The sequence below is a fragment of the Crinia signifera genome, chromosome 19, assembly GCF_055691185.1.
Source record: "Crinia signifera chromosome 19, ASM5569118v1, whole genome shotgun sequence".
NCBI classification, from domain to species: domain Eukaryota; kingdom Metazoa; phylum Chordata; class Amphibia; order Anura; family Myobatrachidae; genus Crinia; species Crinia signifera.
Genome location: NC_139226.1, coordinates 54,889,247 through 54,950,194, shown reverse-complemented (window position 1 = coordinate 54,950,194; position 60,948 = coordinate 54,889,247). Strand labels below are relative to the sequence as shown.

At 42.5% G+C, this 60,948-nt stretch overlaps 1 protein-coding gene and 1 long non-coding RNA gene across 3 annotated transcripts; one reads left to right on the top strand and one right to left on the bottom strand.

The window, feature by feature from the left end:
- Positions 1-718: 718 nt before the first annotated feature.
- On the bottom strand, positions 719-8,040 carry LOC146042558 (uncharacterized). The gene is made up of 3 exons (XR_014463916.1): positions 7,803-8,040; positions 3,763-3,952; positions 719-1,707 (listed from the first exon to the last, which is right to left on the bottom strand). It is a non-coding gene; the product is annotated as an uncharacterized LOC146042558 (long non-coding RNA).
- Positions 7,999-51,334, top strand: TMEM143 (transmembrane protein 143). 2 transcript variants are annotated; one of them, XM_083162610.1, is made up of 8 exons: positions 7,999-8,124; positions 13,848-14,062; positions 20,954-21,061; positions 22,122-22,319; positions 35,528-35,664; positions 37,061-37,340; positions 47,294-47,483; positions 50,491-51,334. In XM_083162610.1, exons 2-8 carry the CDS (start codon positions 13,868-13,870, stop codon positions 50,661-50,663), a joined length of 1,281 nt encoding a protein of 426 aa, XP_083018736.1. In that variant the 5' UTR covers positions 7,999-8,124; positions 13,848-13,867; the 3' UTR covers positions 50,664-51,334. The 2 variants fall into 2 exon arrangements, with proteins under 2 accessions (XP_083018736.1, XP_083018735.1); XM_083162609.1 differs by lacking the exon at positions 7,999-8,124 and adding an exon at positions 8,502-8,596.
- The last annotated feature ends 9,614 nt before the right edge of the window (positions 51,335-60,948 follow it).

Genomic DNA, 60,948 nt, shown 5'->3' with positions numbered 1-60,948 from the left:
CGCTCGCCACGCTTCGGGCTCGGTGGCTCGCTGCGCTCGCCACACTATTCTATTCTCAACTCCACGCCGACGTGGATAGTAGGGCATGAAAAGGTCGGAGGCTTTGAGCTGAAAGCCGCTCAAACAGGCTGTTTTGAGCGGCTTTCAGCTCAAATTCGCCCAGTGTGTATGGGCCTTAACAGGTCACAAGTAATTATTTTCAAGTTCTAAAAGTGAAAGACTTTCTTATAGCTGCAGAGTAGTGTGGAGCATCATCATGTGTTTCTTTATTGTGTATAGGCAGGGGCAGCCCTGACCATTTGTGAAGCCCTAGTAAAAATGTCATTAATGCCCCCCGGGAATAGTTACCACCTCAAGGTAGCACCACACCAACATGAATTGCTGAAGGAATATAATAATTTTTTTACATTTTGCTCAAGGTGATGACATACAGCTATGTAGATAGTGGTACCCGGGTAATCCTTTCTTAAGCCGCTCTAGGTTGTGTTGAAATGTATCAGTTTGAAGCTGTAACAATTGCAATTGTAAAGTGGCTAAATGTTCTTGCTGTGCTAAAATAGTTACAAAGTGTCATTCTGTCACATTTTAGGATTGAAAAGGGGGTTAGAGCAGCGCTGGGTTTCACTGAGAGAATCACAAATATAAATGAATAAACAATTTATTGTGTACACAAATGACAAACATGATATATACAAACAAAATCAATAAAATGGTCACTGTTGTAACAAGTTAATCCTGCATGCTTCATGAGGGGGGGAGGAGGGAGAAAGTTACTCCAAATAAGCTCTGGTCTCCAATGAGGCCGTTGATACCTCCAATCTCTATTGGTATATTTAGTTCATCACAGAACTTGGAGTGAAAGAGGAGAAAGTTCCGGAATATTACCCAGCTTTCGATGTTGGTTGTCCTGGTATAATCAATGTACAGTCCACCTTGAATGGTCCACAATGGGTGAATAGCACTTTGCTGGCAAAGGTGGAGATGGCAGGGTCCTGTGCTGAAGGTGAAGTAATGACTCAATGCATTTTGGCGCCCAACTGGCACCTTCCTCTGGAGCAGTGTGTGTTTGTAAATCCAACTGGGCCAGAATGTATACCCTGTTTGATTGGGTAGGTGGATCCTGGTGACCTCATCAAGTGTCAAAGCTGCCAACTAGCTTATGGCTTTTAAAGAGATTAAAGACATTTTAGGATTAAGTCTGTTCTGGGGGACTTGCTCTGGGGCTGGAATGAAATCAAAGCTTGGGGATTAAATGAAGCGGTAGTCCACAGAGTCGGAGGCGGGACCCCAGACCTGAAGCCCCAACTAAGAAACGTCAATGCTGGTAAGTATTGGTCCGCGGGGACCGGTGCTGAGTCTGTGAATCAGCTGGTTCTGAAAGAGGTATTTCCTGACTGGAACCAGAGAAGAATCTGGAATCAGCTTGAACCGAAGGAACTGTGACTGATCTGGAACCAAAGGATAGAAGTTACAAGGGCTAACCGGTGTTGACCATCGATCTTATGCTGGAGATGGAGAAGCGGTACAAAGCACTGCAGTTGAGTAGGCTTTACATTGCAGCGCAGTTGAGTAGGCTGAGCTCAAGGCGGGGGTAGGACAGGTAGGAGTTCAAGTCGATGTTGGACACAAGTTGATGGTGGCTAATATCAACAGTACTGTAACTCTCTGATGGTGATTGGTAATAGGTGATGGCACTCGGGAGATGAGCTGGAATGATGGAAGCAGTTAGCAGTGATTAATGGTGAACAAAGGTAGTAGATAATGGTAGCACTGAAATCATGTGGAACCGAATGAATGTGATCCAGTGCTGCACAGCCTGGTTCGGCTGTGCAGCAGGATGTTAATTTGCACTATAGTCTTTGAAACAGGGATTCCCAGAGGAGCTGGAATACAGGATACAGCTATGTTGAAGACATAATTGCACTGGCCAGTTTGGGGGTGTTTTCTCAGGATACTTATAGTGGTCAGTGTAAGCTGATAGGCTGCACTAGTATGATGTTAGAAATGGAATTGCAGGATTGGTTGCAAGGTATTATGTGACTGCATCCAACATGGCTGCGCCCATGACTGAGGACTCAGGCTGCAGACTTCCCTCTTCCTCTCCTACCTCGCGGTACTGCTCTCTTGTGTGTCACTGTCACCTCCTCCAGGCTCTGAGTGCTAATGGCCCACTTGTCCCCTCCTCCCCTCACTGCACGGCTGGCAGAGAGGCTGCAGCTCACCAATTAACTCTTAACAGACAGAGCTGCCTGTAGGAGAGGAGCCTATAGACTCTGCTGGGATTTCACTAACACTATCCTTCCTGTTCCTGCTGCCATTACTTTTATTTTGTTCTAGAAACAATGGACAGGGGCAGAATCCTGATTGGTGCAGCACAGGTGTCCCTATTCCGACATTATGCCTTTTTCTAGTATATGTGTATCTTGCTTTATGTGAGTGGGCTAATTGCCGATTACCCCCCCCCCAAACACACAATAGCCAATATGTTTGCTTACCAAAAAAAAAAAGGCTCAGGCTGGCCCTTGGCTCAAGGTATATGCCATACGGAGGTGAGGAGGAGGCTTCTGTGTGTGCCATGCTGGGGAAGGGAGAGGAGGCTTTATTTCGCTGGGACCCAGAAAAGGTCAAGTAGGACCCCGATTTTAGTAAGTGAGGGGTCCCAGAGACCTATAATTTTAGGGGGTTTTCGCGATCACTGCTGTGCGATGAGGTGCCGCGGGAGCGCGCACCTCAAGGCACACATCGCACCGCCGGGAATCGCAGCATGTATGGGCGGCATAAGAGCTAAGTCCAGAAACAGAGCATTGTGTCCCTCCTATGTATGTATGTATGAGAGAGGAAGTGTATGTATATGAAAGGAAGTGTATGTATATATTAGGGTTACCAACTCATCCCTTTAATCCGGGACACATTAATTACACAGGTTCTGTGGCAGTTTAAAACCAGGTGAAATGGAGTCTTGAGCTGTGTATACACAGGGGCGATAGGGGCTGAAATCGCTGGAAATATGGTCGCAGGCGACCATATTGCCAGTGATGGGAGTGTACCCCGGCGATAAATCGCCAGGTGTGCACTCCCTTTTTCAGCCCCTTTCTAAACGCTGGTCGCAGGAGCTTGCTCCTGCAACCAGCTGATTACCTCTGCGGCACCGCCGCCAGAGGTTCCATTTCATCAGTGACCATCTCTGGTCGCTGATGAAAAGGAGAAACTGAGCAATATATTGCTCAGCCATACTGTATATTGCTAGCAATATATCTCCCCCGTGTGTACGGGGCTTTGAGGTGTGGCAGTTTAAAACCAGGTGAAAGCCAGCCACAGAACCTGTGTAATTAATATGTGTCCCGGATTAAAGGGATGAGTTGGTAACCCTAGTATATATGTATGTATGAGAAATTAAGTGTGTGTATGCATGTGTGTATGTATCTATGTATGTATGTATGAATGAGAGAGGAAGTGTGTGTATGCATGTATGTACTGTATGTGAGAGGAAGTATATATATATATATATATATATATATATATATATATATATATATATATATATATATGATACAGTAAAAGGCACTCCAGGATATATCAATCAGTGTGACCGGGGTGCTGCAAAAAAAGTAATACAAGCGGGGGACCACAGCAGCACTCTCGCGGTTTTCCTTTCAAATAAGACACCACACAGTGGGACTTAGAGGTTCAGCTGACATTTCGGACGTGACTCCTTTATCAAGACCAAAAAAATCCAACAATACATACATGAACAAGTCTTACCTAAATACTGTGTGCCACAGTCATGTTACCTCCCGCCCCGTCCACCGTCGGTGCGCTCCGGCGTCCATGCCTCTTCCGGGTTCCGACTGACCTCTCACCTCACGTATGAGCGCCATTACGTCAGCGTATCCCCGGCTCTAGCTTGGGTTGCCAAGCAACCTGATGCTGTGACTCGGGCTGGATCGGTGATCTGGGGAGAAATACCAATGAGTGAAAACACCAATATAATAACATACAACATAATCACAGTAATGACAGGCAAGAAAAAATGTGTTAAAGGAACATATTATATGACAGTTGTTCATTCAACCCTTTAGGTTGCATTGTGTCCAGCTTGTGAATCCAATAGGTCTCAATCTGGAGAAGCCGGGTTGCACGATCTCCACCTCTGGGGTCAAAGGGCACATGGTCAATAATGGTATATTTCAGGTTGGCCAGTCTATGCCTAGCACTGGCAAAATGCCGGGCTACCGGCTGGTCATTATCCTTTTTATTCAGAGCTGCTTTTATGGCGGATCGGTGGATGGCTATCCGCTCGCGGAACGTCCTAATAGTCTTACACACGTAGCCCATGCCACATGGGCACTTTATCAGATACACCACGTAGGTAGTGGTGCATGTGACAGAATGTCTGATGGGTATATTGTAGCCTAATTGAGGGTGACAGAACACTCTAGTGCTGGACATCCCACTACAAGTGGTACATCCAACACACCTGTAACATCCCCCTGGATTCTTGATGGTGTTGGGACCCAGGCGTTTGGATATATCTGTGTTGACCACCCAATCTCGTAAGTTGCGCCCACGTTTGTAACAAGCCATGAGGGACATATTTTAAAGTTTCTTCAAATCCTTGTCCTTCTGGATCACTGGCCACAGTTGTTTAGAGTGTTTAGCGATCACAGTGTCAGCTTGGTTATAATCACGGACCAATCCTAACCGATCAGCTAAGTTATTTTTGGGGGCTGTTTTCTTCAAAAGCTCACTACGGTCGATATTATCGACTCTAGATCTGGCAGCAACCAGAATCTCTGGTGAGTAGCCTCTCCTTGCAAATTTCTCACTCATGGTGTCCAGATCCCTGGATACCTGCTCTTCTTTACTGGTAATCCTCTTGACCCTAACAAATTGAGAAAAGGGCAGGCCTCTCTTGAGGAGCGTATTGCGTACTGTGGGTTTGGTATAGATCGATGTTTCAAGTCGACCATCTGTGATCTCTATGTTCACATCCAGATATTGAATGGCAGTCTGGCTTAAATTGAAAGTAAACTTTATGGGGCAATCTCGGGTGTTAATCTCCATCATCATTTGATTAAAGGCTACTTCGGTACCTGTCCAGAACAACAGGACGTCGTCGATAAAGCGACAGTAAAAGCAGATACTGGCAGCATATGTCGACTGGAAGAACATCTCTTGTTCAACAAAATGCATTTAGATGTTAGCGAATGAGGGTGCGATGGGAGAACCCATCGCACACCCCGTTCACTGCTGAAAGAACTCATTATTGAACAGAAAAAAATGTCTGGTAAGTGTCAACTCAAGTAAATATTTCATGAAATCTATGGGTGGACCCGTGTAGCTTGGGTCTGTCTCCAAGATCTTGACTGTCGCAAGTATCCCTTCTTGTTGTGGAATACTCGTATATAGGCTGCTGATGTCTAACGAGCAGAGCCACATTTCTGAGATGGCAGGTCCAAATTGTGTGATTTTGTTCAGTAGATCTGTAGTGTCCTGTAGGTAGGTTGGTAACCTCTGGACACACGGCTGGAGGAAGTAATCTAAAAAGGTGGACACAGGACTAAACAGAGAATCGCGAGCATCGATTATTGGCCGGCCCGGAGGGACTGTGGGGTGCTTGTGCACCTTGGGCAGACAGTATATTATAGGTGTCCTGGGGAAATCAGTTGACAGATATTCCCTCCTTGATACTGGAATCCATTTCTCACGGACCGCTTCGGCAAGGATCTTGTCAAGCTCTGCTTTATATCTAATGGTCGGGTCCGCGGACACGCGATCATATGTCAGGGGATTCAACAACTGTGAGTAGACTTCTTTTTTGTATGCCTCCAAATCCCAAAGAACGATCCCCCCACCTTTGTCGGTGGGGAGGATCATTATATCTTCATATGATCTCAGGTCCTTGAGAGCACCCCACTCCTCTTTGGATAAATTTGAGAACGCAGTGGTCTGTGCGGCAGAGGCCTGGACCTGGACATCGAGAACTCTTATAAAACTAGTAATCGAGGTATTACTAGATGGAGGGTCGAATCTAGACTTCTTCTTGAATTTATCAAATTCAGTGGGTGGGACCACTCTACCAACGGACTCATCTTTATTGAAAAAGTCCTTTAATTTAAGGTTCCGATGTAGGCGGTGTAGGTCTGTCTTCCACTTGAAGTCATCAAATTTTTGTGTGGGTACAAATGAGAGCCCGCGACTCAAGACCCTGGTCTCTACCTCTGTGAGTGTCCTTGCAGACAAATTGAAAATCAGGTTCTCTTTCCTCGCCCCCTGCTTCTTGATCCTGCTCCCCTGCCCACCCCTGCGTTGGGGTCGATCTCTCTTTCTGTGCCTGCCCTGGTGCGGACCCCACCCGCTGGGCGCTTGTCCTTTTTTGAAGCCTGGCGGTCCCTGGTTTCAGTATTAGAACTAGCGGTCTTGATAAAGGAGTCACATCCGAAACGTCGGCTGAACCTCTAAGTCCCACTGTGTGGTGTCTTATTTGAAAGGAAAACCGCAAGAGTGCTGCTCTGGACCCCCGCTTATATATATATATATGTATGACAAAGGAAGTGTATGTAAGCATGTGTGTATGTATGAGAGGAAGTGTATGTTTGCATGTATGTGCTGCTGTATGTGGGAGGAAGTGTATGTATGTATGAAAGTATGAGGGAGGAAGTGTATGTATGTATGTGATAGGAAGTGTATGTATGTATTAATGAGGAAGTGTATGTATTGTGGCAGAGAGAGCATCTCTCCACATGAGAGTAATGTGGAGGATCCAGACTAGGGTTTAGTGCAGTAGCAGAAGCCAGGTGTGTAATCAGCAGCACCTGTGATTTCCTGACATAAGTGTTTCCAGGGCAGAGTGCAAATCCTCTTGCTGGTGGATTAGCTGCCCAAGTGATAGGCCAGGTGTGGGCTATGGTAGGGACCACTGGAACATTCGTAAGAGTCTGTTTATGCTGTGATTACCTGTATGCTGCTGCCTGTAACTATGCTTGCCTATGGAATTCATCTGGTAACCTGCTTTATCAAATAAAGATCAAAGTCTTCATTTGAATCCCTGTGTATCATACTTTCCTACCCTCCCGGAATGGCCGGGATGGTCCCGCAAATCGGGTCCCCCTCCCGGCCCCCCGGGAAGGTGGGCAAGTCTCCCGCATTGTAGCAAAAATCCCTGCTCCCCCCTTCCCCACGGTAAAAATGTCTGAATTTCGTGGGCCCGCTTGGAGGGGGCGGGGCTAAAATGACGCGAATCGCAGCATTTCGCATCATTTTAACCCCTCCTCCCCACCCACGGCACCGATAATGAATGCGGCTGCCGGACGTGGGGGCGGGGCTTGGTGACGTCAGCCTTGCCCCACCCCCAAAACAAAGCCCGACTCCAGCCCTGCTTTCACTCCTCTACGGGCTTCTCCCGGCGGAGTTTAAAAAAAGTCGGCATGTATGCTGTGTGATCATTGTCACAGTATGTATGTATGTATGTACGTACGTAAGTACGTACATATGTAAGTATGTATGAGAGAGGAAGTGTATGTATGCATAATAGAGAGAGTGGCAGTTTATATACAATTATTGTTTGCTCCCGATGTTTCTAAGGGATCCAGTCATACAGGCACCCGGAATACCAGCAGTCTGAATAACGACACTGGTGACATTGGCGCCAGAGCGACACCGCTCACAATGCTGGCGCTATTGAAATCTGCTTTTCTAAACTAAATGGAAAAGCAAGTGCAAGCAAAAGCTGGTGCCCAAATTTAGAATGCATTTTTTGGATGACAGTAGAGTCATAATAATAATACAGTACAGAAACTTACAGACGTGCATTCTGCAGCTATTCCTAGGAGCTTTATATTGCAAAGATGTATGTAAGGATTCGGAAATAACCTTATACAATGAGCTCCTACTGTGCTTCCCCCTAGCGGTGCCCACCCTCACCCGCCTCTGAGTTGTGAATCAAACACAAACACTGCACACACAGTAACACTGGTTGAACGCCATAGGCTGCGTCACCACAACCACACCGAAGCGTGATGACGTCGGAGGGGACGGACGTAGAAGATGGCGCTGCCCAGTGCGGGCCGGTTCTTGCGCAGTGCGCATGCCCAGGATCTTGATGTCAGCTCTGCTCACCCAGAGGTTAGCGGCGCTCGCACACTATACATATACCACCAGCACTGACACACACACACAGGTGGTGACATCACACGGCAGAAAGCACAGCACGTATACATTACACACAGTGTATGGGGCAGAGCGGGGGAATAAGCAGTGCTACAGCGCAGTGTGTGTGCTTTCATGTATATGTGTTTATAGTTACAGCCAACCCAATAAAGACACTGTAGGGCAGTGCTTTATAGTGGTGGTGGAACTACAAGTGCCAGCATGTCTACAGCTGCGAATAGGCACATACCTCCCAACATAACCCTCTCCAGGAGGGACACAATGCTCTAGTCCTGCGTTTCCCTCTTATTTAATGATGGCCATCACCTGTGGTGAAACGCCTTTATTATCACTTCACCTGTTCAACACAGGTGCTTGCAATCATAAATTAAGAGGGAAGTCCAGGAACACAGCATTGTGTCCCTCCTGGCATGGGACATGTTGGGAGGTATGTAGGCACACTACAGCACCAGAGAGGTGATGGCCTCAGGGGCAGAAGTGTCAGCCCATGGGTGTGCATGCTACCAACCACCTGAGGGCACTGTGTGGAGGAGCCAGGCTGGTGGAGACACGGGCATAATTACAGAATAACGCTGAAAAAGATTTGTTATTAAAATGTTATTTGTTGTGGTAGTAACTAATGTCCTATGATTGTATAGGTTACATCATATGTTAATAGCTGGCAAACCTATTACTGCAACGTTCCTATTACTGGGTCCTGACAATGTTACATTTCATTTTTTATGGATCTCACTTAAATTCCAGCCTGTCTAATCCCACATTCCCGCTATGCTCAGGCTGCCTTTCAGCATTTGGAAGACATGTTTCTAAGTTTAGTATTTGTTCTGGGACATGATGTTCATGCTTGGCACTATATCTGAGCCAGTAAACAAGAGTGGGGAGAGGCAGGTTCTAATTACCTAGGCCCAAAGCAGTATGATTAGAATGAGTGGGCTAAGACACCCCTGGCCCCCTAACTCCATGGTCATATGTCTCCACAGCCATGTCTGTATTTCAGATAAAAGCAAAGCTTTAATTTTCTGTACTGTGCTCCCAAAAGTATGAACTAAAGAGGAACACTCCAGTACAATTTTGACATTCTTTATATAGCGATATTGTTGTGTACACACGGTACAATTTAGCATGCAGGTCGCACAGGTTTTTTAACTTTGTGATCCCGATGCGTGCTCCTGCACAGGACGAATTGAAGCCAGATAGACAGGGCTGCATTAACTATATAGTACAGATCTGTACTATGTAGTAAAAATTGCTAGCATGTGTTCTGGATTGCAGAACATGGGATCAAATAGCACGGCCGTTGACCATGTGTACACACCATACCGTATCTCTTATATTTTTGTATAGTTGTATGCTGACCACCTTCTTTTTTTTTTTTTTGCAATTATGACTACTGTGAAGGTGTTTTCATATCGCGGTGCGTTGATTTCAAGGTTTCATATCAACTGGTGCGTTGAACAATCTAGTCTAGTCAGATTGCTCAGCACACTGGGCTTGCTAGATCGCCCATACAACGCCCATGTGTATATGAGTGATCTGTGCTGGTCAGTGTTCTCTGATCAGAACACTGGCAATTTGACTAGATCTTCAATACATGTCAAGATCTAGTCAGGCGATGGCGACGGACCACACATCGCTGTTGCTTGAGAGCATACACACAAAGCGTCCGCAAACTCAAAAACAAAACTCACTCTTAAAAGGAGCTGTAAACATTTTATTACTAATCCCCCTTCTTTCCTTACAGGCAAGCACAGTGTTCTACTTTATGCTTTAACCCCAATTTCGTTTCCCACATAAGCGCCTTAAATACCCAAAGCAACTATCCAAATTCTATTAAGGCTGCTAAAAAACGCGAGCGCAGTTACCTACCCCCATTCCATACACACAAAGCGATCCATGCTTAATTTCTAAGCAATCTAGTCAGATCGCTTAGAAAACAGGCTGAAGTCTGTGTGTATGGGCCTTTAGGGATTGTGTTTGTATACACATAAGTATCTAAAATAATGAAATGCCGCATTTAAAGTTAAGTAAACATAAAAACTAATAAACATTATGTACTATCCTATAGTGTATCATTCAAGAACATTATTATTACTATTATTATTTTCATTGTTATTTGGGCTCCACTATACATAGAATGGGTGCTGGATGGCTGACAGACAGTCAGGATTCTGACCGTCACTACATTGATGTCGGAATCCCGACTGTTCAAATCCCGATGGCCACCGGCTATTCTCCCTAGTGTGTCTGAGCCCGGCCAGTCGGGATCCCATACCACACCCAAATAAAATATGTAACCATTCATAGGAGACCCAGCCACAGTGAGGTCTATCAATTACTTTTCTTACCAAAACTAAACACATTTATGCTATGGTTAATTGTGTCAGAAGCCAGTGAATCTACCACTATGTCTTTGGAGCACTGATGGAAGGCCCTCACTAGGAAGGCATGAATGCATACTGACAGAGAATCCCGGTCAGTGCAGTGGGAGATTAGCACAGAAAAGCAAGCAGGGCTGATGATTTGTAAAAAAAACTCTTTAGAATGAATCCCAATCAGAGCAAGGCATGTAACAGCCTCCAGTGTACAGGGGTGTGGTATAGGGTTCCAACAGTTGGAATCCCGACTGGCCGGACTCAGACAGCATGGCGAGCGCAACAAAGCCCCTCGCTGCACTCGCCATGCTGCGGGCACGGTGGCTCGCTACGCTCGCCACATATTCTATTCTCCCTCTATGGGGGTCGTGGACCCTCACGAGGGAGATTAGCTGGTGGCCGTCGGGAACACATCTGTCGGTGTTTTAACAGTCGGGATCAAGACTTCAAGTAAATGACTGTCGGGACCCCGTCCGGCACCCGTGTACAGAATCAGCAATCTCAGTGGGGATGGGTACTAATCATCACATCACCTTAATATCTTCACAAGCCAATGGTGGCAAACAGTGCAGTGCCCCCATTTAATGAAATTTCTATTTCCAACACGATTGGATGAATGATGAATTTGTATTAATGGGCCCGCTGGGACTTGTAGTCCACCTGTAAAAAGAATGTTAAAAGAAAACACACACACAGAAAAGTAAAACTTTATTACACACACATCCACACACACCTCACTTTTACACCGCTATACATACCGATCCAGGATCCAGCGCTGGTCTCTCTGCAGCAGAGCCGGACAGCCCGCACTGACAGCGGGCTGAACCGGCTTCCTCCGATGCAGCTAACAGCTTCTGTCGCGCTGTCCCAGCGCAACAGAGGCTGAGAGCGTCTCCGGCTTATGTGTCTCCATGGAGACGCATAGCTCAGCCAATCAGGGCTGAGCTATGCGTCTCCATGGAGATGCATCGCCCAATCACGCTCTCAGCCTTTGTCGCGCTGGGACAGCGCGACAGAAGCTGTTAGCTGCATCGGAGGAAGCCGGTTCAGCCCGCTGTCAGTGCGGGCTGTCCGGCTCTGCTGCAGAGAGACCAGCGCTGGATCCTGGATCGGTATGTATAGCGGTGTAAAAGTGAGGTGTGTGGATGTGTGTGTATGTAATAAAGTTTTACTTTTCTGTGTGTGTGCTTTATTTTAACATTCTTTTTACAGGTGGACTACAAGTCCCAGCGGGCCCATTAATGCCCCGCATGCTGGGACTTGTGGTTCTCCAAGTCCCAGCCTGCGGGGGAGGTCTGCTGGCACTTGTAGTTCTCCTGTATTAAGCAATGTTAGGAATGAGAATTTAACCATATCAGGCCGGCGTCCAATGGCCAGGGACGCCGGTGACAGCCCCGGGCTTCAGCCCTGGACGGGTGGAGCCTGGGGGGGGGACCCCTTTATTGGGGGGTCCCCACTCCTCCAGGTACCCCGTCCAAGGCTGACCAGCCACGGTGCTCATGGTACGGCCGGGGGACCTCGTGTAAAAAGTGTCCCCCGGCTGTGGCATGACACTGCGGGCTGTTGGAGCCCGGTGCTGGTTTCAAAATACGGGGGACCCCCAGATTTTTTGTCCCCCGTATTTTTGGAACCAGGACTGGTCCAAGAGTCCGGGGCTGGTTTCAGAAATACGGGGGACCCCTACGCTTTTTGTCCCCCGTATTTTTGGAACCAGGTCCGGCTCAATGAGCCCGGGGCTGGTTATGTACAGGAGGGGGGACCTCACGCCAATTTTTTTTATTACTTTTACACATATTTAACCAAAGAACCATACACAGATCACAATGATCTGTGCATGGTTCTGACAAAATCGCCATGCTTCTGACAAAATCGCCAGTCAGGATCAGGTCTATTTTTTTTTTGGAACTTTAGACCATTTTTTTTGGCGATTTCCAAATTCGCATCTCATTAAAAATGTGAATTGTATCTTTTTTAATGGGGAAAACATCTGGATGCGAATTCCGGAGTTAAAAAAAATCGCACTTTTAGAAAGTGCGATTTCGCGGCAAAAAGTGTGATTTATGCCGCAAATCGCCACCCATTTAGTAGTCGATTTGGGAAAAAAATTTAAAGAACGGCCGTTTTTGCGATAAAAATCGCCAAAAACCCAACATCGATCTCTAATAAATGTCACCCGGGTTGTTATTTTTATAATTAGCAGGTCAGCAATTATACTATCTATTTCCAAAGATAGAAATTAATTCTGAAAAAATGAGCTGTTGGGGTACGTGGGGACTGGGTTTGGGAAATATTGATCTACATCCCTCACCCACTTCTCTTCCCTCAGCAGTTGAGAGAGGGAAGGCACTATGACCATACACCCTTTTGCTGCAGTATCGATTCTGAACCCCTTGATACACTACATATTAAGATGGGTAATGAATATAATGTATAAAGGTGCAATCCCCTCAGAATTAGGTGTGATTCCTCTAACATAAATCACTGCGATTACCTGTAAGCATGCACATGCATGAACTGTTATGATAGAGAATCTTTACCAGGTTTTCTGCACACCTCTATGGGGTTCAATTAGAACCTAGCGCTGATACCAGTTACCAGTGTTTTCACCTGACCATGCCAGTGGCACATCATGGGGAAATGAGTTACAGTACCTATGGAGCTCATTAAATAGTTAATTCTTTACTAAGTGTTTTGCGGCCCCTTCCATTTGATCTACGAAGCAGTGAGCAGAAAGTTAATCTTAACATTGTATAAAACTTTCTGCTAGAACAGGGGTCCTCAAACTATTTTGCTCTGGGACCCCATTAGACAATAAAAATAATTACTGGACCCCAGCAAGTTACTGCAGAAGGTCATCACGTCACATGTGTAGTCAGCAGACAGCCATACATGGCAGCATTGTGGAGGCATGAAATGATGGGAGGAGCCTAAAACAGACAATTCAACAGATTTTTCAAACTCCTTAAATCAAAGACTGAGATTAGAAAAGTCATCGGCCTGATGGTCAGCAACATGGAGTCGCGACCCCATGCTGAGAAGGTCGGGACCCACTTTAGGGTTAGGACCCACAGATTGAGACCTGCTTTGCTAGAATATAACAGACAATGGATGCAGGATTATACTGTACCTCTGAAAAATCTCTATATGAAGTAGTGTTTTGTGTATGCTGGTGAACATGCAATCTTCGTAAGTATTGTATTCATATGTGTGCGATACAGTTTTGCTGTAGCCTTCAGTCTGTCCTAACTAAAGTACAGTAATAGCAAGATCTGACCTACTTTATGTCATGTCTGTGTTCTCACGTAGGGACATTCTTGGCCGGCACCATGCTGTACACAGCTTTGTACAAGACTGGGATTGGGATAGGAAATTCATTAACCCGTACCATGGGGTCACTGTCTACTAAAATGGCAGAGTACAGAAAAATGTGGAAACCCAGTGAGCCCAGGGATTGGACTATACAGTATCAAGAGAGACATATTCCTTTCCCCAAGAGTCAGCTAGTGGAGCATTTGACGCAGGTAAGTGTGACTACGATGTAAATAATGCACACAATCGCAGTGGTGATTTTTTTAAATCTACTGGGCAATTCTATTGTTTAGCTGTGTTCTTCATGTTTAAAAATGTGATTATTTCATTTTATCACTTAATAGTACTTTGGAGAAGCATAGCGTGAAATTTAATAGGATGAGAGATTCAGAAAGTGAGAGATTTGGTAAGAAATCTGTAGGGTTTTTTTAAAGCGGCAATCATTTACACTGCAAAACCAGTTTGATTGGAAGTGTAAATGATTGCCACTTTAGAAAAACTGGAAATTTCTTACCAAATCTCTCACTTTCTGAATCTCTCATCTTATTAAATTTCACCCAGAGTGTCAGAACTGAGGTTTTTTTTCTGCACCCAAAGTGGATATTATGGTGGGGGCTGGAGTGGAGACCATGGGGTTGGGGGTAGTATTCAATCCCTGACGATATTTCCGAAAGTTGAAATATTTGCAGTTTTCACCTATAATAGATCAAATTTACATTCTATCTATTCAAAGTTTTTCTATTTATTTTCAGACTTTCGGAAACATTCTGAAAGTCGAAAAAGACGTGGATTGATGTATCCACTTTTTTTTTTTAGACGGAACGTCTACTAATTTGACAGTTTAGTGTCTGTTTCAGCCAATGCATATTTGGCTTTTCAAGGAGCTGAATCTGCAGTAGTAAGTCCTAGATGAAAATTGCCGGGATTGAATAGATCCAGGCTGATATTTGATCGGGAAGTAGAGGTGAGAGACTTGAATTGGCTAGATGAGTGCTATTATTATGTAACCAGGCTTGGACTGGTAGTGTGTAAAGCGTAACCATCTGGAACCGGTAATATGTACTGAAATAACCAGTCTGGGACCAGTAATGTGCACTGGAGTGTGCGGAATGGGACCGGAAATGCGCACTGGAGTAACCAGACTGGGACTGTTAATTCAGTAGAGAAGTTGTATGAGAATATACTGCAATCCACTGGACCAGGAAGGCCTCCTGAAAAAAAGAGGTCTGGTCAGCTCCTCAAGAAAACTTTAAATATGGGCTGCTGGTCCTAGATTTGTCGTTTGGTTCAGCTGAACAGAAGATAGCCCCTCATTGGATGAAATGCAATCTGGTGACCAGACCCAATAAGCCAGCACCCATTTGCAGCAGCTAACTGCTGAAAACCATCGGGACTGAAAGCCCCACGGGACTGTTGGACAGTGGGGGAGCTGTGGAAGAGTCAAAAGTAGGAATAGAGTGGGCAGTATTGTGGAATCCAAAATAAGGATAGAGTGAAATCTGCTTAAGATCTAAATGACTTCTCACCTCAAGTGGATAGTAAGCTCACTTATGAGCCCTAATAATGTGATGCTCTGTTAAAAACATAAAAGTGCCAATATTTGACACCTCAGACCAGTATAAAATGTTCAAAGTTTTAGGCTTCCAAATTAAAAACAGTCCCGTTAGACTGGTAAATATGGGAGCACTTTGCATATTACCATTATACAGTGTATATGACGATGGCCCCCAACATTTTTAGACTATCAAAATATTAGGCTCTGAGTCCATTTTTATAGTTGTATAAAAGTTGATGACCGATAGGAGTTGGAAAGGAAATACTTTGGTCCTGATGGAAAAATATGTGATTGTTATTTCTAACTGCCTATCTGGCTAAAGGTAGCCATACTCTTATGCGGTCATGGCCGATTTCACCCGATTCCAAAGGATCAGGATGAAAAATCGGGTGAAAAGTGGGCAAATCGCATGTGTTTGACATCCCATCTGATCCGATGTGCAGTTCCGTGTGAGCATCAATCAGATCGGATCCAGAGATTGAACGTGCTGCACGGAAGATAAATTGGATGTGCAGCTGTCAATGCACATCGCGGGTGCTATTTAGTGCCTGCGATGTATTACATCCGATTTCCCTTGAACAGCAGCTCTCCGGGAGTCCTTTCACATGCAATAAATCTCATTGATTTATTTATATAAATCATTTTATATATTATATATATATATATATATATATATATATATATATATATAATCATTATATAAATTTATATATATAAAATAGCACATCAAGTGCCAAATTGGATGAAATCACTCCCGGGGATTTGCTGGGGAAGTTCGGACTTCAGGTCCGACTTGTGCCTCGGAGAAGTCAGACTAGTGTATGGGGCATTAACAAGGGCGTTAATGAACCCACAATTTATTTTTTGGTTTTACACTGCAGTCATCCATGTGTGTGAATCTTAATGCCCTTACTGACTACATTGATTCAGGATTTGAGGGGAGTTCTTATAATGATTTACTCTGTTAGCAGCAGAGAGAGTTTTATGGACTGTGCACAACTTTTGTGTCTAGGATTTCTGTTTATAGTAAATGTAATTTTACAGTACATGACATTTTGAGTCCGAGAGGAGGCTCTTTGCAATCTAGGTAAGTTTATCATATAGGGGTCCTCTGGTCTCTATTCCTAAATTAAATGTGATCTAATGAGCAGTGGGTACCACTAATGGCTAAGCTGCATTTTATGCTCGTTCTGAGTGCAAATATTGAACTCTGGTAGGAAATCTATTAATGAACAGTGACCTTCTCTTCTGTTTTTTTGTTACTTTCCCAAATAGACAGTTGCTGATTGCTGTTACTCTTGAGGGAAAACCATGTGAGACGGATCTGTAATACATAGCCAGAAGCAGTTGTCAGATTTCACAGATTTGCCCATTACTGCTGCACTCATTAATTGATAGAAATATCCTGCCTTACAGCAAACCATTCTTCCCCATGTGCAGGTTAAAGGCCAGATGAAACTGACTGTGCCCTCTCATTTTTTATTATATACAGTATTATTTAATGGAGACATTTGTGCCTTTCCGTTTCTTAATGACTATTTGTGACACATCGGTCATAGAGCGCTGGTTCTTTTTGGCTTAATCCACCAATTATTATTATTATTTTTTTTTGGTACAGCCCTTACCTATTCCATGATACTTTTTAATACCTCGCAAATAAAAAGGCAATCCTTAAAATAAACTGGGCTAACATTTTAGGTATTCCTATTATTATGCCAAGCCACATTAATTAATAAATTATAAGTGCTATTGTAAACCAATATTACATGAAGCATTTCTGCTACCCAGTATGTCAATACAGACATTCCTCACTTAATGACTTACCTGTTTATTGAGCGCTCAGACTTACAACCTGGCGTTCTTTTATCGACCGCACTGCGTCTGCTCAAACTTACAACCCCGCCCTTGCGTCCCGCCTACCCATTCGTACTTACGACCCACCCAGACTGTTTAGTGACCCGTGCAGCGCATGTTTTGCAGCATCTCCTCGATATGTCAGAGGATAGGAGGAGTATGACTTTTCTTTATTTAGAAGTGTACTGTACTTGTATTATGTATTTTTATACACGTTCGTTTAACGACCGAGTCCTAGGAACGGGACGGCATAACGCATTAATCTGCCCACAAATGTGTCATATGGAATGTCTTGTGTCTTTATCAGGTAAAATATGTTTCCTACACATGTTTTCTTGAAATCTGAAATGCTGACCTATATAGTCCCTCTATTGTCAAGCAATAGTTTTGCTGTTATGACAAATGTGGTTTTTATTGTCTTCCCCAAGTTCTGTTCCTCTTGTTTTTAGCTTTGAGCGATTGCTGTGAGTATGGTATTTTAGTGCAACATATAGTTTTTGAGGTTATTGTTGATCCTAGAAGGTTTAAATTCCATTAGCAGTTTATACCTTAAGGCTTCATACTCATATCAATATAGAATTAATTCAGCAGTATTCTCCTTTTATATTATAATGTGATCAAAAACTCATATGTTGCCTTACCAACTGGTTTTAGCAATAGTGAGAAATTTAAATGGAAAAGGCCATTTAAGCAGCTGCAATGTCTATGTATCATTTGTTATTACTATTATTATGATTTTTATTATTATATTTAGCAGAAACAACAACATAGGATAAAAACAATGCACAACGATAAATGCAAACATTGCAATAAAACAGTCATGTACAACTACTGGAGGAAGTGTTTGGTAACTACCTGTAGCTACATTTAGCAGGCAATAGTCATAGCTCTCCATAATCCTGTGGGTGTGGTATAGGGTTCCGACTGGCTGGACTCAGACAGCATGGCACCCGCAACAAAGCCCCTTGCGGGCACGGTGGCTCGCCACCTATTCTATTCTCCCTCTATGGGGGTCGTGGACCCCCACAAGGGAAAATAGCTGGTGGCCATCGGGAACCTGTCTGTCGGTGTTTTAACAGTCGGGATCCCGACGTCGGGTAAATGACTGTCGGGACCCCGTCCGGCACCCAATCCTGTAGGGGCAAACAGATAGCGTCATGCTTAATTATAGAGCGATTAATCCCATCAAAGTTTCTTTCATCACAGAAGAGTTATGTGTTTGAGCTCTACCACTATTAAGACACCCAATGTATGATTGGCATATCTCACACGAAAAGGTTGGCAAGGTAAACATATAGAAGTTTCTTTGATAAGTGAGCGTCTGGTTGTTAGGCATACCCTACTCACAGCAATTTGTGTGTTTCCAAGCATATAAAGGTTTCTGTTAGTGTGATGAAGTGTTCATCAAACAGGTTTTAGATTATGTAAAAAATATATTTTAACAATATATGAGAATAAATATTTGAGATTCAGTATCGCCAAATTATAAGGGAACAAAGAAAAAAAGATGTAGGTAGTGTTTGTGGGCATACCCAGACTCCCATTTGATTATGATTACGTTTGGGTGATATACTGTATTAGAACCTTCCGACACCTTCAAAGTATTATGGAGAACCTAAAATAAAATGCTAAGCATACCTCACTGTCACTCAAAGTGTGCAGGTAAGGGGTTCAATGTGCATACGCTACTCACAGCAATTTCAGATTTTATCAAGAATATAAAGGTTTCTTTTTCCAGGCTGATATAAAAATAAATCTTTATATTATTGATACGATCTGAAATTGCTGTGAGTAGAGTATTACTTATTCCATAAACCATATAATCCAAAAAGGTTTTTTTTCTCATTTCCAATAATCTTACAATAGTGTCCCAAGACCAGATTTAAAAAAAATCCATTTAAGTGCAGTTAAAAGGTAAAAGAATTAGAAATCCATATAAAACACCAATTGCATAAAAAAACATGCATACAGGATGTGGATTATGCAATGGTTTTCTTTTGGCTGTTCACACTCTTTTTGTCAACGATTTTCAGTTTTGAGGAAACCTTTATCATGACATCACATTTTAACTGGGATTGAATGGATTTTTTTTTACTTTTGTGGGGGAGGTACTGTATACCTTCTACAACTTCTTTAAAGGGTTGACTAAAGGCCCTTATACATCTTAGCCTCAATTCCCTAACCCACCCACAACTGGCAGTCGGTGGCCATAAATGATCAGTGATCCATCAGGCAAACTCTTAGAAATTCCAGATTATTAGGGGGTATGCAATGTTGGATCACCTGCCGACAGCCGTGAACCAGGTGCGTTTGCGGACAGATTGACCGCATAATGACAGACGGAATTCAATGTCCCGCCTGCTGATGGGTGCAAAGGGGGCGTGGCCGCAAAAACGGCCATGGATTGTCGATCTGCAGCCCGGATAATGATAATCCACGGCCGTTATCGGCAGAACAGGCCCGACAGCTTCTGAAGTCAGGACCGTTCTGCCGTCATCCCGCTTCAATGCTGTCGTTAATGACAGTATTGAATAGGGAGCTGCCGCTATTTCCCACGTCGGAAATAGCGCCGCCAGATTGCATATCCCCCATAGGGGATTGGTACAAGTTACTGTTCCCAGTTGGAGTCCACGTAGATTTAAAAGTATGAAAAAAGCCCAAAATTGAAGGAAAAAAAAGTGAAAACTCATGACTTTCCATGTGTCATCTTTTTGCCAGTGTTGACCTATTAACCGGTTGCCTACATAAAACATTTCTTAATGCATGAATACATGTAGCATTCTAAAATGAAACAATGTCAAAGACATCAGAATGTTTTTTGGAAGGCATGTTCTAAGGATTACATTCTAAAATCAAATTTTAAAAATTGTTTTGGTTTTTAGACAGATGAAAATTCCAAATATGTATTGGATTTTATTTGATATTATGATTTATTTATTTAGATTTAAAGTTTGTTTGACCTAATATCAATCTGTTGGTTTCTCTATCCATGCTTCTTTCTAGTTCCATTTTCCGTATCTTTTTATGCCTTGTACAATAGCGGTGACACACCTTAAGATGGGTACATATTGACCAATGTGTCCCCTTAAGACATCACGGGCAACATGTTTGACCTTTCGCTTGTGTCAACTTTTTGTTTTCAATCCACTGACTGTTGACCTAGACGCTGTCAACTCTATGATCTATATCTGGCAGAGTCCCGTTCCTTCAGATCGGCCACATTTTTCAAAATACAGATTGAGTATCCCTTATCCAAAATGCTCGGGACCAGAAGAACTTATTTTGGAATATTTTTATATTTGAATGAGGTATCTTGCATTTATGTTGTATAAACACATCAAATACATGAAATACCCACAAATATATTTTATTTGCGCATGAAACAAGGTTTTAAAACATGAAACACAGTTTGTGTACTGTCTCAGGCACTGACCTTGAATGCCAAGCAATCATGTCCTTGCACATATTTAGTGCCAGTTACAGATGTACCCAGTAGGATTTTAGCAAAAATGAAAAATAAATTAAATAAAAGTACATTTTGGAGACTATGTTTTCGGAATAATTTGGATAACGGCTATTTGGATAAGGGATGCTCAACCTGTATTCTATGTGTAATATAATGTGTACCCATCTGTAGTGTCCAAGTATTTAATAATGCTGGCATGGATGTTGGCATCTCTATTTTACCCTGTAGGATTTTCACTCTTCGAATGTAGAGGAGAAGCAGTCTTTCCTTTCCTTTGTGAAACAACTGGACGCCTCACTTCTTCAGCCTTACCATTCTATTCTTGAGAAGCTTCAAGTAAGTAACCTTCATATGCTCAGCTAATCCAGAGACAAGGGGTGAGGGAGAGAACCAACATTTGTGTTATAAAGAAAATAAGGTTGAACAAAAAGATGAGGAGGTTCACACTGGCATGGGAATGGATGTTTTATGTAAAACATCCATTCACGTGCCAGGCGAACGAACCCGGTGTGCGAAGGGGGGCGGGCATACCACCATTCGCAGGGCGGGTACTGGATGACTCGCAAGGGTGCGAATTAGCACCCGAGGGAGTCAACCAGAATAATGGCCACAATCCGCAATGCAGCCTGAGATGCCTTGCCCGAGTGAGCCAACAGCTCCTGTGCAACTCTGTTAACATTAGGCACCATTTTTTTTATGAAAATGTGTCTTCGTCACAATGCAATGCAACTAGGACGCACAATGAAACCGCTGCTTAAGTCGATATGTTACTTGTATAATGTGTGTCTGTAAACTGAACAAAACTTTTATTAGGAAAAAAGCTGCAGCTGCTACATTGCAGCACATCATGTACAGATGACAATAAATAAGGGGTGTACACACGGTGCAATATACTTTCTATTCAGTCCCGATTCAAGATATATTTGTAGGCATCTCTGCGCTTTGAGAAGATGTTAAGCATTTTTTTCCCTTTTTTCTGTCAATTCTGGCCGACCTAATGGCTTAAAGTGCATGCTGTGTGCGGTGTCTCACCTGGTGGGATTGATTGCTAGGCTTTGATGTGTCCTGTAGTGATTTGTTGTTCATGCAAATCCCATATTAAAAATATCTCTGCAGGTTTTTCTTTCCCTTGTGGAATCAATGCCATGTCAGTGCTGGGTTGGAGAGGTCTTACATAATAATAGGCACCTATCAAATTACTGCTGCCAGTGCCTGATTTAAATACTGTATGGTTAATATACTGTACAGCAGATATCTCTCTCTATAGATCACTGAATTTCACATTTAGAAATGTGTTTTAAATGTAATATAAATGCTTGGTTAATTGGAGATACAGGTGCATGCCAGAGATGACATTTCTGTTGTTTTTTTTCTGATTATTCTTTGTCCCTCTAAGGTCCTATATGATCCCATCAATCCAGACCGTGATGCCATGCTGGAAACCACCAGCCTCACAGATGCAGAGAAATTATCTCGGGAAAAGGAAGTCTTGGAACATTTGCAGCAGGTTCTTGATCAAGCCAATTACAATATTTTGTCAGAGGATGCATTGGCATATGCTCTGATAGTACATCACCCACAGGATGGAGTGCAGGTACTGGTTACACTTGTCCTCCTTTTACTGTAGTTAATTAAATGTGACTGGATTGCAGTGCTTATCGGGGGTTGATTTAAACTAGTCTTACTTACATTCCAAGAAGTTGTGGTAGACTCGCGATTTTTCGGTTAGAACTAGCTGGATCTCTATAGTGAAGCGGCCAAGATGTGGATAAAGCACATTTTTGAGTTGGCGATTCTAAATGGAACAAGACAGTGATGTTTAGCCCCACCCCTTCTTCAATGATCTGTGAATCGTGGCATTTGCTGTTATGGGGCCAGGCCTAATGACATAATAGATCTACGGAGCCCCTCAAAAGTTGCCTGCAGCCCCTCTCTACGCTTCTTCTTTTTAGTAGGCAAGTATGATTTAAACCAGTGATCACCAACCTTAATTGAGGTGTGAGCTACTAGAGAAAAATGAAACCTTGAAAATCTACTAATACCGTGTTCACACTGCCAGTGTGAACAATACGGCTTTTACGACAGCAGATCCAGACCCCCGTTCTCACTGCTAGGAAAATTCCTAAGGTGAAGCCGTTCTACCCGGTAATTTGCCATTCAACAAAAAATAGCCATGTTGCACTGCAGGTGGGATGGGGGAAGGGAATGTCCAAACTAAAACTTAAATTGCAGTGTAAAAATAAAGCAGTCTAACATTTGTGAACTACTGTACATGTAAGTGCAGCCAGTATTTACCCTGCACAGAAAAAATCAGTGTAGCTGCATTGGAACTTGGTTTGTTCCAGACACAGATACGGTACTTGCTTTTTTTCTTTGTTGTACGTTCAAATCAGAATTATCCCCTTTATCACCACTATAACCTGCACTTCTTGGTGAGTTCTATTACCCAAAAGCATAAGCTGTTGCTTTTAATCCACTTATTTACTGTGACATTACTTCGATTTGAAAAGGGTGCTTTGTGTGTTGGGGGAGTATTAGAGATGTTTATGACAGCTGGAAATGCCCCTCCTTTCCTGGCTCAAACAGCCCTCGGGCACATTTTTAAATTGTCTGTTGGACTGTCAGAGCCAGCAAAGTGAACTGTGACCTTTTCAATTCGGGTTGACCATTGGAAGCAGCACATGGAATTGTTGCAGCTTAACCATTGATGGTATGCTAGCAGGGATGCGCAATGGACAGCTGTAATTTGTGCGTGCACTAGCAGGACACAATCTCAGGTGCACAACAAGCATGCTTCTGCCAGTATGTGTGATAATCTCACGCTCCTTCAAATTCTACATTTACCTGTCCAGAAATAACATGCAGTAAATCTGTTTAGCTATGATGCCTGCTCCTAAGTGTTAAATGTACTGTTGTGTGCATGTAACAAAGAAACTTTAAGCTAGGCCTGTCACATCTAAGGGATTCTATATCTGAATGAGCTGCCCACAGGGCCTGTGCACGCAGTGATCTAAGTATGATAAATTAAGGAAACTGAGCAGTGTGCAGAGAGAAGATCACTTGCTTGTGATGATTCCCCGCCGATGACTTTCCACGTAATGGGCGCTTCCTATGATCAAAGTTGGACAGTGAAATTTCTGAATGATCCTTTTATTCAATCGCATTGTTTGAGGCCATTAAATAACCCTTTCAAGTGCACCTGTCAACCGCTCACAGCGTAGGCACTGGATCGGTGGGCTGTGCCAGTATTCATGAGAATACAGTCCATCAATTCATTAGGAAGCCATCCCTCATGAATATCGTGCCGTGAATTGCCTGGGTAATCTGTCACTGCCTCCTAGCTGATTGATAGGCTGCACTCTCATAAATATTGATTTAGACTGCAAGTTGGCTGCATGTAATGTAGATGGAAAAGATAGACTTTATCTGATTTCTCTTTATTAAGCATCAACTGATCTAAGTGCAAGTACTTATTTGCAATACCTTGCTCCCATAATAATTCTGTTGCGGAGAGGCGATACATATATGGACACATAATAAAAATGATGCATTATAGCTTGTATACTTCCACTTCACCATTTATCAGAGCGTAGCATACTGTTAAGGCATAAAGCGTAGTACGGTATGTGCCAAAATCCCACTCAAACATAATTATTAAACTAGTTTGGTGTAACAAACAATGTGATGGTTCTTCCACATTAACTAAATCTTAAAGCACACAATATAAAGGTGTGTACACACGCATCGATTCACTTTCGATTCGATTTGCTTCCGATTTCCCCAATTCCACCCCCTTTCGATTTGGCCTTTGCTTTCCATTCAATTTCACATTCGATCTGCACTTTAGCATTCAATATCGAATTCGATGTGCATTTAAGGCACAGCGTACACATTCGATTTACTGGATCGGATCTGATATTTCCTTGCCTGCACAGTCTATTTTTCTTTTTGATATAGAGAAAACAGGAGCGTGCATCGAATTGAATGTGGATCGAAAGCGCCTTAAAAACTATTCGATTTTGATTCCGTTTTGCTTCTATAAGCAAAAAAAGAATTGAAAACCTGTCAAAATCGAAGAGTGTGTACACCCCTTTAGGCGTATGTACCATGTAATCTTACAAACAGTGGCATGACATATTGTGTTGGAGGATTGCAATCAATCATTCCTCCTGTAAATTATGTGCGGTTATGTCTACACACTACACAATGTACACCACATTGTACCTCGCCTCGTCCCAACTAATGCACAGCACAACTATAGGTTCCATAGTGATATATATATATATATATATATATATATATATATATATATATATATATATAGTAAAGTAGTGCAGTAAAAGTTTATATATTTTGTAATATACTTTATTTTGCAGCTGCCGTGATCCACCTCTGTGTATGTTAAGGAGGTTACCATGGTGATGGTCACCACACATTTTTTTATTTTTTGAGAGTCTGACTCCGGATTATGCACGTCAGTACTGGGCGTGTTTTTGTTCTGAACACGTCATCACCGGAAGTGGGAGGTCACAGCTGATAGACACAGTTTTTTGTTAGTTTGTAAAAGTATTTAAGAGGTGCATGTTATTTTTATTCCTGATGAAGGTCTTATAAAATAAAGACCGAAACATTGAAGTAACTCGAGTTAAGAGTGTTTATTTGAACAAGTCCGTGAGTGCCGCTATATTCTCCCTGTTATATAAATATAAATATATATATATATATATATATATATATATATATATATATATATATATTTGGTTTGTAGGGCGGCACTCACATCAAATAATAGATACAGATACGGAGCTGGATCAACGTTTCGAAGTTTAATAATTCACTTCGTCATCAGGATACATAAAAACAGTGCATATCATGACAGAATTTATACATACCAAACCCCGCGAAAAGGAGACGCCGTCCGCACGTTCTTCCGGGTCACATGGCGTATAGACGTCATCATCTGGCTGCCGTTACTATGGTATCAGCATAGCATTCGGCGCTCAGACGGCGCGTCGACGCTGTTACCCGGGACACTGAGGAATCAGACTGATAGGTGTTTACGCAGCAGCCCGTCGTCATGGATACATGACGCTAGCTCGCTGCAGCATTCACCACAGCTAACCTCGTCAGTTGTACGTCTGGCGATACCTCAATACATATACAATAATACCCAGTGCAAGTGATACACCAAAATAAGAAAAATAATCAGTAATATAATACACATAATACTTTGCATAAGAATGCCTGCAAGAAATTTTTAATTTCTAATTTTTAATTTATTAATTTTTAATTAGGCACCCAAAATAGTTCAATATAAGCAATCAAGAATTTAGAACATGAATACCTTTCAATAGTCAAGTATGGTTACATATAATACTTTATTACAGATTAGCATGCTTATAAAAAGCAATGCAGCCCATGGGATTCATTTAGGCCACCTGGAGAGAGGGTGCCCAGTCTCTGAATCCAACTGGCCTCTGCCCTGAGTAGTTTGAGGGATCTATCCCCCCTTCTCAGTGAGACAGGAATATGGTCAATGATAACACTTTTGAGTGAAGCAACGCTGTGTTTAGCCTCAAAAAAGTGGCGTGCAAGTGGCTGATCACTGCCACCTTTTTCAAATGCTGCTTTAATAGAGGATCTATGTCCCGCAAGTCTGTCCCTAAGGGTTCTTTGAGTTTTTCCAACATAGTTCAATGAGCATGGACACGTAAGCATATACACAATATATTTAGTAGTACATGTCACCCGATGATTAATGCTGATTTTAATACCTGAATGAGGATGTAGGAAATATGGGCCAGACGACATTGATCTGCAAGACGTGCAGTCAAGGCACCTATAGCAGCCATTCCTGGGCCTAAGGAACTGCTCACTATTTTGGTGCCGAAGACCTGTAACGTCAGCCTTGACCAAATGGTCTCTCAGGTTCCTTCCCCTGGTATAGCAGCTCATGAGTCCCATATCTGTAAGACCCAATGTAGGATCTGACTCGATCATTGGCCACAATCTCCTCCCCACATTACTGATAGTATTGCTCTCAGCATTGAAGTGTTTTACCCAAGGGAGCTTTTTAAGTGTTTTATCACGTGGTGTTGGGCAGAGGAGTCGGTCCCTAGATTGATCAAGGGCTTTACTCTTGGCCTTTAGGAGCAAGGGCATTTGATATCCCCTCTGCGAGAATTTAGTCACCATCTTATCAATAGCCTGTTCAGCCAGTGCATCACTGCTACATATACGTTTGGCTCTCACAAACTGTGAGTAAGGGAGGCCAAACTTAAGGCTTTTAGGGTGAAAACTGGAAGCATGTAACAGGGAATTAGCATCAGTTTTTTTAGTAAATACATCAGTTGTGATCACACCATCTTGGATGGTGAGCATCACATCCAAAAAGCTGACACAATGTGTATCCACAGTATATGTCAGCTTGATGGGACTAAGGCTATTGTTTTGACGTGTGACGACAGTAGCCAACTCCTGGGCAGATCCCCTCCAAATAAGGAACAGGTCATCAATGTATCTGGCATAGAAGACCACCATGCCAGATACATTGATGTCCGTGAAGAAGATGTCACGCTCAACTTGCAGCATAAAGGTGTTGGCATATGCCGGAGCAAAATTACTGCCCATGGCACAGCCCGACATTTGGATATAATAGCACCCATTAAAAAGAAAATAGTTGTGCGTCAACACCATCTCCAGTAAACTCAAGAAAAAATCAACATTGGGACCCTTGTACAGGGCATTCCCATCAATCAATCTTTTGACAGCCAGTAAACCTTGGTCATTGGGTATGACTGTATATAGACTTGAAACATCCAAGCTACACAGCAGACTACCCGTGGGGACATGATCAATTTCATTAAGTCTCTGCAAAAAAGCAGTTGTGTCGCGTAAGAACCCAGTGGTAGCTGTAACACACGGTTGAAGTATAGCATCTATATACGTGGATACGTTCTGGAATAACGATCCACGTGCAGCTATTATGGGTCTGCCCGGTGGGGGCGTAATTCCCTTATGAATCTTTGGAAGTGTGTACAGGAGTGGTACTGTCGGTTCTGGTTGACTTAATGCTTTAGATAATTCTGAGCTAATAACACCAGCAGACACCGCCTCCTGTAACACACCATCCAATAGTCTCATAAATTGTTCAGTAGGGTCCTTCCGCAACAATTTATACACATTAGTATCAGCAAGTTGCCTCTCAATTTCTGCGACATAATCTGCAAGATTTTGTAAAACAATTGCCCCGCCTTTATCTGCGGGGCGAATAACCAAGTCTGTGTAAGTACCCAGATCCTTCAGTGCATCAGCCTCTACCTTAGTGAGGTTACTGTGTGTTTTGGCACATTTTGAGTTTTTTCCTATTTCAGATGTTACATCATGTGCAAGCATTCTATTGAATGTTTTGATGGTGGCACTGTTGGATAGGGGTTCAAACACAGACTTGGGTTGCAATCTCTGTACTTGACTAGGAATATCATCCTTAATGGGAACATTCCCCTTCTTGTTCCTAGTAAAAAATTCTTTAAGCTTCAATTGCCTTGAAAGTTTGTATTTCTCAATTTCCCACTTAGTGGGATTAAACAATGTTGTAGGAACAAAAGACAAGCCCTTATTCAAAACACTCAATTCATGTTCATTCAATATATGATTGGATAAGTTATAAACTAAATTCTCGTGGGGGGGCGTCCTCTGCCCCTTCCTTTTCCTTTGGCACTGGCCACCGCGCCTCGTCCGATGGCGCCGGTGCCAGTCCTCGTTCTTGCCCCTAAAGGGAGAGAACCAGAGGGTGGTCTAGACATAATGTTGGCATTGTCCGAATCACTGGTTGTGGTAGCCTCAGCTGATGAATCGATAGTTCTAGATGAGGCTGCTGTATTCCGTGTTCTATTCCTATAACCTCTCCGATTGTAGTTAGGCTGTGACGGCCCACCAGACAACCAGTGATATACCTTGTTTTGGTCATAGTCATTTTTAACACGGTCCATTTTGTTCTTTTTGAACAATATTAAGTCTCTGCGATAATCAGCAATCTGTTTAGTCAGCTTGTCAGTCCAATCAATAGTAGTATCAGATTCAAACGTGGCTTTATGAGTTGTCTCAAAAGCCTCAATTTTCTCCCTTGCAATCAGCAGTTCCCTGTTAGCCTCCTCCACAACCAATAAGATAAGATCAAAACTGCACTTATTGACAATAGCAATCCAGCGTTTACAAAATGTTGTACTAAAACGTCCAATTGTGGGGGCATTTTTAACTCGGAAGCCGCGGGGGATCAATTTATTTCTAAAGTACTCACTCAACGTAATGCCATGATATAAATAGTCAATTTCCCGTTGTTTGAGTTTGAGTAAATCTTTATACAGCTGGTTGGCAGATCGCATCTCAGTCTCCTCATTAAAGCGTTCCTTACTCAGGATTTTATCAGCTTCAGTTTCGGAAAATGACAACATGTTGCCTTTAGTTGCAAGTGCTATATTCTCGCCAGCAAAGTCATCAACACCATAATCACCACGTGTAGGTAAAACATCAGTGCCAGACTCCATGTCTGAACAACAAATATAAGGCAGGGATCCTGTATATATAGACGATTCAATGGGTGCTCAGAGCCAAGCAATTAGGGATACTCCACTCCCAAAACAGCAATGATAGGTACGATATAGGCGAGCACACCTCAGCAGAAAACTCACTTGGGGTGCCTTCCCCTGGATGCTCCCGGTCTTGGGGTCCACAATGTATTTGGTTTGTAGGGCGGCACTCACATCAAATAATAGATACAGATACGGAGCTGGATCAACGTTTCGAAGTTTAATAATTCACCTATCAGTCTGATTCCTCAGTGTCCCGGGTAACAGCGTCGACGCGCCGTCTGAGCGCCGAATGCTATGCTGATACCATAGTAACGGCAGCCAGATGATGACGTCTATACGCCATGTGACCCGGAAGAACGTGCGGACGGCGTCTCCTTTTCGCGGGGTTTGGTATGTATAAATTCTGTCATGATATGCACTGTTTTTATGTATCCTGATGACGAAGTGAATTATTAAACTTCGAAACGTTGATCCAGCTCCGTATCTGTATCTATTATTTGATGTGAGTGCCGCCCTACAAACCAAATACATTGTGGACCCCAAGACCGGGAGCATCCAGGGGAAGGCACCCCAAGTGAGTTTTCTGCTGAGGTGTGCTCGCCTATATCGTACCTATCATTGCTGTTTTGGGAGTGGAGTATCCCTAATTGCTTGGCTCTGAGCACCCATTGAATCGTCTATATATACAGGATCCCTGCCTTATATTTGTTGTTCAGACATGGAGTCTGGCACTGATGTTTTACCTACACGTGGTGATTATGGTGTTGATGACTTTGCTGGCGAGAATATAGCACTTGCAACTAAAGGCAACATGTTGTCATTTTCCGAAACTGAAGCTGATAAAATCCTGAGTAAGGAACGCTTTAATGAGGAGACTGAGATGCGATCTGCCAACCAGCTGTATAAAGATTTACTCAAACTCAAACAACGGGAAATTGACTATTTATATCATGGCATTACGTTGAGTGAGTACTTTAGAAATAAATTGATCCCCCGCGGCTTCCGAGTTAAAAATGCCCCCACAATTGGACGTTTTAGTACAACATTTTGTAAACGCTGGATTGCTATTGTCAATAAGTGCAGTTTTGATCTTATCTTATTGGTTGTGGAGGAGGCTAACAGGGAACTGCTGATTGCAAGGGAGAAAATTGAGGCTTTTGAGACAACTCATAAAGCCACGTTTGAATCTGATACTACTATTGATTGGACTGACAAGCTGACTAAACAGATTGCTGATTATCGCAGAGACTTAATATTGTTCAAAAAGAACAAAATGGACCGTGTTAAAAATGACTATGACCAAAACAAGGTATATCACTGGTTGTCTGGTGGGCCGTCACAGCCTAACTACAATCGGAGAGGTTATAGGAATAGAACACGGAATACAGCAGCCTCATCTAGAACTATCGATTCATCAGCTGAGGCTACCACAACCAGTGATTCGGACAATGCCAACATTATGTCTAGACCACCCTCTGGTTCTCTCCCTTTAGGGGCAAGAACGAGGACTGGCACCGGCGCCATCGGACGAGGCGCGGTGGCCAGTGCCAAAGGAAAAGGAAGGGGCAGAGGACGCCCCCCCACGAGAATTTAGTTTATAACTTATCCAATCATATATTGAATGAACATGAATTGAGTGTTTTGAATAAGGGCTTGTCTTTTGTTCCTACAACATTGTTTAATCCCACTAAGTGGGAAATTGAGAAATACAAACTTTCAAGGCAATTGAAGCTTAAAGAATTTTTTACTAGGAACAAGAAGGGGAATGTTCCCATTAAGGATGATATTCCTAGTCAAGTACAGAGATTGCAACCCAAGTCTGTGTTTGAACCCCTATCCAACAGTGCCACCATCAAAACATTCAATAGAATGCTTGCACATGATGTAACATCTGAAATAGGAAAAAACTCAAAATGTGCCAAAACACACAGTAACCTCACTAAGGTAGAGGCTGATGCACTGAAGGATCTGGGTACTTACACAGACTTGGTTATTCGCCCCGCAGATAAAGGCGGGGCAATTGTTTTACAAAATCTTGCAGATTATGTCGCAGAAATTGAGAGGCAACTTGCTGATACTAATGTGTATAAATTGTTGCGGAAGGACCCTACTGAACAATTTATGAGACTATTGGATGGTGTGTTACAGGAGGCGGTGTCTGCTGGTGTTATTAGCTCAGAATTATCTAAAGCATTAAGTCAACCAGAACCGACAGTACCACTCCTGTACACACTTCCAAAGATTCATAAGGGAATTACGCCCCCACCGGGCAGACCCATAATAGCTGCACGTGGATCGTTATTCCAGAACGTATCCACGTATATAGATGCTATACTTCAACCGTGTGTTACAGCTACCACTGGGTTCTTACGCGACACAACTGCTTTTTTGCAGAGACTTAATGAAATTGATCATGTCCCCACGGGTAGTCTGCTGTGTAGCTTGGATGTTTCAAGTCTATATACAGTCATACCCAATGACCAAGGTTTACTGGCTGTCAAAAGATTGATTGATGGGAATGCCCTGTACAAGGGTCCCAATGTTGATTTTTTCTTGAGTTTACTGGAGATGGTGTTGACGCACAACTATTTTCTTTTTAATGGGTGCTATTATATCCAAATGTCGGGCTGTGCCATGGGCAGTAATTTTGCTCCGGCATATGCCAACACCTTTATGCTGCAAGTTGAGCGTGACATCTTCTTCACGGACATCAATGTATCTGGCATGGTGGTCTTCTATGCCAGATACATTGATGACCTGTTCCTTATTTGGAGGGGATCTGCCCAGGAGTTGGCTACTGTCGTCACACGTCAAAACAATAGCCTTAGTCCCATCAAGCTGACATATACTGTGGATACACATTGTGTCAGCTTTTTGGATGTGATGCTCACCATCCAAGATGGTGTGATCACAACTGATGTATTTACTAAAAAAACTGATGCTAATTCCCTGTTACATGCTTCCAGTTTTCACCCTAAAAGCCTTAAGTTTGGCCTCCCTTACTCACAGTTTGTGAGAGCCAAACGTATATGTAGCAGTGATGCACTGGCTGAACAGGCTATTGATAAGATGGTGACTAAATTCTCGCAGAGGGGATATCAAATGCCCTTGCTCCTAAAGGCCAAGAGTAAAGCCCTTGATCAATCTAGGGACCGACTCCTCTGCCCAACACCACGTGATAAAACACTTAAAAAGCTCCCTTGGGTAAAACACTTCAATGCTGAGAGCAATACTATCAGTAATGTGGGGAGGAGATTGTGGCCAATGATCGAGTCAGATCCTACATTGGGTCTTACAGATATGGGACTCATGAGCTGCTATACCAGGGGAAGGAACCTGAGAGACCATTTGGTCAAGGCTGACGTTACAGGTCTTCGGCACCAAAATAGTGAGCAGTTCCTTAGGCCCAGGAATGGCTGCTATAGGTGCCTTGACTGCACGTCTTGCAGATCAATGTCGTCTGGCCCATATTTCCTACATCCTCATTCAGGTATTAAAATCAGCATTAATCATCGGGTGACATGTACTACTAAATATATTGTGTATATGCTTACGTGTCCATGCTCATTGAACTATGTTGGAAAAACTCAAAGAACCCTTAGGGACAGACTTGCGGGACATAGATCCTCTATTAAAGCAGCATTTGAAAAAGGTGGCAGTGATCAGCCACTTGCACGCCACTTTTTTGAGGCTAAACACAGCGTTGCTTCACTCAAAAGTGTTATCATTGACCATATTCCTGTCTCACTGAGAAGGGGGGATAGATCCCTCAAACTACTCAGGGCAGAGGCCAGTTGGATTCAGAGACTGGGCACCCTCTCTCCAGGTGGCCTAAATGAATCCCATGGGCTGCATTGCTTTTTATAAGCATGCTAATCTGTAATAAAGTATTATATGTAACCATACTTGACTATTGAAAGGTATTCATGTTCTAAATTCTTGATTGCTTATATTGAACTATTTTGGGTGCCTAATTAAAAATTAATAAATTAAAAATTAGAAATTAAAAATTTCTTGCAGGCATTCTTATGCAAAGTATTATGTGTATTATATTACTGATTATTTTTCTTATTTTGGTGTATCACTTGCACTGGGTATTATTGTATATGTATTGAGGTATCGCCAGACGTACAACTGACGAGGTTAGCTGTGGTGAATGCTGCAGCGAGCTAGCGTCATGTATCCATGACGACGGGCTGCTGCGTAAACACCTATCAGTCTGATTCCTCAGTGTCCCGGGTAACAGCGTCGACGCGCCGTCTGAGCGCCGAATGCTATGCTGATACCATAGTAACGGCAGCCAGATGATGACGTCTATACGCCATGTGACCCGGAAGAACGTGCGGACGGCGTCTCCTTTTCGCGGGGTTTGGTATGTATAAATTCTGTCATGATATGCACTGTTTTTATGTATCCTGATGACGAAGTGAATTATTAAACTTCGAAACGTTGATCCAGCTCCGTATCTGTATCTATTATTTGATGTGAGTGCCGCCCTACAAACCAAATACATTGTGGACCCCAAGACCGGGAGCATCCAGGGGAAGGCACCCCAAGTGAGTTTTCTGCTGAGGTGTGCTCGCCTATATCGTACCTATATATATATATATATATATATATATATATATATATATATATAGCAGTACTAGGTATATTGTGGATAAAGATAATGTTTAAATGTTCCTACTAAGATTTTCAACGTAATTTCAACGTAATAAACAGTTTATTTACCCGGTAAGAATAGCCCTGGGCACTAGAGCCGAGGCTACCACCCTTTTTCACAGCATTGAAATCATTGGGTCTAACTAAATTCTCCCTAACTTGCAAATATATCCTTTTTTTTTTTTTGGCCCAGTGTTTTTTTTTGTCTCCTTTGAAATAAATTTTGCATCTGATTCTTGTTATTTTATGCATATGTGAATAAGAAAAATATTGCATTTTTTAAATACAATATATGTTATATACTTAACCAGTGCGTGGCCTTTGAAAGTCGTCTGGGTGCCACCTTATTACATATGCTTACCCGTATACGGGTTGAGGCTTGGGAAGGCACCGGGTGCATATACCACCATTCAAGCAGTGGGGTGCCGGCTATCTCTCTACATACAGTATTATATACTTAAGAAATATGGACCTTCCACCCCCAATCCCCAAATGTATTGATGCCACCCACATCTATAAAACTATCCAAATTGGAGCTAAGGCACCTTAACCAGTACACATGCAAAAGGTCAACATGAGTTTTTCACATGTTTTCTTTATGGGGGGGAGTGGGGGAGGGGGGTGTTAATGCTTTACAATCTACATCAGTGGTTCCCAACCCTGGTCCTCAAGTACCCCCAACAGTGCATGTTTTCCAGGTCACCTAGCAGGTGCACTCATTTTTCAGACACATTTTAAGAGATCCACAGGTGGCGCTAATTATGTCATTTGTGATTCTGTGTGGAGACCTGGAAAACGTGCGCTGTTGGGGGTACTTGAGGACCAGGGTTGGGAACCACTGATCTACATGAACCACGATTGGAAACAGTAAAGTGTACCAAGCTTAGTGAGAAACCATGCCTGAAGCATGGTGAGCGTAGCGCTACACTAATTGGGGTCCTTGTTGACCAGTGACAAAATTGGAAAACTCATGTTTAACTTTTATGGGTCATTCTTTTTCCTATTCATGTGTTAAACTTTTGCATGTGTTAACTCTTAGTCAATGTCATAGTTTTCCATGCTGACCTTTTGGTGTCAACCTAGACTCAACCCTTTGATCCACACCCAATAAGCAATGGTATCCCGGGATTGTTGCGCTTAATCTGAGCAACAATTGAAGAGCACCATTGAGCACTGTTCATCTTCAATGAGTTGTCATTTTATCCGTCACCTTGGCATTCCCTCAAACTTTGCTTCATGGCTTCCTCACTTAATCTACTCCATTTCAAACTTATACTCTCATACTTCATTGGTGGCCTTTCCCTCACTAAACAGAACATAAGCAACCAGCCACTTCCTTTCCCTCACCATCCCTCTTGGCAACTTTGACATACTTCTCCCATATATTTGGTGAGGAAGTCATGGTCTTTATCTGTCCAGGGCCTATTTTCAACTGTTAATATCCTATTAGTTACTTAGATTTACACATGTCCCTGAGCAACAAAACTGAATAATGTAGCTTGTTTAGATAAACTGAATAATGCTAGAAAAACTGTTGTTATTTTATCAGGTTCATGTTAATCTCGACAAGTATGAATATATCCGTTACTGGGCCCTTGGACAGAGACTGGGACCACTAGCTTTACTGATGACCCCAAAGCCCCAGGATTCTCTCTTCACCCGTTCTCCCCGCACCCCACCAGAAAGGCAAGACATATTTCTGGGTGCTTACCTTGTACAATGTAATTAAAGAATATTGCCATACCTAATCACAGTAGAGTGTGGACTATGATTGTGTTTTATATTATCTTTTAACACCTCTCCATGGGTTTTGCAATTGTGTGTGCATAGTGCGATTCTGACTAACTTTCTATTCGATTTTGACTATATAGTCAAAATCAAATAGAAATTTTGCCAGAAATGCACAGTGTTATCCTTGTTATACCAATTAGATCCCGATGCGCGTTCCCAAATGATCCTGGTTTCTGCTTCGATCTGCTAGATCCCCCCCATGCTGTAACCCCCAACCCCATCCTGCTGGGTCCTGGCAGCCGCCGATAATGAATTGATATCAACGTCCGCGACATCGCACTGTGTATACGCACCTTTACTCTAGAAACTCTGTTTTTGTTTTGCTAGCCCTGCTCAATGAATGTTGTGATATTTTAGAGAAGTACCAGCATACCATTTCATACCAAACTAGATTGTGACCCCTGGAGTGGTCACTTTGTGGTCACTCTAGTTATCTCAGTGTAATACACAAGGGAACATCCCTTCAAAAATGGAATAAAGTCATAATCACCAAAACAGTTTTCATTTACTGTAGTCTGTTAGTGGAGGAAAAGGAAAGTAGATAGAGCAATGGCTAGAGTGCGCTCAGCCTGAGAAGGATTCACTTGCTAGATCCATGATTAGAGACTTACTTGTGGAAGATCAAATAATTGTGGTCCTGTTCCAGTTCTGCTAGTTTTATCGAAGTTTTTCATCATTTATATTTCATTATATCAAATTTATATCATTTCATCGTTCATCAATTAAGGAGTCCTATGAGGCTTATCTGCTTACATTGATCAGAAAGTGATTAATCTATAATGGAATAAAATATTATCTTATCCACTGCACACACCATATGGAATCTTGCCCCTGAAGAAGTCGTAATGACGAAACGCCTTGGGTGTTTGTATCCTTGTTATTGAACTGTATCAATTGCTTCAAACGAATGGAAATGTTTTATTGCCTTTAATATTATGTTTTATTAAATTTATCAAACATTTCAAGATTATCTGTAATATTTATAGTCACTATCTATTAATCTGGTGGTGGTGGTGGTACCAGATAAAGGCGCACTCTATCCATTGCTCCATATATCTATATATCTATATATATATATATATATATATATATATATATATATATATATATGTGTGTGTGTGTATGTATATAATATGTATATATATTATATGTATATAATATTTATATATATTATATGTATATATGTTTGATTTTGGGCAATGGACTCTCAATTTCATATGTATTGTTTTTATGTTTGTCATTATTTTTTTATGTATTCGCTGTCTAACAGTTCATTTTCTTGTCTTGATAGACGATACTTTAAGCGTGTTCTAGTTGCAGCTCGCCCTAAGAATTCCCATATGGTGTTAAAATGCTTTAAGGACATCCCCTTGGAGGGGTTGGAGCAGTTGCTTCCCGTGGTAAAGGTCCGCACTTCCAGTTTTGACCGCACCTTCCTGAACACCATGCTGCTGGTCAGTGGAAGCATAGTGTTTGTCAACGTGGGAATGGTGGTTCTTACAGATCTGAAGATTGGGACCACTGTCCTCCTCTTTTTATTTGCTGGATTCATGACGTTCCGAACTTGGCAGGTAATGTTCCAAACTAACAGTAGTATATTTATAAATATTTTCCATATGAGTTTTCTTCTGTATAAACATAAATTCCTGTAAGTGGCTTAATTTTAAATCAAAGAGAGGATGACTTTATATTTGCAGGGGCATCATTACAAAGAAAATCAATTTTGAATTAAAAATAAACCCAAAACATGAGTGCACACGTTTTCTGTGCGTGGTCATTTAACCCCTCCTGCATGCAATAGACATAGGAGGTATTCAGAAAGAAAAAGGGGGTATATTAAGGTGTGCTGCTATTATCCTATGACACACTTATATATCCTATATCAAGGATGCGCTTATTTCATCTGGATTGGACTTCTCCAATGATTAGGCAAAATAAATGTTTTTTACCAGTTGGTCGTAGTAGTCCCAATTGTTGAAAGCTGAATGCCACAGATAGTTCTTGGTGGGGTATCCGGTAAACCTTGGTGATTACATGGAATGGTGCCGCTGAATGGGTCCTCCGCAAATATAAATTCTGGAGTGTGATCATAGGAGAAGATGCTTATTCAGTACAGGTAACTGCAGAATGGTGATCCTTAGTAATTGGGGTGTCAGGGATTAGGGAGCTCAGATGAGCTTTTATATTTGAGGAGGACCCATTCAGCGGCACCATTCCATCTTGTCACCCAGGTTTACCGGATACCCCAACAAGAACTTATCTGTGGTGTTCAGCTTTCTACAATTACGACTACTGTGGCCACCATGTAAAAATCCTTTATGATGCCTTCTTATTGGAGACGTCCATTCCATACCCAATAAGCGCATCCTTGATATAGTATAGTACTGCTGGTCAAACTGCAGTTTGGTCTATGTTCCCACCTGCTGAGACGTTTTGAGGATTTGGTTTGGAAGAATCCCTTCAAAACTTGTGATTTTAATAACGACTTTTGTGGAAATTGATGCTGGTGCGCAGCTATCCAGTGGGATCATTCAAGGGATCCATTTTTACAAATTACATACCTTCCCTGAAAGGTCGACATCTGGAGTTCACAATAGTACTCTATGGTCTATGTACCTATGGAATGTTACCCCTGATGAAGTCGTTTACGACGAAACGCGTTGGGTTGTTTCCGTACATTTGTTGAACCGAATCACTGACTCCACACAGATGAAAAAAGTGCTTTTATATTGTGTTTTATAGAAAAAAAAAGGTATTAAATCTGTTGAACAGTAATTTGTATATTGCTACTACGGTTCTTCTTATTGGATTTGGTGGTGGAACTACACACCAGGGGCACACTCTGTTTTCTTCTATTTCATATATATATATATACCAAACAAAATTTCTGGAATTGCGGTATGAATGAGTTTTTGGTCGCCTATAACACTAGGTCTTCTACTAGCAAGACCACCACAATCAAACTACCCCCACAATAGTGTTATATGGCGCCCTTGACAACTTTAAAAATAGGGTTATTACTGTCTTTCCTTTTTACCAATTTATACAGAATAAAAGTTTTTCATTATACATAAAACATTTATTGATGCAAGCATAAAAGATAATGCTAAAAAATTTTTTGCAGGGTACTTATGTAATCACGGCGCCCGATTTTTTTCATCGGGTCGGAAAAATCGCGTTGATCATATCGCATGCGACCAAATCGCGCATGCGATGCAATCAACGCATTTTTTCCATAGGAATCAATGTTAAATGGTTCCAAATGTTCACTGACACCCCATTTCACATTGGGGCAATGTTAAATGCCCCCCAGGCCCCCCCATTAGGTGTATGCCCCGTCATTATTAACGCCACCCCACCATCAACGCCAACCCGAAGCGTGGCAAGGGGCGGCGGTACGCGTCTTCTGACCTTTTCATACCCCCACTATCCATGTCGGCGTGGAGTTGATTATATATAGTGTGGCGAGCGCAGCGAGCCACCGAGCCCGAAGCTTGGTGAGCGCACGCGGAAGACAAGCCCGAAGCGTGGCGAGGGGACGCAGATTACTTAACATGTATTTTGTGTCCCCTCTTGGGGCTCGGTGCGCTCGCCACGCTTTGGGCTCGTATTCTCGTCCCCTTGCGGGGCTCGCCGAGCTTCGGGCTCGGTGGCTCGCTGCGCTCGCCACACTGTATAAAATCAACTCATCGCCGACTTGGATAGTGGGGGTATGAAAAGGTCGGAGGATGCGTACCGCCGCCCCTCGTTGGCTCGCTGCGCTCGCCACGCTTCGGGTTGGGGTGGCATTAACAATGCGGGGGCATTTGGGCTAATACACCTAATGGGGGGGGGGGGCATTTAACATTGCCCCTAAAGTGAAATCGGGTGTCAGGGACCATTTGGAACCATTTAACATTGATTCCAATGGGAAAATCACGTCGATCGCATCGCATGCGCAATTTGGTCGCATGTGATGCGATCTACGCTATTTTACCGCAAAATCGCGTCCATCGCATCTGATTGTATACAAAAACAATGGGGATTTCCAAGTCTCTGGCGCAAAAAATTGAATGAAGTGAGTCTAAAGTTCTGTTATCTTCAGATGTCTTCCCACTCTCTCAAAATATTTTCAGTTGTATGTGTTTGGAAAAAAAGACAAAAAGGATCAAAAGTTACATTCACTATATCCCAGAGAGAATGATGTGTAGTAGATGGATATAAATAGATGGGCGTACCCCCACTCACGGTAAGTAGCGAGGTATACAGGCACGTAGCGGTTTCTTTTTCTTTTCCTCTTTTGTCTCCTTTTTGTATCTCTTCTCCTCTGTAATTGATTTTCTCTTTGGTGTTTCTCCGTGAAAAAAGTGAAAGTAAAAACGTACTCACCCAAGGATAGAGCAAGATACATATATAAAGGTATCTTTTTAGATGTCGTCGTGTCAATCAAGAAAATAGAATTTTGTGCGTACCGCACTTACGTGAGAAGATGCTGGGTATATACCCGTAGCGTGTTCTTTTCTTGTGTAAAATTGTGTCTCGCCCTGAGACCAGATTTTCCTCAAGTGAAGGTGTTAAGAGAAATAAAATATTTTTATATTAGTGAATGCGTATTTAGTGTATTTATACTTTTTTGTATTAAAGGTAAGAATAAGTCGTCTGTGCCTTCTTAATAATTAGAGGTGAAGATGAAGGTACTAGGAGCGTACCGTGACTCACACTTTGATGTGTGGGGAAACACCCATAAAGGTTTCTTTTACAGAGAGTAACTGCCTCCACCACGTGTTGTGCTCATAAATCCTGATATATACCCAAGATCTTTAGTCCAAGGGGTAGAGAGAATGCGTACCAAAACTTACGGAAATGTAAGCTTTCACCGCCTATAACAGTTTCTTTAGCCTTAGACGATTTCCTTTATAAGGAACGACTGCCTCCACCAAGTGTTGTGCTCATATATCCTTAAATGGTATATACCCAAGTTTACTCCATAAGGTAGGGAATATGCGTACCAAAACTTACAGGGGTGTAAGCTTTCACCGCTTATAACGGTTTCTTTGCTTTAAGTAGTGGTCGATTTAGGGGCTGGTATCCTATTTTCTCCCAATAATGCAAAAACCATAACAATATCCACAAAGCAATGTCCTTATAGTAATATCCACAAGAAGACCAATCGTGTTGGAGCCAAGGAAAAAATTTCTTAAAAATTTTTCTTTATTACACCTTAGAAAAAATCAATAAAATGTCCTCCATCCCAACAATGGAAAGATCATCACAATATCCACAGGAAAATCCACAAAAAATTCACAATAAAATCCAAAAAAAATTAAAAAATAAAAATAAAAAATGCAAAAAGTTTAAAATACATACAATATGTCCGGAAAAAGTCGAGGATGGCTGCTCACTCTCCACAGAATAGTCGACGCGTTTCGGTGTCTAGGAACACCTTTTTCAAGACCTATCTGTGGAGTGTGAGCGTCCATCTATTTATACCTAGAGCAGCCAATCATGTTTGCACAGGAAGTAAAAAAATACACTTCCTGTTCTACAGACTTACAATAAAACACGTTTTTAAAGTGCATAGATTTAACAGATATTAATAATATAAAAAGCATTAGTTCCCAGGGATCATTTATATACAAAACTCTTAACATTTATACATTTCTTCCGACGGCCGTATATACGGTCGTCATGACAACCTGTGGGTCACTTCCGGGATCGGAGGAACGAGAATTTGTATGCGGACGGCGAACACCAGAGAGTATGTGTAGATAGATGTGGAAATCCTCCCTTCTTTGATGTGTCGCTGCCGCCGGAGATTTTACTTGTCAGGACTCTGGATTCAAGTTTAGGGAGATCGCGTATACATCTCTCCCAGCTTCCGGTAGTTGAGACGCAAACTACGGAAGCCTGGAAGGATCAAATGGTTGAATCATCTGGTAGCTTCCGGTAATTGAACCGCAAATATGCGGAAGCTAACTGGATGAATCTCCTGGAGTGCCCGTTGTCATGACGACACGTAAATCTATAACGGAACACAAACATATGTTAATATATGTTACACAAAAGGGAGTTTAATACCCTCAAATTAAAACTGCAGGAATACAGTCCTATTAAAGAACATGGACCAAGCAAGAAAAAACATGAACACAAAAAGAAATAATTAGACACTATACTGCGTATATGACAGCGTTATCCGAGCTGAAGCAGAAACCTATAGAAACCACTTCAGCTCGAAATCGCTGTTCAAGCCTCCTGGTAACAATGTCTTACAATTATAAATAAGATTCATTTCTGATTTGGCCAGGGCAGAAGTATTATCATTGTGTCTAATGTTTTTATTCACTACTTTGAGGCCACAAAAAGATATTATTTCAGTTGGGGAACAATTATGCACTTTTTTAAAATGTGCTGATAGTGCATGGCACTCAAGGCCCTTTTTAATATTTCTGATGTGTTCACCCAATCTGATCTTTAGTGCCCGTGTCGTTCTGCCTATATAATGCTTATTGCAGCTACATTCAATGGTGTATATTACATTCTTTACATTGCATGTAATGAAGTCCTTAATCTCCATTTTAAAGCCGTTGATCTCATAATTAGTGATTTTATTTGTACCTGTGCTCTTGATGTTCTTGCATCCCATGCAACTACCACAGCGAAAAAATCCTTTTGACACAATTTTTGACATGGGAGGTTTTTTCACATAATTGCTCCTTACTAGATTAGATCTAATGTTTGGGGCCTTGCGGTAAATGTGCTTTGGTGACTCTGGAATGATGTTTTTCAGTACAGGGTCACATAGCAAAACTTTCCAGTGCTTCCTAAAGATTTTTTCAATTTTTTTTTGTGTTCCGCAGTATATGTCGACACAAATGCCAACGCAAAATTGTCATTTTTCCTTCTATCTTTGTCATGGCTCCTTTTAGGCATATTTACTTTTATCTTTAATGGCTCTATTTCTCCCTCTAATTTAGAATCATCATAACCACAGGCCAAAAAGTTCCTTTTCATTTCTTTCGCCTGCTCCAAAAATATTTTATCGTCGGAGCAGTTTCTCCTCAAGCGTTGGAATTGGCCTTTGGGTATAGAATTAAGCCACTGTCCATGATGGCAGCTAGAGGAGGGAATATAAGTGCCTGAGTCAGTTGGCTTACGGAAATTTTTATGCTTAAGTATTCCATCTTCTATATAGACCGTGATGTCAAGGAAGTTGATGCTTTTATCATCAATCTCGAATGTCAATTTAATGTTACGGTTGTTGGCATTAAGGAGGTCACAGAACAAACCCAAAGTTTCCCTGTCTCCCTCCCAAATAAAAAAAATATCGTCTATATACCTAGCGAAGGACACCAGATTCGCCCCAAACGGGTTATTTGCCCAGATGGTAGTTAGCTCCCATGCCCCCATAAATAGATTGGCATAGCTTGGGGCGAATCTGGTGCCCATCGCTGTCCCTGTACGCTGAATGTAAAAATCATTATTAAAGAGAAAAAAATTGTTTTGTAAAATAAATGCTATACTGCTCAAAATAAATTCTTGCAAGCCCTGTGGTTTGTCAGACAAAGAGAGGAAGTGTTTTGAGCTTTGAATGCCCACATCGTGTTCTATTATAGTATATAATGAACCTACGTCAGCTGTAACGAGAAGGAAGTCATTTTTCCACGTAATTGAGTCAATCAGTTTGAGAAAGTCACCAGTATCCTTAAGGTGGGATTTATTAAGGGAAACCAAGGGTTGGAGGTGATGGTCGACAAACATAGATAAATTGCTAGTAATGGATTCCACCCCGGAAATTATAGGTCTCCCGGGGGGATCCACTAAACTTTTGTGCACTTTAGGCAGGACATATATAACTGGAGTAGTGGGTTTTTCATTCAGGAGGAATTTAGCCTCTCCTGGGGTTATAATGTTCCTGCCCAGAGCTGTTTTTATAAGTTCTTCTAATTTTTGGAGGGTATTTGACGTGGGATCTCCTCTTAATTTTTTATACGTCTGTTTGTCCTCCAGCTGTCTCATGATTTCAGCCTCATATTTTTCAACATCCAATATAACAATCCCCCCCCCTTTATCAGCCGGTTTGACTATAATCTTTTTATTTTCTTTCAAATTTTTCATGGCTAATCTTTCTTTTGCAGTAAGGTTTGATGTACCCTTTTCGATTTTGATGGATTTAATGTCTTCTAACACTAATGTGGAGAAGGTTTCCACATAGGGACCCTTACAGTGTTGAGGAAAAAAGATAGACTTAGGTTTAAATTTAGAAAAAATGACTTCTTCTTCTGGTAGGCTCTCTACTTCTTCGTTTTTATAATAGAATTTTTTAAGCGCTAATTTCCTTGAAAATCGCTGAATATCGATATAAATATCGAAATTGTTTACATGATTTGTAGGAGCGTATTTTAATCCTTTTTGTAGGAGATTTAGCTCTTCTTGGGATAAATCATGGGAACTCAAATTAAAGATTTTTGTCATTACTCGATTTTCATCGCTGTCCTCGCTATTTGTGATATTAGTGGGGACTTTTATTTTCTTTTCTCTCTTTCTTTTGTAGGAGTTAGGTTTTCTTATTTTGGGCTTGGTTTTCCCCCCTCTTTTGCCTCTGTATTGAGCAGAATATGTCATGGGTTTGGGGATGAGGTTTGACTCCTCTCTAAAAAAGGTGAGTAACAGGAGTCCAGATTTTCAATTAGGGAGTCTTCCTGTAATAGGGGACTGTACCTATTTTGTGTTTTGAAGATAGTTGGGTTGTTTCTTTGTCTATCCTTATTATCATCCCTATAGGTTTTAAGAGGAATTCTCCATTCAGGGGTCCTTTTAGGTTCATTTTTAGGATATCTCTCTGTTCTATTCGATGAGTGTTTTTTCCAATGAGATGTATGGGTATTATCTCTTCGGTCATACGTATTGTATCTCGGTTGTGGGGATTGATTCCTTTGATACCTAAAAGGTTCCCTGTCATTTCCATATGGTCTATCTCCATAGTTATTGGTCCTATACCTATATGGCTCATAGTTTTTTCTCGTGTAATTCCTCCTTTGTCCCTGTGTAGTTTGTTTGACCTCCTTTGGACTATTTTTATTCACCATCTTTGTTTTATTACCCTCTGGGTTATTAATAGATTCTTCCTTATCCCTTTTAAATTTTTTTACTTTCCTCTGTATGATCATTCTCTCAGCTCTCCTGACATTAGACGTAATAGTTTGCTCGAGTACTTTAAATTCCTCATTTTTGACATAGGGTAAGGCCAGAGATTTGTACATTTTGATCTCCTCTTCCACTTGTTCTAATTCTCTCCTTCTCTCTTTAATTATTAAAGTTATCAGTGAAAAAGAGCATTCGTTTATAATGGTTTATTAAGTTAAGGCATACAATCAATCGCATCGGGCGCCGTGATAATACATAAGTACCTTTTGCAGTTATTCTTGTCTTTGGAAATGTTATTCTTTGATAATAGATGATATCAAGTGCCCAACGCGTTTCGTCTCGTCAAGAGACTTCATCAGGGGTATGCCAGTAATATTGTTACAATCTTAGGTTGAATTTTTTGTGGACTAGATAGAATAAGTATTTTTCCACTTTATTGCAATTCTCCCGAAGACTTTTTGGTTAGTTTTTATCTGTTATTAGAGGTTCTTGAACTCACTGTCAGGACGTATATCCTTATAAGATCTTTAAATCCTTATAAGTTCTTTTTTTCTTTGATTACTATCAAGGATTAGAACCTATTAAACAATGGTCATATTTGCAATATATAATTGCTATTCACTCCTGTTGTGTACACATGATTCCAGGGATATAAAAAAAACCTCAGAATAACTTTCTCAATTATTCCTTAGATGGTTGGTACAATATCCCACTTTTTAGATTAAGGACTAAGGCGTAATTATGGAGAAGATGACTCCTTGCCGTGCCTGTGTGCCTGGACCTGTGCTCCTCAAGACCCAAACTGCTATATATATATATATCGTTTTTTCTATATTTTTTAATTTTATCAATTCATTGTGTCCAGACAATTATTTATTAAATATATATTTTGTATTGAAAGAAACTATCTTATAATTATAATTACAGCCAGCGCTGGTTCACTAATTTAAATAGGAGTAAATACTGGCAAACATCACAGTGTCATGGGAAAAGCATATTCAATTAAATAGCCTTTCTCCCCTGCTGAAAAATCATGACGAATCCGTGTAAACTGTGGAATCATTGTTTAGCCATATGCAACCTCCCGCAACCAGCTGCGAGGTTTAGCTCATCTGCTGATTGAATGCGAATTGAATATCTACATGTCAGGCAATTAGCCACAGGGTTCATTGGATACCATCAATAGTTAGTAAAAAGCACCATATACATACATTTCACATGTATAAAGTTATATTTATTATTGTAGATGGGTCTGCTGTAGGTATTATATGGTAAAAAAATATGTATATATATTTTTTTCATGTGACAAATCTTTAAAAACCTGGCACGGGCGATGGAAATAAGGGGTATTTTTTTATTTATAAGAACTGACAGGCATGTTCCACCTGGGAATTCCCTCAAACAGTGACTCATTGACACATTCAGGGAAGAGGAGGCCTTTCAAAGCTAGCGTATGCCCTTTATTTGCAGGGACTTTCCCTGGTTTTAAAGATTTGTTCTAAATGATTGTGTTTTTTTTTCTTTGACTACTAAGCTACTTGCATTTGTGTAGGCACACACAGGAACACGCAATAAGGTTGTTGTGGCTGTACTGATAGTCAAGAAGAGTCGTCTATAAACCTGAGGCAATATCTCAATAATTACAGGCTTGGCAGATGTGTTTTTATTTTTTTTTAAAGACGTGGCCCTGCCCAGAGTAGTGGCCCCGTTCCCCTGGTGTCTCCCACAAAAACAACTGTTGCGAGTTCACATAGCAGAATACCCAAATTGTCATCTAAGGAGATCACCCATCCATATCTATTGGGACATGTGTTAAAGGGACAGGAGTGGATGCTATCTGGGGTGTAACAAATTCTGGAGTGTTTCAGGGCTCTACTGGGAAGTGGCGGGGACATTTGTCTTATTCTGGGTACCGTGGTAATGAGTTGTTTATCTGCTTGATGGAGGTTTGGGGTCTGTGGTCAGTCTCAGTGGGGGGGGGGGGGGTGGATATCATGTGAAATGTGGAGTTTTGTGGTCTGTCACAGCAGCTTAAAGGTCTGGGGATCATTAGACCACCAGCAGCTTCCACACATGCAGTACTGTATCAATCCAATCTAATTTAGTGTTGGATACACCTACATTTGTTTTGGTGCCGCCCACGTGAGGCCACTTCTAGAAATCTTTCAAGGGCCACTTTTAGATTACATTGTTTATTACTTTTGTGTGTCTGCACAAATGAAAATAGTTTGGCAGCTAGTATGGTCTGATTGGAATGGTTTAAAGGAGGACACATGTAACCGTTACCTTAAAAGGCAAAACGTAGTACTTTACTACTCGGTATTGCCATATCATGCTTCCTACTAGTAGCATGCAAGATTAGTTTATTGTAATGACATGATGACCTCTGTTTGTGTTCTAGGCCTTTGCTCAAAGACGGAAAGCTCATTCCTTGGAACTAGCTCACATGTTATATTACAGAAGCACTTCCAACAACTCTGAGCTTCTTGGTGCACTGACTTTAAGGGCTCAAGAAGAACATGCAAAAGAGGTCCTCTTGGCTCACAGCTTTCTAAAGCAACTCAACGTACCAAGGGATGGAGAGAAAATAGGTGCATGTATAACTACGTCTAACTACTAACATATCTACACCTTTCACCACAACTTCCATATGTGTAGAATTTCATTGTGTGTCAGTATAACATGGGGTACACTGATTTTAATCAGAATCCGCTTTATTGGCCATGCATTCTTGTGTATACTAGGAATTTGATTTGGATTGCTGTGCAACAGCCAGATTAGGTACAGTTAAACAGTAGCAGTAAAGATATACATAACATGTACAGGTATACGCTAGATGTACCCTGGGGATTATAGAAGCAGAGACCGCACAGCTATCACTCAGGGAACACATACTGTACCTACCGAGCTGCATCAGCGGCGCCACTGGTCGTCGCAGCAGCCAGGTAGGTAACAATATAAGCAGAGACGGTACAGTTATCACATAGGGAACATATATATGCCCAGCTGCACAATGCCTAGGCAGCCATCAGCGGCACCACTGGTCATTGCAGCAGCCAGTTAGGTAACAATATAAGCAGAGACGGTACAGTTATCACATAGGGAACATATATATGCCCAGCTGCACAATGCCTAGGCAGCCATCAGTGGCACCACTGGTCATTGCAGCAGCCAGGTAAGTAACAATAAGCAGAGACAGTACAGTTATCACACAGGGAACATGCACAGAAATACAAAAAATAAATGGGGGAACATTTGGCTGAGCTGCACAGCTCACAGGCAGCCATCAGCTTCCAGGTCCGGAACAGGCCACTTTTCATGTGGGGGGAGCATGTGAGTCAATGAGCGTGAGAGTCAGTGAGGCCAGGGACTGGAAACAGCCCTCACTTGGCTGAGGTCCACCATCGCTGCCTCCCAATGCAGGAGCCATACCTCCTTCCTCTGGGCTCCTCCTATGGGGGCCGCCACTGGGCCCATCTGGAGCTGGTACTATGATATTGCAGTATGCAAGACAGAGTGATGCTTGCTCAATACTGGCAATGGCATTTGAAGTTATATGCCTGTGCCTCATGTCACCTGTCTGTCTCCCCTTCGTTCTAGATTGTAAACTCCTTAGAGCAGGGCCCTCTTAACTCCTATTCTCACAACAGGTAATGCCTTACCAAGTGCTAGAGGTCCCTTCTACATGTAAGACAGGCTGGCTCCAGGCACTCTGCTTTTGAAAAAAAAATTGGCTCCTGCGACCAAAAAACAGCTTCACATTATTTCTGCGGCTCAGCTTTGTCAGTGACTGAGTAAGTGGCTACATTCGACTCCACAGTGGCCCATTTGGCTCACAGGCAACGGGTAACATTTCGCTCTGCATGTGAAACAAACTAAGGGGGGTATTCAATGTGTAGGTCATGGCGGTCGAGCTTGCTCGATCGCCGTGACCCTGTCCCGTTCTTGGTCAGCTTAACCGAGAACATGCAGGCGGGATTCAATGTCCTGCCAGGGAGCAAGAAGGGGGCATGGCTGCGAGTTGCGTCTGGGAAGAGGCGAGCTGCAGCTGGAAGCTCGTCACTTCCCGGCCGTTCTTGGTAGAACGAGCCCGACAGCTTGTGAAGTCGGACTCGTTCTGCCGAGAAACCCTGCTCAATGCTGTCGGGGAAGACAGCATTGAATAGGGCCCGGCGACCATCTCCCCAGTGGGGAAGAGAATGAAGGATTTGGCATAATGGAAGAAGTCTTTATGGGCTTAAAAGCCTAGACAAATGAAGATGGCAGTTAAGAGAGAGCTAGTCAGGAAGAATCATGTTCAAGGGCTTTGTGATGCATTCGGCAGAATGCAAGTGGTCCAAGATGTAGAAGTCCTCCACTGGGGCCCAGAACGTGAACTCTATATATGTACATCTTTTTTTCCCCCCGAGAAATATTTTTTTTAAGGACTTGGCGAGAATTTTAGAGCTAACGGGTGAAATTTACTAACATAAGAATTCTACTTCACATGGGTTGTTGCTATGGGCAACCAATCAGATCCTGTCTATTATCTTCTAGATTCTGATTGGCTGCCCATAGCAACAACCCATGTGAAGTAGAATTCCCATCTTAGTAAATTTCCCCCAACTTCTCTAATCTTTTCAGAAAATCCTGTGCGGGTGACAAACTCCCTTGTCTCTAATCTTTTCAGTGCTTTGGGCCTCTGTAGCTGTGTGATCCACCAAATGCCTTACTACTTCAGTAGCCCTATCACTGCACACAAAACTGTCTGGCTCCATTTTCAGTGGGAATGACTTGTCTTTTCTATTGTTCTTAGCCTTCTTTCTAGTGCAGCTCAGCATCCCAAGTCATACAAAGAAAATAGGTTCATTTTTAAGTAAATCCCCAAAATATCTACATTAAACTGAACAGGTTTGCTCATATGTTTCGTTGACCATGAATTTGCATGCTAAAACCCACCACAAAGGTATTTATGTTATGAATATGACCAGTGGCGATTTTTACCTAAAGTTAACCCCGAATCCGTCACTGTACCCTAAATAAGTGAAGCCAGATGCAGTCTGTAAGACTGCACTGGCTTCACGATGACTAGCAGTGACTTGCTATTGGAAGGCCATCCTGCCAGTCACACAAGGCAGTCCCATTGGGAGGTGTTACGGGTTCAGCCTATAGAATCCGTGGTCCTTCGCAGTACCAAGGCCGATACTTCGCATGCGCCGATCTCGGTGCCTGTCATCTGAAGTGTACAAGCAACCGGACCATGATTTAGCTTCTTTGGACTGCTGCCGAAGCAACCCATAGAAGCTGGGGGCCAGTGCATGCCAAATACCAAGGACGCTACTCTGCATGTGCCGGGCCCGGGACCATGGCGGGGAGCAGCAACAGGGACCAACAGCAGAGGGGGGGGAGCATCACGGCCAACAGCCCTGCACTGAGTTAGGAGCCGCCGGTGAATGATTATTATACAAGCCCTAACTGATTCCCTTCTAATGTATAGGTTTGCATAGCTGATCACGTTCAAGGGAATTGTGAACACGTCCAAACTATGGACATTATTCACTGAATGTAATATTCTTAGATCTAACCATTTAATTTGTCTTATTTTTTATGTCCACCAAGATCTTGAAACTACTCTGCAGGTGAAAAAGCTAGTTGAGTACTGGCTACAAGAAAAAGTTGGATTGGCGATAACGTTTTCTGCCGAAAGAGCGCTTGAGAATCTCAACCGTTTCATCAGAACACAAGAAGAGAGAGGACCTTCCAAAGAATGTACTGTACAGACTCACAACTGAGGAGCAATATACAAGGAGTTCAAAAAGTCCTTCTGCAGTGACTGTGTCCTGAGCAAAACTCCCCACAGCGAAATAACATGACAACTTCAACACTTTCACATAAAAGAAAAGACAATTTGTGGTGTACTAATCTACAATAAGTGTTGTTTCTCTGGCCTCCCACAGCTCAAGAGGAGTTCTGCAGCCAGAGACCACGTTCACTGTGAAGGGACTTTCCAAACTCCCCTGTATTATGTGGACTGATATAGTAGAGTTAATATTGAGCAACACTCCCTGTGTCTGGGTGAGTGAGAGTATTTTTATATGCCGTGTGTGTGTGTTATGCAACAGCTTATTCCGTCTTGGCAAAGGAAAATGTTACAACTGTATTTGGATGTATGTAAATATGCTGTTGGATTTTATATGCATATTAGGAAGCTTATTTGCATATTGGGAAGCGTATTTATTGGCTATTTTATTTATTGGTATGTGACAACTTGTAATACCACAGAAAGATATACAGATATAACTCCTATAATAGTGATGGTTATTTTGTTTTCTACAATAGGTCAGAAAGGAGTTCATGGGTTTTGTGCAATAAACACTCTGGAACAGCTCCGCGATAATCATGGTCATGTGTATAACTTGCAAGTGACAATTTAAATTAAATAAACAATGATTGAACCATTTAATATTGAACCGTTAATTATTGATGGGGCGATGTACCATGGGGTAAGCGGTATCATCAGGCATAAGTTATGTGCTCTTCTCCCCAAGGTATTAGTTTGGCATTGTTTGACAAATAGCACCCCTGGCATTATTACGGCGGTTATCTGCAAAATAGCATGCTGATGTTCCAGAACATGTATGAACGGTCAGTGGCCCTGACGATCCGACACCTACGGGTATCGATGCTGACAGATGCAGGTGTCATTGCCCCATTTATAGTACTGTTCCTGGCTGCTGTGGCTGGCGGGCTCCAGACTACATGGCAGATCTTGTGCATGCCCAGTGCAGCTAGTTAGCTCAGACAAGGGATCACCAGATGGCGGAGATTCAGGGTTGCCTACCCTCCCGGATTGGCTGGGAGTGTCCCAGAAATCGGGTTCCCCTCGGTAAGGAGGCGGAGCAGTAAGAGCTATAGTGACACAATAAATCCCACAATAGTAGAACTACAGTACACCTGATTGAGGAGCACTGTCTTTTTTCTTTACCCTAGCCCAGAGGTGCACTACATGCAGCCCTCCAGCTGTTGAGGAACTACACATACCAGCATGTGTTGTCACAGTTTTTCTATTTGGGAATTCTATGGCTGTGGAAGAGCATGCTGGGATGTGTAGTTCCATGATGGAGGGTTGTACATTAAGCTTTAAAATTTGTATTTCAGTTTAAAAAAAGTTCATCCAAGGGCATAATAGTGTTCAAAGTAAAATCTACAGCATTTCCCTTTGTGAGAACCATTTCTATCCTGCCCTCTATGACTGAGTTTTACATTTTGATGGCCTGAAAACTGAAATGTTATGGTTTGTTATTATGTATGTCAATAAAGTTCTTACCGTAAGGTTGTCTGCAGTAATATGCTACAAGCAAAAAAAATAATTGCACATAAATTGAACTCCAGTTACAGTAATTACAGTTCAGGAGCGGCGTGTAACAGTGGGCGGCTGTCTGCTCTTGTCACAGGTTTGATGCAGCTCCCAACACCACACGCTTTCTACCAAAACAGAGACAGTGCTCATTGTGTAAAACAGTAAGTGCACAAAATGCAACTTTTGGCTGACCGATCTCATGGCCCTTAAAATCTATTCACAAAATGTTAAAGGTTTGAATAGCCCATCAAAACGCACAAAGCTTTATATTACACTTAAACAATCCAAAAGTGATCCGATTTTTTTTTTACAAGAAACCCATTTTAAAAAAGCATCCCACCCAGAACTGAAGTCTAATGCTGTGTACACAAGGTACAATCCAGCATGAGATTTTGACTATATAGTCAAAACCGCATGCAGATCGCACAGGTTTTTTACCTTGCGATCCTGATGCGCGCTCCCGTGACAGCACAAATCGAAACCCAGATAGACAGGGCAGCAATGACTATATTTTGCAAATCGAATGTAGATTGTATGAATTGTATGTAGGTAGTACAGAGTTATCAAAGATTAAATAGCACTCGAATCTTAAGTCGAATAACAAGGGAATCTCACCGTGTGTACACACCATAAGGCTTTTCCTCTTACCTTTCACGCCTGCGACTCCAAACAGAAAAAACGTGGAGTAGCGATTATGCTAGCCTCGCATTTAACTTTTGAGCACCCATGCAGACAGAGAGGGGCGGTGGCTTGTCTTAATTGGTAAGCTTAACAATGCCCTATGCACCCTAGTAAATATCTATGCTCCTAATCAGAACCAAGCCCACTTTTTTAGGAAATTAGATGCCCTCTTAACAAGAATTAGTAAAGGTGCCCTTATTGTAGCAGGAGACTTCAACGAGGTACTAGACAGCGCCATTGACAGATCCCCATCCTCTTTTAATTCTAAATCCCCTTCCTCTGCCTCACTAGCACTATATTCTTTTCTTAAACACCATGGGTGAAATGTAATAGGATGAGAGATTCAGAAAGTGAGAGATTTGGTAAGAAATGTCCTGGTTGTTTTAAAGCGGCAATCATTTACACTGCAAAATCACACTGGTTTTGCAGTTTACATGATTGCCGCTTTAAAAAAAACCTGGATAGTTCTTAACAAATCTCCCACTTTCTGAATCTCTCATCCTATTACATTTCCAACCATTTGTTATTTGACTCTTTTAGAATTTCTCATCCTAAAATCTTACTCAAGGATAGATATGATTTTTATAAGCCGGGACCTCACTTTTAAACTTAAGGCTGCCTATATCTATCCTATGATCTGGTCGGACCACTGCGCCATTTCTGCTGACCTTCTCTCTTTATTTCCCTGTCCCCCTCCCTCGACTTGGAAAATCAATGACTCGCTACTTCACAACACTGAATATGCTGAATCGATCAAACACTATCTTACCGAATACTTCCAACTCAATAATGTCCCTGAAATATCCCCAATTACATTATGGGAAGCCCATAAGGCAGTAATACAGGGCCATCTTATACATTTAGCATCTAGACATAAGAGAAATATGGAATCCCATTTCACTACTTTGACTTCTAAACTCCAAATCTTAGAGCGTCAACATAAACTCTCCCCTTCCCAAGCCAACTTGGAACTATTGCATAAAGCCAGATCAGACGTTTCACTTGCACTCTCGGAACGTACCGCTAAAACCCTCCAAAAAATTTAAACAAACTTTTTATGAAAAGGGTGACAAAGCATATAAACTTTTAGCATCCAGACTTAAATCGCAACGCTCACAGAACAATATCTTAGCTGTAAACACTAAAGCAGGAAAGCTGTCATATTCCCCTGAGATTATTAACCGAGAATTTCAAGACTATTATACCAAACTCTACAACTTGGATAATGATACAACCATTCCCAGACCCACTGATACCATATTTTCAAACTTCCTCAAATTCAAATGAGCCTGTCTCCCTAGTATATCGGAACAAACCTCCACCCAACTAAACCAGGATATTACTGAAGACAAAATATTTAAACTGTAGGGCGATAAGACGTTAAAGACACCAGGTCCCAATGGCTTTTCAGCCTCTTATTATAAGAAAGTTGCTTACATTCTGATTCCTCACCTTAAAACCCTGTTTAACGCAGTTAGACCCATGAATGCGCCAGCTATAGAGCTATCTCTTTATTAAATTTGGATATCACACTATATGCTAAAATATTAGCCTTCCGACTAAATAGTGTTCTCCCTGATCTAGTACACTATGATCAAGTGGGATTTATCCCAGGACGTCAGGCCAGGGACAACACTAGAAGAGCGATCAACATTATCCAGATACTTAATAATAGGGGAACTCTCTCCATGATTCTCGCATTAGATGCCGAAAAGGCGTTCAGCCGCATTTCATGGCCCTTTTTATTTCAGACACTACAAGCATTTGGTATTTCTGCCGAATTTTTAACAGCGGTATCAGCTCTCTATTCCTCTCCGATAGCTAGAGTACTTACAAATGGTATCCTCTCTACCCCTTTCCCTCTCGCCAATGGGATGAGACAAGGGTGCCCACTCTCGCCTCTAGTGTTTGCTATGGTCATTGAACCTTTGGCGGCCATGGTTAGACTCTCTGATAGGGGGTTCAGTACTGAATCCCGGCGTTCAGAATCCCGACGCCGGAATCCCGACAGCCGAAATGCCGACAAGGGGGGGGGACGTGGATCGCCCCGCCTTGCGGGCTCGCTGCGCTCGCCACGCAGCGGGCCCGGTGCCTCGCTATGCTCGGCACACTAATTTATTCTCCCTCCAGGGGTGTCGTGGACACCCACGGAGGGAGAATGTGTCAGGATTTCGGCGGTCGGGATTCTGAATGCCGGGATCCCGACCGCCGGGATTTTAACTGCATCCCCTGATGGGATTGGGGGGGGGGGGTGAAGGTGGGCTCCAAAACATTCAAAATCTCACTGTTTGCAGATGATGTACTGCTAGCCCTTACCCACCCTCAAACATCCCTCCCAGCCTTGTATGAACTCATCAAGGAGTATGGTGACCAATCTGGGTATAAAATGAACTTCACCATATCGGAAGCCATGCTCTTACATACTTCCAATGAAATAAAGTGCTCATTACTCTCTTCCTATCAACTTGCCTACAGAAGAGGCCCTAACCTCAAAGACATGTTGGTGGTTACAGACTTCACACGCAACAAAACCACAAATAAGAACTGGCTATCCAAAAAGAATGGTATCTACAAGTGCACAGGATGCTCCAATTGTCCATTCATGAAAATTGGAGACCGTTTCACCAACCCCAAAGATGGGAAAACTTACAAGATTAGACACAAAATCGATTGTAACAGCAAATATATTGTGCACGCTCTAATCTGCCCCTGTGACCTAGTCTATGTCGGCAAGACATCGCGGATGATTAAGGAGAGAATCAGCCAGCACAGGTCATCAATTAAGAAATGCCTGACTCCAGGTATAAGTGAACTGGACTTAAAACTGCTGCCGGTTGCCAGACATTTCAAGGAACTTCAACACAAAATAAGTGAGCTCAAATGCTCACCTATTGACCATATACCACCCCTGCACAGAGGCGGCGACCGTGATAAACTACTTTTGCAAAGAGAACTACAGTGGATCCACCGATTGAACTGCTTGGCCCCTGAAGGACTAAACGAGGACTTTAAGATGGGCTGTTTCATGTAGCCCTGCTGACATTCGACAACATTGTGACTTGTATACGCTATGTCTGTGTTAACACCTCAAAACCCCTGAAGTGTAGAACATCACACACGGTGCCTGAGTGTACCCGCTATCCTATACACCGCCGTGTGCCCTAACTTTGAATGTCAGAGTAAGCACATTGTCAATAATCACAATGTACTTTACTCCACACACGGTATCGCAGTATACCTACATGTATCTGTTATTAAGGCGCATGTATTTCGTGGTCAGTGCAGTGGTTAATCCTCTATGTACTCTGGAGGATGCGCACGACATGCCGCCGTGCTGTTGTGTAGCATCTCACATACGGTACCTAAGTGCACCATAACATTGTATACGCTGTTATAGTCAGCTAGTTCAGCCCCCCATGGCTACTCTTAAGCACCTCTGCACCAGAGCGGTGTGCGAGGTCAGCGGGTGCCCATAAGAACAATGCGGGTTACCTTTACTGTAGCAATGTCAGTACTATCTTTGCATAAATCTCTATGTCTATTCTACATGTGTTGCTGACAGGGAGCTGTCACGCACACCTCCACAGCCGGCCCGTCATCCCCGTGCAGTCCGTTTGAACTCACCCTTCATACACCCTTCACGCGTGCCACCTATCACAGAACGCTGCTATCATCGCGTCTGTCAGCGGGCATCCCCTGACGTCACGTCAGGACTCCCTCTGTAGCCAAGCCCACACACACCCCCGGCTGACAACTAAACAGCCGCGCGCACCTCGTTATAGGTGCTGAGTGACAGCTCCGTGACAGAGCTTGCGAGAGGCGGGTTTGGCGCCTTTTATGTCAATTGCTTAGTGTATATAAACCCTGCGGGGATACCCTGTCATTACCCCTGATGAAGGCTGGCATGCTGCCGGCCGAAACAGCTGTCGGGACGGCAGACAGCTTGATAACTACTATGATCTGTTGAAAATACACCGTTTTCTGTTTCACCAAATCGTGAGTGCTGTTTTTTTTTCCTAGCAAGGAATAAGTGTTGCTGTTAAACCAAGTCTGGACCTTGCACCACTCCTCCATTTATAAACTGTGATTGAGTGCCACCTTGCCCAAGTAAATTATCAATTTAAATGGCAAGAGCGTAAGATCAAATACCTAGGAGTATATATTACGGATCATTACGATTACTTTTATTCTGAAAATTTTCCTCGTCTCTTAGGTAAAATTAAACGAGAACTTAAACTTGACAAAATGACATTGATGCCCCAACTTCTCTATTTATTTCAAACACTACCAATCAGCATAACATTCTCAAAGATATACAAGCTTCATTTACGAGATTTGTTTGGAATGACAAACCCCTAGAATAGCTCTCAAAACTCTCAAACTCCCTAGGTCGGAAGGAGGAAAGGGTTTCCCAGATGTCAAATTGTATTATTTGGCGTGTCATCTGAGCCAAATAGTAGCTTCTTTTGCTCCCCCTGGCTCTATCGCTTGGTCAGATTTGGAAGCAAATTTACTAAAAGTCCGCTCACTTCCTTATTGGGTATAGACAGGGCCTACAAAAATGTCCTTCCTTCACTTAAATTCCACCTTTCACTGTGGGACAAAACCTCTACCAAATACAAACTTACCTCCTGCCCCTCACCTATCACCCCCATATGGAACAATCCTGATTTCCCTCCGGGAGTCTCCCACCTACAATTCACCCTATGGTATCAATCTGGAATTCACTGGATATATGATATATGCGCTCAAGGGACATGGGTCTCTTCTGATGAAATTAAAACTAAACTCCTACCCTTGTCTCCTCCCTTTTATGAATATCTTCAGATCCGCCATTTTCTCATGTCCCTCTCCCAGACTGATACTCGTAGAGACTTAACTACCTTTGAAACAATGTGTATTAAGGCTCCTCTTTGTAGAGGAATGATCTCTATATATTCAATGATGGTGGATATCACCTCTCCATCCCAAGTCCGACACGAGCTGGAATGGGAGAGGGACATAGGTCCACCCCCTGATGAACCTTGCTGGGAAGACGTACGGGAGGGAATTGCCAAAAGCTCAATTTCCACTTGTATCAAGGAAACTTCCTATAAGCTTTTCTACAGATGGTACTACACCCCTGATTAACTTTCTAAAAGGTTTCCTTCCTCTGCCCCATTATGTTGGCGAAATTGTGGTCAAAGGGGCACTCTCTTGCATATTTGGTGGACCTGCCCTTTAATAGTTCCTTTCTGGGGCAAAGTCCTTGATTTAATGACATCCCTTTCAGGCATCCGGCTTTCCCTGGACCCATGGATATTCCTATTAGCCCGTCCTTTTCAGAACGTAGATACCTCTCTAAACAAATTATTCTCTCATATACTGGCCGCTGCAAAGTCAGTAATTGCCAGAAATTAGAAATCCCCTTCCACCCCCTCTTTTACCGCTCCGAACAACTCTATTTGGTTTCTAGCAAATATGGAAGATCACGTACTATAAACATGACTGCCCTCCAAATTTGAACTCATATGGGACCCCTGGCTTCATGCTAGAAATAGCCATTCCACATAGAGCCCTCCAAGACCACTCAGATGCCTAAATATTCTCAGGTAACCGCCCTTGGGCCCTCCCCACGGACCACAACCCGTCTGCTTATGTAAGTGACCTAGACCTTCTACCCTTTCACCTTTTCCTATCCCCTTCCTTTCTCTTTTTCACTTCTTCTTTAAGTTTACTATCCTCACTTTATTATAAATATATAAGAGTAATTCATTCAATGTTTTATCATAACTGTGGATGTATTTTTCACTGTTTGCTCTTCTTAATAAAATAAAGAGTTTTAAAAAAAATGCAACCGTTAATGGTTATTCACAACCATAGAGCTTATCAGTCATATAGATAGGTTGCACTCGATGGACTAATGTCTTTTTCCAGCCTTAATTATTATGTTACTCTCGATGGACTAACGTCTTTTTCCAGCCTTAATTATTATGTTACTATGTATATGCACATCGCATGTAAAGGACCTGGAAATAAATCCTCTGAAGGACCTGGAAATAAATCACACAAGGCACAGCACACTACCATAGTGTAACATTCCACAAAATTATATTAGAAAATAGCAAATCTTAAAATGAGTAGCTCAGGAAATATCAGGTTATAAAGGCTTTTCTGAACCACAGACTCCAGCTGGATGAAGGCACAAGAGTAGTCCCATAGAACTTGACACGGTGTACTTATATAATTTGCACCCAAATATTCCTGGTCCAAACTGAAGCTCCTCTGTAATAATTTTGCCCATCAGAATTTACATTGTTAGATTATAAGCTGTGTACACATGGTGCGATTTGGACTAGATAGTCCAAGTCAATAGCAAGTTAGTGCAAATCGTATCGTGTTTGCCCGCATCCGATCCTACTGTGCAGCATCGGTATTGAAGGTAGGAATAGAATTTACAGCATAGTTTATTGCTACTCAGAACAATGGCCATCCTGCTCAATGCAGCATCCCTCCCCCACCCCGCCAGCACTGTCCTTACCTCCCTGCGAGTGAAGGCCAACACCCTGCCATCTCAGCCTGTGTGTTAACACCTTTAAGCACTTTTTGATATTTACTTATATAGTAACACAATTTTAACACATTATATCTGTATCTTTATATCTTTGTTGTAAATTCCTTTTAAAATATTTTGATAATTAGGAAAGTGAGATTCTATTCTCTTTATTTACCCAGGTTTATATTAACATGATATTGTCTTTGGCTTTGAGAATGTTTATGCCAGTTATACACACAGAACTCCAGTCACCAGAAGTGCCATCTGCTGGCAATTTCATGGCTCACTTCAAGTCACTAACTGCCACAGCAAACATACTTCCGTGCATCTTCTTTTCTCTTTCGAGCTTTGTAAAACAAATATCTAACTTATTGCACCCCAATGAATGTAGCAGGGAAGGAGACAGAGGATTGTACTTGGATTTTTATGCAAATACAAAAAGATCCAGCTGCAATGTTCAGATTTTTAGGAGTAGATGTATGAAGCAGTGCTAAGGGAGGAGAAGTGATAAAGTGCCTGATACTTTATCACCGGCCAATCAGCCCCTGACTGTTACGTTACAGGCTGGGTTTAAAAGGGACAGTTATGAGCTGATTGGCCGGTGATAATGTACCAGGCACTTTATCACTTCTCCCTTATCACTGCTTCATACATCTAACCCCTCTATGGCTACCGTCCATTCCAGAATTGTTGGAACCCTTAATGGAGAAATTAACTCAAAATTAGTATTTTGTAAGAAAGCAAAGGAGGGAATATACCAACTCCACACAGTTAGGTCCGTGCTGTGAGGCAGTAACGCTGACCATTACAGTGTCCATGCTGCACTACACTAGGGAATGCTATCTGTCAGTGGCGGATTTTACCTACGGGCTGCAGCCCCCCCAGGTAAAATCCGCCACTGTAGTGAAGCCAGATGCAGTCTGTGAGACTGCATGTGGCTTCACTTTGACTGGCAGTTCCAAAGGCAGTCCCATTGGGGCTGCCGTGCAAAAACGGCAGATGCGCATGCGCAGTACCTATATAGTTACTGCGCACGCGCTGGTCCCGGTTCCTGTAACTTACATTGTACAGGCGCCGGGACCAAGATTGCATCTATGGGCTGTTGCCCAAGCAGCCCATAGAAGTTGGCTGCAGGTGCGGTACTGCGCATGCACCAGTCCCGGAGCCTGTCACTCATTACAGCACAGGGGCTGGGCCTGGGACGGGAGAGGAGGCAGCAGCGGCAGCAACAGGGGGAGGGGTTTGCCTGAACCGTGGCACCCCTGCTGCGACCAGAGGCAGCCCCCATCCCCCAATAAGGTACAAGCCGCTGCTGCTATCTGTTATATCTGGGGGATCACAGCTGGTCCAGCCACAGTGATCTCCCCTCCCACCCCTATCTCCCTATTCCCTTCCATGCTGCACAGTAGCCCATTCACAAAGTATTCCCCTCCATCTCACTCACCTTCCCGTCCCAGTGTATCTCCCTTCACTCCCCCCCCCCCCAGCCAACTGCCAGTGT

What these genes read in the sequence shown, in the direction of transcription:
- TMEM143 (XM_083162609.1), top strand. An exon ending in ACCCACAGGATGGAGTGCAG is followed by an intron (nt 22,320 to 35,527) that starts GTACTGGTTACA and finishes TTATTTTATCAG; the next exon opens with GTTCATGTTAATCTCGACAA. An exon ending in AAGGGATGGAGAGAAAATAG is followed by an intron (nt 47,484 to 50,490) that starts GTGCATGTATAA and finishes ATGTCCACCAAG; the next exon opens with ATCTTGAAACTACTCTGCAG.